Source organism: Epinephelus moara, chromosome 2 (genome assembly GCF_006386435.1).
Source record: "Epinephelus moara isolate mb chromosome 2, YSFRI_EMoa_1.0, whole genome shotgun sequence".
NCBI classification, from domain to species: domain Eukaryota; kingdom Metazoa; phylum Chordata; class Actinopteri; order Perciformes; family Serranidae; genus Epinephelus; species Epinephelus moara.
The window spans coordinates 17,306,442-17,370,348 of NC_065507.1; the positions used below are offsets into that span (position 1 = coordinate 17,306,442).

The following is a 63,907-nucleotide window of genomic DNA, read 5'->3' on the forward strand; positions in this document are numbered from 1 at the left end:
AAGGACCAATAATTTTATTTCGTGTTTGGGACATCATCAGGCCATCAAGTGTTATATGTAAAAACTAAGACATGTTAAAATGAAAACAGTCAGTAGCTGTACGCACTTCTGTATCTACTGCTGCCATTCACTGTCTCAAATGGTAACATATGAACACACTTTCCTGCATCATGTAGTTTTAACCCAGTCCAGTCAGAACGAATCAAGCAGCCAGTTTCCTCCACTACACACATGTTTGTACATATACATGTGTTTGCACATGTATCTCACTATCTCAGCCTGTGTGAGCCGCGTCATCGTCCTGTCAGTCCTCAGCAGAGTAATGAGCTGTAATGCAGTTCTCGAGCTTCCTGCCCAGTTTTCCCTTACCCCCCCCCCCCCCCTCGCTCGATTTCCCAGAGGGAAGTGTCCTCGGCGGCTATTCGAGCGGTCAGAGCAGATCGTATCTCTGTGGTTGACTCTATTAGAAGATGATTTTACAGGCAGAATTGAGCTCCCTTCAGCCGTCAGAGGCGAAGAAAGAGTTTAAAGGAGCGGACGGAGAAAGAACTTGTAACATTAGTCATCTGAGATAAAGAGTGGCAATGAGGGACACATGAAGTGAAAAGGAAGATGTAAGGAAAGATAATGAGGCAGGAAATGCTCATTTTCATTTTCGCCAGTACATTCACTCATGAAAACTGACAAGGAAAAGGACATTGTAGGGAGTGAGGAAATTAGTGGAGAGGATGGACACTGGGGTTGAGGGTACAAAGCTAGAATGGAGAGGACAGCGGTGACTTGAGGAGGATAATGTTTGACAAAAAATGGCATTGATAGTTGAGAATGAAAATGAATTAGTAAAGTAGGCACGCATGAGTATATAACAAGAGGGAAATCAGTGATGCAAGAAGAGTAAAGGGCACAGGTGTGACAGAGAGGAAAACAGGAGTCTAAGCATGTTGTTTTCATGTTGTTTGCTTTATGTGGCCCTGTTTTTTCTGCCCAATGAAGTGGCATATCGTTTTTTAAAACTACAGGGTAAAGCTTAAAACTACAAATTCAAAACCAGGACTTTTATTTCCGAACTCTAACAACCTCACTGTACACATTCACAATATTTACACTGCCGACACTGTGTTTGTGGTCCTTGTTTGGTCAGTTGAGGCTCAGGTGTCCACTGTTCACCGCCACCTACAGTTTACCCCAACCACCTCCTTCACGGTCCAATCAGCAGCCAGTTTCTGTGGAAGCATGGACTTACAGTATCAACCAATTCAATACCATCAATGTGATTCTACCTAATGACCCCAAGCTTTTGGATTCAGCAGACTTCACAAAGAAGAAAGCATGAGCATCTGTTATTGAGGACAAGACGATGTACAACACCCTCCAAACACATACCAGGGTGTCATTTCTTTTTCCATCTTACACCATCATCGCCTGCCTGTGCACTCACATGGAAGTGAAGGATAACATCTCCGCCCTGCTGTTCAACTCCAGATGCCTGTTAGCACCCCAGCAACCCCAGCCACTCAACCTCCCAACCACCCAGAGGTGAGAAATTAAGTACTGTAGATACCCCTGTGGTGCAGCCACCTTTGCTTTTATCTCCCAAGCAGCATTACTGTAACATCACTCATTGAAAGTGATGAGCCAGTCCGTCTGCAGCAAACATTAGTCACCATGTGCCTTTCTGCGTACAATCATAATCTTTACTCATCCAAGAGATCATCCTCCCCTAGGGCAGGTTTCTTGTTCCTGCATTAAATGCATGACGCACTCTGAAGGTAAATAAAGGAGACAGTCATGCCCACATGTTGCGGGAGAAATGACAAAACACACTTGTGTTGTTTTCAAGAGCTGTAGTTTAGTGAATACATTTGAAGCAAAGTTATGTGTGTGAACTGCGCATGAGGAATTGAGACGTTGCACACTGAATCTTTAAAGTTTACAATAACAGAATTTAAAGGGAACCTTTTTGCTTTGTTTCTTGTGATACATGAGGTATCTTGCCATAGATTGCACTGATACATTCCCATGCAGTACTTTCAAGAACTGTAAGTGAAGAAAAACAAATCCTCCATGCTGGATATGAACCCAAGGTGGCAGTATAACAAGCTAAATGACCTAAGTGAACTGACAGAGGATCTGACCAGCAGGGAGTGCCTCTTTGACTCTGAATACATCTCAGTAGTAAAGTTTTTCCTCTGTAATCCCAATTTGGTATTGCTTCCTTTGAGGAATACAATTTACACTAGCTCAATTTTATCATTAGCTCCTTATCAAGTGTAGAATTAAGCACATTATTAATATTACTTTTATCATTTTGTTATTTAAAAACCATAGTTTTCTTTGTAGTCTCTTTTTTGTGTCACATTGTACACTCTGTTCTCTTCTTTCCACCTCTTCCTACCACAGCTTTCCTTTCATGCATGTGAAGCGCACCAGACCTTCAAGTCCACATTGTGAAACCCCTCCTCTGTGCACATAAACACACACTGCTCTCACCAGACCTCCGTCTCATCCTTCTATCTTGAGTCTCCTCTTTTATGTCACTTTTTCCCTCACTGGACATTTATGTAACTCATCATTTACTTATGCTGTTACAGTGTGGTGGGTCAGAACCGTACATGGGGTTCACTTAAATGAAGACATGGTTCAGGGTGATCTCAAAAAATTATATATTGATATTTGTTTCATATATTTCCAATGCAAAAAGGGTTTGACGTTTCCTGTCTTATAGAAAACTATCAGACCATGAATCTACAATGGCAAATGTCCCTTTTAACTCTTCAACTTTTGCTCCACAATAAATTTAATCAATCTTTTCTCTGCCTCCATAGAGATGCCCATCATTGATCTCCACAGACGAAACACTGGAAACAACGACTTTGAAAGGTGGCAACCACACAGGTCTGTCCTCCACATATCAAACTAAGACACCACATCATGGCACTGACGTCTTTCTGATCCACCTCTCCTGGGATACAAGAAAAAAGTACACATGAAGACACGTGTGTCAGGATGAACGTGCTCTACATCATCACACAGAATGGATCTGCATGAAGGATAACTCTATCCTGTGGAGGATGTACAAAAACTGCAGAGTGATGAACATGAGGATCTTTGCTGGATGAGAAGACAGGTTATATATGGCCGAAGGTTCACACCGCACTCTTATTTATCAGCCCTGATGATAAGGAACAGTTTGAAGATTCTGTCCCTCCCCAAATATCCACTATGAGGGTGATACTGAGTTTCATATTTAGCCATATTTTATGTATATTTTGATCTCAGCTATGAGGATATTTGGGGAATAAAGTTGTAGAGAATGTCAAATTACATTAATTCACATAAAATGGCGGCATTGGTTTTCTTGTGAGGACAATATGGGACTGACAGGAAGATACTGTTGTACAGATAAGCCATTCAAACTGTGATGCAACTTGACACTTCTCCTAAAACTGAAAAAGAAACAGTAAAACCACGCGAGGACTGAAAGATGTACATGTACTTATGATATACGACGGCTTAACGGTGACAGCAATGTTCATCAATGTGTTACAAAGCACATACATATTGAGCATACTCTTGACATCAGAGAGACGGAGATGATGAAACAGATGCTGGCATGAAATAGATCACAATACATAAAAGAAATGGAGCAGTATGACTGTAAACATTAGCGGCACTGTACAGTTAGCAGGAGGACAACAGGAGCTGACTCAATGTTAAATACTAACATGCTACCACTGTAGCATTTTGTGTACCTCACTTAACACGCATGGCTACCAGCAGATTTCTCTCTTTCCCATTACTGTCCTCCTTGATGGAGTAAAGTGTTTACCTCTTCACAAATACCTGTCAGTCATTTGCATTTAAGTTAAACAACTTATATTTAAGAAGAAGAAGAAGATGATTTTTCACTCTGTTGTCATATACACACAGACCCAAACTACACACACATGCACAAACAGGACGTGCATTAAATGGAGAGATGTCAGAGCGAGGGGGCTGCCTGTGGACAGGCGCTCCAAGCAGTTTGGGGTTCGGCGACTTGCTTAAGTGCACCTTAGCAGTGCCCAGGAGGCGAGCTAGCACCTCTCCAGCTGCCATACCACACTCCATGTTTGATCCAGATGGGGGCTTGAACCGGTGACCCTGCGGTGCCCTATGGACTGAGTTTCTGCCGCAGCAGTTCATAGATTTGTTAGTTAATATATGATTGTTTGCAGGGGTTTGGCTTTACATTGGATTCTTGATTCCCACAATATGTTTGTTTTATTTGAAGAATTCCTCTCTTTGTACATTTGAAATCATGCCATGAGTCACAGTTCCCCATCTTTAAAGGACGTTTTGTAAAGGTGGACCTTTCTACTGTAAGACTTCTGTAATATAACTTCATTAAATTATTAAGAATGTAAGATGTTTGTCTGTCCCAGCTTTGTTTATGAAAGCCTGTCACAACTTATACGACTTATTTCTTGGATACAACAGTCAGTGTACTTGTACTTCTTATACTAAATCATTTATCCTACAAAGTAATGCTCTCACAAGCACATAAAGACATTTTTTGTCTTTCATTTATGTATCATCATCATTTATTTATGTCATCATCATTTATGTTCAGACTATGTATGTGTGTGTGACATACTGCAGGTCATCAACTCTCTTAACTCTTCACTTTATGCATTGAAATGATGCCGATTTCAATCTTCAAACAGCGACTGCAGCCATATTACATAAGTGTACCGCTCAAAAGGTCATTTCAAAATGGTGATTTGAAAGACAATCTTTCATTTGAGTGGATTCAACTCTGGAATGAATCCACTCGTACTGGACGTCCTTGTAATTTACTTAATGATGAGGAAGGCCAGTGCAACTGTAGAAGACACAGTGTTGAATAATTACCCCTAATAGCTGTCACATGATTCAGGAAACACTCCTATATTCGTTCTTCATATACTAATTTGTATGAATGAAATGATGAATGCAGAGTGGTTGGTTTTGATATCTACCAGTGAATGTGAAGTGACCGGACTTCACTCTGACACTGACTCAAGTTAATTAATAATGTGGCTTCATCTTAATTCAGCTTCTTCTGACATATAATGATCACAGGCTCTCCTGCTCTTGACTAACAATGACTGCAGCTCCATTATACAGACAATGGCAATGAAGTGATAATGGTGTCATTCCTTTACACTAGTATGAAATTGTTTTAATTTGACATGAAAATTACACCTCAAAACCTCAAAATGATCATTTTATCTTAATGTACTGTTAATGCACTGTCTTCAAAATGCCTCTGGATATAAGTTTAATGAAGCTCAGTGTAAGTTCAATCAGGAACTTTCTTTATGCTACATTCATTCACATTTCTCTCTCTATCCCGCTCCCACCGCTGACTCCAATCAGCTGACTTTGGCTTCTGGATATCCAATCAAACTTTGCCATGATCTCCTTCAGTCATTCATGTTGCTACAGCCAAACTTTAAATCTGTTCTCCTCTCTGCTCCTGTCAGCTGTCATTTTAGGTGGAATCGTCGCACTGTCCTCCCCATTCACCTCCAGCCACCTTACCCAGAGCCCAGGATGAGCTCATTAAAAGCCCACTCCTCTTCACATCCTGATCCTCAGCTCCCTCTTCATCTCATCTCATCTCATCACCAGCACCAGCGTTTGGACTCCATAGAGGGGTTCCCTAATCCACTACATCTTTACCATCTCCGTGGAATAGATGATATCATGATGACGTCTAAACACCAAAGACTTTGCACATTTCTCATACTTATGTGCACATGCAAATTAATATTCTTTTCTCTTAGAACAAGTCTCTCCTCCAGATTGAAATGAAGTTGTTACACATTGTCCCAGTTCCAGGAGATGACAAATGGAATTCATTAATTGTACTCTGACAGTGAGTATCAGAGACAGAGCCACCGGTCTTTCTTTCTTTCTTTCTTTCTTTCTTTCTCTCCAATTTCTGAAGTGTGTCTCGCTCTATCTCTCCTCTTCTCCACTGTTATCCATTATTTTTCTCTATCCATTGTCAGAGTGGATACAGTGGTTAATGGTCTGACTATTCCTTTGCGTGTGTGTGATTTTTTTTCCCCACCTGTGAGCTTCATAAGGCATTGCATAAGCAAAAGTTTGTGTGTATGTGTGTGTGCGGGCGCGCACTTCAGGCTATCCCAGACACTCCATCTGTAGTCCTGCCAGGCACAGATGTCTCAATGTGTGCTCATAATTAGAGCACAGGAGCGATTTAAAAAAAATCACTTTTTAATTACTTAAATACTTCTGACTTTGTATTTATTCATTGCATCAGTTAAGAACTCAAAATGATTAGACTTTACAATTTTTTCCTTTCACCAGCCTGAGAGATGGAAAGAGACGCCAAGAAACATTTTTCCAAACAAAAGATCTTGTCGTTGTTGACCTTGAGGAGAGGAGAGGATTGCACGTCATCATTTGTCTTCCCACTATAACAGGTCGTCACTGGAAAATACTCAAGATACTATGTCTTGCCAATAAAGTTAAACTATGTGCTGGGCTATTTTCAAGGTTGTAAAAGAACAAATATTTAAGAAAAGCCAAGTAACTTGATCTGCTGGAAGGCAAATGAAAAAAAAAATCTTGGCTGCATTGTGACAAAAACAACCATCATTGGCCTCTTTGGCAGAACATTTAATCTAGCACAGGGGCCAGGCCAGGAGAGGAGGAAGGGATTAATGAATGATAAACAAAGACAATGATAGATAAGGCTGTTTCATGAGCCAGAATGTTATAATAAAATTATTTGAACTCCCCAGTCCTGAGAGCAGGGCTGCCTGACCCAACAGACTTATCTTGTGAGATAAATAAGATGTTACTTTCAAGCGTTTCAGCAGAAAATAAGACATAGATCATAATTTACAGCTCTGTCTTCCACAAATTTTGCTGAAATGCTTTTGTAGATGTTGAAGCCAAAAGATAAGCAGTTAGAGAAATGAAGTCGGTAATGAAGGAAGACTTCGTTAAATTGTTAAAATGGTACGCGGTAAACATATTAAAATTATTTTACATAATCTTCAAACATGTTAACTGACCTTTCTAGAGTTAAATTTGCAGTAAATGTATTTATGAAATGTACTTTTAAATAGTACAATTAAGTGACCTATGATTATTTTCTGTTCTGTTACAAGGGATCTGATGTTTTTGTCTCTTTTCTTGTGTCTCTAACACACACATACACACTTAAGGAATAGCTGTAGTGCAGGCGCAAATATGTCTATATATGGTGTGAAAAGGGTAGAGGAAAATAATGATGTAAAACTTGGCTCTCTAAGTCTCAGTTTTTCTTGGCAAACTGGCGCTTTATTTTCACCTTAACAGGTCGCTGTCACCAGTCAGATCAGCTGAGAGGAGAGTAAAGTCTGTGCACCAGCAATCACTGCAGTGGGAGTAGAGGGGGTCAGATTTGTAGGTAAACACACAATTTCAAATCATAGTTACTATCACAGTCTATTTATTATCTGTTCGTGCAGCAAAATTCAACAGCGTTGTGGAAATACAGCTTCCATCGAGGAACTACATTCATATTGGACAATTCTGCAGCAAACAATTCACGCCAAAGCAAAAAGTAAAAGTGTATGTTCTTTAACTAAACATGGTGGGGTGGTGGATAGGTGTGCCATGTGATATGAAATGCAACAAGGAGGCAGCCACCTTAAAATCTGTACATGATTGGGCACACTTAACTTACTGAAATATCACAGGAACAAATGGTGTGGAGGTCTTTAGCTTGGTCGAGAAATGACAGAGGGGGTCTTGGAGATGAAACACAGAATTTTTAATTATTCACTCTTGTTATATATCAAGTATTGCCGGGTTCAGACGACATGATGTCTTCCCAATCATAGCCTGACCTGGCCATCCTATGGTTTCGGCTTGGATCGTGAATGACTGAGTGTCACACGTGATGATCGATCTTTTAGCCCTTGTAGTGTGTCATAGGAGACAACATCAGACACCATGTCTGGGACACCTCATGATGTCCCGACAGAAAGACTGGCATGTGTGATTTTTTTTTTTGGTTTTGTCTTCCAATTCTTCCCATCAGCGCCTCATTTTGACCAACAGGAACACTGATCGATCTGCTGCCGTGGACAACTGTGCGCCAACAACTCAGCCTTTTTGATATTTTCTTTTTATCATTATTTCTAATTCCCTTTGTATTTTTCCATTTTTCGTTGTAATCTTGTCCCATAGATTTTATTAATAACTAGGTACCGGACACCAAGATGGCGACTATTCATTCCAGTGGAACTGCACACCTTACGCATAAGCCAAAAAAGTCTTCTAGCTTCCAGCTTTACTTCCACCGGATGCAGCCCACTGAATATGCACATTATTGTTTCTCCCTGTGGCCCCACTCGTGAGTTCCTGATTAGCTCATGGACTTTACATTGTGATGATGTTACAGATTTTTAAATTGCTCTTCTCGGCGTGAGGAAAGTTTCACAAATAAAAAAACCACCATGGCTCAAAAATTTAGAATAGAGACATTCATGATTGACCTTGTTTGCAGTTTGAGGTATCCTGTCAACAGTTTTATGTTTCTTTTACAATGGTGGTCTATGGGAAAATGCTTTTTGGGCTGCAGGGGATTTTTTTCGCTGCAATGCTGCAAGGCTGAGCGGCTTTCCAGGGGACCTGAAATTAATGCATCACATCGTCATTTCAAACATAACGCTTCCATTATCTGTTTGAAATTAAAATTCCTATATCATTTATTGAATGCCTCCTAATTTTGAAAAATATGAAACATCTGCAAGAAGTTGTGGAGAATTCAGGGACTTCAAATGTAGCTCCTGCCATCTGGGGGCACTTTTTACGTAACTACAAAAACAGTACGGCTGGAACATGAACAACCACAGTGACTACTACTACTAATAATAATAATAATAATAGTAGGACAAGAATAATTCAGTAACATCATACATGTCGTTAAAGATAACCATGTCTGTTTCGTCTATCAGCCAAGACACAGCAAGATTTAATGACTCCATAATCTGACATAGTGACTGTCAGCACGGTTGAACATATCATGTAGTCTGAACCCGGCTTAAGGACAACTGAAGTTCATCAAGTTATTGTTTTATTCATCTAAGTGAAGACTGGCCTGAAGTACAAGTTTTCCACATCAGTGAAAAGGTGTAGAGGTCTAAGAAAATCGTGTATCAGTTACGACAGAATTAATGTTATTATTAACTGAGAGTTGTTATGACAGAATGCAACTTGATTATACAGTATAAACCATGATTATGAAAGTGACTGTGGGTGAATGTGTGTGTGTGTGTGTGTGTGTGTGTGTGTGTGTGTGTTTGTGTGTATCTTACTGTCCTTGGGTGAACCCATTGCAGAGAATGATCTCAAGATCTGAAGCAACAACTGCTCACTCACAGTATGTGTGTTTAAGAGAATAAAACAAAGATACAGACACACAGTCTGAGACTCAGTGTATTTAGTTGCCTTGATAGCACAATGTGTGTGTGCGCTCATGTTTGTGTGTGTGTGTGTGTGTATATGTCTTTTCCAGTAAAGACTGACTCACTGACTCAGTCATTCTAAAGATTAGCACATTTTACAGGCATAAACACTGAAGAAAATGTTTTTCAGCCATTACGTGGCACAAGTCTGATCATGTCTCAGCAGATGTGATCTCCTCATGGCTTCATGACTTTGTAGACTTTCAGTTTCGGATGTTAACAGCCGTGGAAAGCACCGAAAAGATTTAAATACTTGTCTCACTGGGTCACGACAAAGCTAGTGGTTCAGTATTGATATTACCTACTTCTGAAGGAATTGTTGACCTTAAATAAATGCTTGATTGGGTGTCTCAGAAGAATTGTTTCACCCTTTAATGTCCTGACTTAGAAAAAAGCAATGAAAGAAATGTTTTCTTATTTCCTGGGGCTATAATGACAAAAATGGAGTGATGCCTGTAAGCTAGTTCAAGCAGTCAACTCGAGCTGCACTGATTCATACTCACACATCAAACGTCACTCTCCATGTCATCTATAAAACACACCCTCCCAGTTTGGCGGTCTATTAGAGCTGCAAAATCATCCCAGCTCTTCCTTTGCATTGTCAGTGCCGCTGCTGCCCTGCATCAGTACTGCTGCTTGCTCTTTCAGCCCCACCTCCACCCCAGCATCCACCTGCAGGCTACAGCTGAGGGCAAGAAATATGTAATCATCACTCCCCAATATCTCATGTAAACATATCTGCGGGGAGCGATGAGGCCGCAGTCTAGACACCAAACCTCAACTATGTTCTGCTGTTGAAATAAATATTTAAAACATGAGTTGTCTGACTGATATCAGTGTTTATGTTTTTCAACAGAACCCATAGTTTCTTTCAAATGGTTGGGATGGCCTTCCATGGTAATAGTAAAACAGAAAGAAGAAATATAAATTACAAATAATGTACTATTATAATGCTAGTAATATGTTAGTATACCAACATATAACAATTTGTTTATCAACTGTTTGGTAGAGCATGTTTTTTTAAATTATTTGACCCTTTTTAGACTTTTAATTTTGTAAAATTTTACATGAATCTGTTCAGTAACACCTCTGAAACTACAACACGTTGAAAAAACATGACTAGCTTTCAAAATCCCACCGCACAAAGCCCTCGTATCTGTTTATAGTTACTAATTTCCTGTAGGAGGTGAACTGAAACAGCGACATCTAGTGGATTTTTTTTAGCATAACATGCCTAAACCAAATGGTAGAGATAGCTCAATCACGTTGAGGTAAATTCAACACATTTTTATAAAGATATAGTGTCTCGAAATACTTGTGCATGGACATGTAGATGACCTGAGAAGCATCATTGCCCCTTTACTTTTAGCCGTTTTATGTTGAGAGGCTCCTGCCTGTCTGGAAGATGTCAACCTTGTTGAATCTCCCGAGTAACGCTCACACTTTGTCTCTACTCTTGTCTGGTAATGTGATGATATGAGGATCTGAATGATGTGGACAGACGCTGTAAGGCTGAAATGATTGATACTGTAAGGTTTTGGTGAGTCTCTGTTGATGCACGTGCTGCGCCAAAGGCTTCTCTGATATCAGATTTAAGCTGTAATTAAATTGTCAAGCGAGAGCAGCTGAGGCTCATCAAAATTTATTTCATTGTGGCATGGTGGCGCAGTGGTTAGCATTGTTGCCTAAAAGCAAGAGGGTTACTGGTTTAAACCCAGGGTGGGGGGTTCGAACTCCAGGGTGGAGTTTGCATGTTCTCCCCGTGTCAGCGTGGGTTTTCTCCGGGTACTCCAGCTTCCTCCCACAGTCCAAAGACATGCAGGTTAATTGGTGACTCTAAATTGTCTGTAGGTGTGTATGTGATGAGAATAGTTGTCTGTCTCTATGTGTCAGACCTGTGATAGTCTGGTGACCTGTCCAGGGTGTACCCCGCCTCTTGTCCACTGTCAGCTGGGATAGGCTCCAGCCCCCTACGACCCCCAACAGGACACATTAATATTGATATTTGAATTCAGGAAGATCATGTCTTGATTATATGAGATTCACTTCATGGTTACATATCTGTTTGCTGTGGTGTTTCTGTTGATGCTATAGCTACTTTAGACTTGCGTATTGAGGTTGTCATTTGTGTGTTGAATCATCAAAACTTCCTCTCTAGTGAGGTTTGTGATGATAGTTTAAAAAAAAGTCACTATTTGTTACATGTAGAGGGATGCATACTGCTACACACTTCATAATAGTTTGTCGTGTCAATCTATCAGAGCTGCGACGATCCGTTAAGTTACATAACCTTATAAAGCGCCCATCGATCTGTTTAATCTAGGGAACGTCTGGCTGTAGATTATGTTTCTATCTGAGAGTGCGGAGTGATGAAGTGTCTGACAGGCAGCCAGATGGGGAGTCACTTTCTGATCTGAAAGGTGGCTGGGCTATAATGAGACACAGATGGTAGCGGTATGTCTATACACACAAACACGCTACCCCAACCACGTGCACACACACACACACTGCTCATCCTTTAGTCAATAGAAAGCAACATTTCATTAACCTTTTTGAGAACTGTTGAATAATAACAGTTGAATATCTGCTTTTTAAGAGGCTATGAAAGAAAGATTTGATTTCCATTCAGGTTTTGTATCATTTTTTTTCTGCAGAAAACCTACAATTACTGATTTTTTTCACAAATTCAAGGCAGTGAAGACGAGAAGAAGCAAACGTGTCTCGCAAATCTTCATTGCACATATTCTTATATTCTCTATACTGTGAAATTTTGCACACGCCATTCTCGTCTCTTCTTTTAAACATACTTTACATGTTTTTATTGGACAACTCTACATTATATTTAAGATTCTTAACTTACAATGCACTGAAATACAAAGGTTTATCTCTCGTATATAAAAACCTAGTTGCCAAAAAACCTAATTCAGATGTGATCCAGTGTAAAACATACTGACAATTTCATATGTTATGAAAAACATTACAATATCCAAATTCAGCCTGATAAAGAGCACAACAATGGGAAACAGCACATCAGTGTAATGCAGCTACAGATACTTGAAGCAGTGAAATCAGATACAAATGTTGCCCGTCTCCGCTCTTTAACATCAGCTTTGGATTTCTGCCTGGAGAATCCATTGCTCTCTACTTCCAGCGCACGTCCTGATTCATCTGACCACACAAACACAGAGAAACAGACACACACACACACACACACACACACAGCAGTGTGAGTGAGTCTGTCTGGAAGCGGTAGAGACAGAGAGGAGGTCTGAGAATGCTGACGGGGGGAGAGCCCGGAGGGCGGAGAGGTGGAAAGTTGCAACTCCTGGGCAATATAGACCACATGCTATGGGAAGGAATGCATGTGTCTTTGTAGGCGGGTAAAGCAGCAAATGAAAAGAAGGAGGAGGAGAGGAGAAGGTGGAGGAAAGAAGTGAGGAGGGAGGGATCTGAGCTCTGCAGCGTGGCTCTGTGTCTGAATGAAAGGACCTCTCTCTCCCACTCTCTCTGCTGTCTGTATGTATGTATGGCTCACGTCCGCTGCAGCAAGTGAGCACATGTCCAGAACAAACACAGCGAGACTCTCCAAGTGACTTCAAGCTGGAAGTAAATATTTTGCAGAAACCTCGGCTGAAGGTGCAGCTTTAAATTTTGGTCCCTGCTGGATTACCTCTTAGCAATGGGACTACTTTTTTGATTTTTGGAGGATTGCTCAGCATCCAGAGAAGAACATATTTTCGAGAAACTGTCATGTGATGACTGGAAGATTTGGACTCCTTATTTCATTCAAGAATTAGTGTTGTGATCCACAGGTGTTTCTGAATCTCTCTACAGCTGCACTGCAGATCTCCCCATCATCAACAGAACTCACTGGACGTGGATCAGTTTGATCTTACTTTACATTATTTACACACATCACTGGGGCTGTGAGCACAATGCCCTGGTTCTGAGAGCATTGTAGGTCTCTTGCCACCTTGCAGGCAGGTGTGAAGCTGGGTGTTAGATACACATTCAAACCTCTATACACACACATGGTTGCCTGAAACTGCAGAGAATCAAGGCATCAAATGAGGACATCCAATACTCCAAAGTCCTTCAGAATAGCTAACTCTGAGTCTCACACCCGTGCTTGACAGATGCCCATGGAGGTGTAACATGTGTATTGTTTCACAACAAGCCTTCTTCTTCTCGCACATTATATGCATTAGAGGCATCACATCAAAGCTGCTTTGATTTACTTCATTACTGGGTCAAGAGCCAAACTGTCCTGAACTGAAACTCTTTCCACCATGACCCCACAGACTGGCAATTTGCAGCATGGCTTCCTTCCTCACCTGCTTCTCCTCGTCCTGTTGCTCCTCCAGGCCTGGAGAGGGTGCTGTCACCCCCAGTGTTTGGACTACAAGCCTCCATATGAGCCCAGGATGCCACTACTCTTCTGCAAGGAGTACACCAAGTTTGGATGCTGTGATCTGGATAAAGATCAGGAGATATCAGCCAGGTTTTACAGCATCATGAGCAACTTTGACCATTCAGGTTTTATGACCTGTTCCAAGTACATACGCAACATCCTCTGCCAGGTAAGTGGAACATCTAATCACTCTGGTCATCTGGATATCTGCATCTGAATCTCTGTGACAATCTGAAGGGATGCCATTGCACTGGAAACAAACACCTGCCTCTTGCTTAGGTAAAGAAATATGAGACATACATTTCACTGTGTCATCCACATGCGTATTTTCAACTATGTTTTGTATTGACTATACAGTCCCAGACTTTGTGAGCCTAAATATGTCTCTCATTTCATGTGTAAATTTGGCTCACTGCAAATGTTTGCAGGCCCAACAGCGTGCGCATTTTGAGCAGTTTATTTAAACTCAAGAGCATTTATTCCTCCTGTTTGTGTAGTCAGGTAATAATTCCAGCCTTCCTCTGCTCCCTTCTGTGTGTCAGCTCTGGTGGTTACCAGCTACGCTCCTCCAGGTGGTTGCTTTTTGATGTACCCCGCGTTTTAACAGATCTGGGGAAAACTGCATTTTCCTACTCTGCATCTTGGACATTGAACAATCTTCAAAAAGATCTCAAATTAGAAACACTTATGGCCATCAATGAATTTAAGGGCATCATAAAGAATGTGGTGACAGAGACATGCGCTTGTTTTTCCTGAGAGGCCACTATGTTTGAATAGTTGTTTTATTGTGGATTTTTGTATTATATGTTGTATTTGTTACATTTTAAATTAGGGCTGCAACTAACGATTATTTTCATCGTCGACTAATCTGTTGATTATTTCTTCGAATCGTCGACTAATCATTTTATCGAAAAATGTGTTAAAATGTTGAAAAATGTTTGTCTGTCTCTCCCAAACCCCCAAATTATGTCATCTAATGTCTTGTTTTGTACTCACGCCATAGGGTTTTAGTTCACCTTCACGGGAGAGTGTGTAAAGCTGCCAATATTTGAACATAAGAAGCTGTAATAAGAGTATTTTGGGGTACTGTTATAGTACTTTCCTATGAAAAATGACTCAAACCATTACTAAAATAGTCACCGATTATTTTAATAGTCGATTAGTCAACTAATTGTTGCAGCCCTATTTTAAATGTGTTCTGACTGGCTGCTACCTCAGCCAGGTCTCTCTTGTAGAAGAGATTTTCAATCTCAATGGGACTTCCTGGTTAGATAAAGGTTAAATAAATAAAAATAATAATGCCATTTGAATTTCAGCAGGCACCAAATAACCACACAAAGCCCCTCTGGAAACAAAAGTCTCTGTCTTGCTCCAAAGGTAACTGCGGTGTGGTTGGTGAAACTCGATCTCAACAAAGTACAGTAACCAACAGAACATGTGGTTTAATGGTTACGTGCTGAGCCTGACATCTGTTAGACAGCGCTTACTCATGCTCGGAGAGCTGAACCGCAGTCTTAACTAGCGGTCATGTGTTTTGTGTGAATCTAAACAAGCCAGATAATACAGTGCAATAAACTTTTCAACTTTGTTGGAAAGAAAGAACATAAGCTGCCCATTTGATTGGAACATTTCAACTAAATCCAGAGGAAATCCTTTGAGGCAAAACTTTGAAAGTTTTTTTTGTGGCACAGACGCAATTGTGACGTGACTTGAAAGAACTCACTGACTTACATTTTATCATGTGTTCAACATATGAGGAAAATCGCCAATGAGTAAGCTATGCTTTATCCCTTCCAGATTCCCAGAAAACTTTTAGTATTTCCTCTCACATGAGAAACAGACATAGGCATGAGTAAGCTGACATGCAAACCCTGAAGGAGAATGACTGTACGAGAAAAGATCGCAGCACAACTTAACAACACATTTACAGTACTTTACTTTTTGGTAACCCCTCAATACACTTTTAAGGTTTAACTATCATTAGAAGATTTGGAAGAATGTTTTTGACCCTAGTTGTCAAGTGTATTGGCTGAAGTCTCTCTGCTCTACCAAAAGTTGTGGTTAAAAGTTAACCTTAATTCTATAGAAATCTCAATGATGAGTGAATAACACACTCTGTGCAAGTGTCGTGGACCAAGCAGTTAAAGCAAGTGATGGCAGTGCGACACTTAAGCTAAGTTACATGCTTCAAACCCTGAACTACAATTCCATAGAACTTCAGAGCTTGCCTTGGTGCAAAAAAAAATAAATCACGTGACATATGACGTCCGAAGCAGCAACTGCTTCATTGCCTGAATGAATCACCTGACTTGTTCGCGGGGAAAAAGACACCGGCTCAATCCATGAACTGTTGAAAAAATGATGTACCTCAATAAAAATCTTAGTGTTCCCCATTCCACATAATCACCCCCTGCCATAGTTACACAAGGGCACCCAACCTATGCCATATTTTCCCAGCACTGTCTCCTCAGTAACACAATACACACATTCATCAGTCAATCCACCAACTAGCTTGCCTAATTTGACTGCAGCCTTGAAATTTGCCAAGAGAGGTCACTGTAACTGAAGCTTCGAGTAATGAACCCATTTTCACCCAGTTTCATTTGCCCATCACTAGTTAAAGCACAAAAACACAGGTTTTAAAGTAAAAAAAAAAAAAGTGGGTTTATTTTCCCAAAAAATACATTTTACAAAGCAAATGACTTAAGGTAACAAAATTTGGGCCCTTAAAGGAGGTCAACATAATACAACTACTGAAAAATAAGGCTAACAAAAGTACGTTAACTCAACAAACAGAATGAGACAATAGGGCAACATATATAGTGGCGGATCAGACCAAATTAAACACAAAGGGGGGAACTTACACAAACAATAACTAAGACTAACACAAAGAAACCCCTAATCTCCGCCATGATGTCACAGCTCTTAGTGCAGTCCGTGGGATGGCCTTCTGCATAAAAGCAGGCTCATCTTTTGCCAAACTCCAACCCGGAGGTGACTTCAGGTAACTAAAACTACAAAAGAAAACAGTAAAATGACAAAACAGTGTAAGCTAATGCTGCATTCCAGGCAAGTTTCTGAGCCTGTAAGTCACCACTTCAAGTCACGACTCACGACTTCATAACGTTCCAGGCAAGTCACGCCAAACTGTCAAACCAACATGGCGGGGGAACTGCCCATTGGTCCGACATCCCATTGTTCCGACCATATTAAACCCATTGTTCGGAAGTCCCATTGTTTCGAAATCATCATGATTCCCTGTGGTTAAGGTCTGGTTAGGTTTAGGCACAAAAACCACTTGGTTAGGGTCAGGAAAAGATCATGGTGTGGGTTAAAATGAAAAAGAAAGTGACAAACACATAAGCCGTGAGCCTGCTCCGCCTCAAGCCTTTCCCAGCTGACCCAGAGCTGGTCACGGCGCACCATCAAGGTAGAAATATGCCTGCCAGGAGCCGTTCAGCACTGCGGACCATCAGACTAATGGGCTGTCGGACCAATGGGCTGTCGGACCAATGACATGGACCCCATGGCGGACCATGCAGGGTTTATGTTTGTTTACGATCACTTCTATTGCCAGAGATGCCGGTTCCTTGCTCATTTGAGTGAAACGGAGGAGGAGTATAAGGTCACAGATGGAAACGTATTTCGTATTGATTTATTCTTGCGCTGGAAAATAGCTGTTAGAGCGGCTGCCAATGCGTTAACATTAGCAGATTCAACGTTACCTTGCTATCATAATCTATATCAGCACCGCATCCATGGGGGCTGCCATTGTTGTTTAGAGGGCTGTGTGACGTCAGAGAGCGTAACTGGGAGTACATCGATCTGGTACGAGTTCACGGGTGGTAAGTTACGGGTTTGACTGCTGTTCCAGTGCACTTTCACGGGTAGAAGGTTGTAAAAACATGGGTTACGGGTTGCCTGGAACGCGCCATAAATGTGCGTGCTTTCTCTAGAAAGCAGTGTGTTGTCAAAGTGTTAATGAATTTTAAACTTAACAAACTGGTGTAGTTTAAGTGACTGAAAATTAAAGGTAACTGAAGATGTGGTAATAGTGTGGGTGAGTATGGGAATCATTTAACCTTTTGTGTGGCTGTGGGCACAGCCATCACAGTAAAGAATCCACTCTGTATTAATTTTGAAAGTAGCAGTTTCTTGGCCAAAAACTAGCACTTAAACTGAATATAATGAATCCTCTTTACATTTCTTCCTACATGTACAGGCTTCCCTTTAAAACCAATGACTCATACTGCCTTAGCCTAACAAAAACTTAAGTTAAATGTTACTGTCATTGTATCAGCAGTGCAATATAATCACAAATACGTCAACTGCCTCAAAGTGGGATTTCGGTCTTTGTTAAGGTCTGGGTATGTGATTTAATCTAATGAGTATTTCTATTTTAGCAGCACTACATTTTTGTTTCTTTTCCGAGCTTTCTAATCTTAGACAGACCCCAGCTCTGAACTCCTACCTCTCCTTCGCTGGCAGAGTGAGCCTTGAAGCCAGTCCCACAAACTGATTGCATAATTAGGTGCTGACTTCGCAGCTCAGACACTAACGTTGTGCAGATGGTGAGTGCAAGTTTAATGGTAGAGCGCAAATTTTCGCTGGCTCATATCCCTCAGATATACATCTTTATTTGCCGCTATGGGCTGTCACGTGAATAACACTGTCATCTCTGATATCAACATCAATATAATGGAAAACATACTGCAAGGCTTCCTGGCAGTTTAATACATCATGCACTATGTTGGGGACGTGACAAATCCTCTGACTTCTAAAATATAGGTTTCTATCATTGTGGTAATTATAGCCCTCTGTGTACTTTCCAAGCAGTAGAGACTGTGTGTAATGACAGCGCTGCAGGGCACGTACGACTTACAACCGTTAGTCTAGTTTGAGTTAGATAGTTCAGTCTGTAAGTATGTGAAGCCTAGAGAGGGGTTTCTTTTTTTAACATCGCATCGAGAGCCTACTTTTAGTTAACAAGCTCCTAAACTGCTACTTTGCAGGCGTACAATTTGTTCATTTCTTAAATGAGTGCACTTATCTTTAAAGTAAACAAGTGCATTTTGGTCACAAACTCTTTCCATTCTTTGGGATTTCAGCCTTTCAACTTAAGGACTGGTCAGATAAAGTGGACTAATGGCACTGGGTTGTGCCACTGCTCTTTGTTGGAGTTATGCAAATTTATATTTTCATTAACTGTTTGTTTAGATTCTCAAAATAATCCTCCTTTGAAACCCCACTCAGACCCACTCTGCGGTCGTCAGCTCCCACGTAGGGGGTTTGGGGTAAAAGATGGCCTGAAGGTGGTCAAATTACCCGACTGCCAAAGCACTTATCCTGGGTAAACCCACCGCTCTGAGGCCCTCTGTTCTGGCTGCACTGCGGGAGCTTCCTGGCACTGATGTAAATGAGCCAATGAAGAGACAGAGACAGACAGGCAGGTGGAGAGAGAGACAGATAGAAGGGGAAATGAGTGAATGAGTGAGTGTGTGTGTGTGTCAGGGAGTCAAGAAGGAGATTGTCATCATCTCTTAGCTTAACTGACTAAATAAACAACCATTTCCTCCTCTGGCCAGGGGTACAGGATATATCAAGTTCCTGCAAGAGCGGGGCAGAGAGAAGGAGAGAGTCAGAGAGGGATACAGGCAATGAAAAGGATAAAGATGGAGTGAGGCATAGATGAAACAGAAAAACATGTCGAAAAGACAAAAAGCGAGAACAATAACTCCAGAAAGACAGGCAGACGGATGTTCGAAATTCTCTGTACTATCTGTTTTTAGGTGTCTATATCGAACTCACGTGTGAATCACTGAATTGGCTGCAGCCTAAACCTAGACGGCAATTTCACTGGATTAAATTCATTTTCAAATGTGTTAATTTCAGTTGTCCCTCGTATTTGAAGCAGTTTTTGACTCCATGTAATTCCACATATCCTCGTAGAAGTTGGACGAAGGTCATTCAAGTACAAAGCTCCATCTTCTTGAGATCTGTTGCCTCTTTCCGCTGCCTCAGGACTTCATTAAATTCACAAAACAACTTGTTCATGTCTTTAAAATGTTATACTGTAAACTGCTAACTATCCAGTTTAAATTGTCTTGTAGCTGAGGGCAGGGGGTGTGGGTGCGAGATGATGAGCGAGATGTCTGTATCTGTGTATTTGAAGTGTATGTCTGTTATGTAATGCAGTTTTGTCTGTGTGTTTTTGTTGTGTATTTGTGTTTGAGGACCCTCTTGAAAATGAGATGCTACATCTCAAGGGGCTGTGAAGAAATTCAAAATTCAAATTACAAGTTGAAAAGTTTATTTGTTTATTGCAGCTGCGTAGGAGTAATGTGCTATAACGGTCTTAAAAAAATACATTTAATAATTAAAAGAAAACAAACCCACCTGCGGCCACTTGAAAACATTTAGCGAGCACTTAACAGAGCAACACAACGCTGAATTAAGTGTTTCCCATGTTGCATTTTTAATAAGTACCCTCGCAGTGTTTCTGCATATTTTAGACTTTGGGTTGCTTTCTCAGACAGCAGCAGAAAGCTCAAGTTTCCAAACATCACTTGAACGCACCATACTGTACCACAACAAATTTCAAACACACTGACAGGCAGCATCTGACAGTTTCTTTTTCCTTGCTGACCACAATCACAGCTACTGGAACTCAGCATCCTGGCTCCAGCTATGATTTACTCGAGCTGGATCAGTCCCAGGTTTATAGAAAACGTGAGGCACAGTTACCTCTCTGTCTTCTCTTCATCTCACTTTTTCTTTTACTCCTCTCTCTCGCCCTGGGTGTCCATTTTAGCTCCAGGTTCACACGTTTACCAGCCATCTGTTCGCCATGACTCTTCTCACTCTCAAGTATCATAAAACACCACCATGTGGACGTTTCAGTGCAGTATGGGGAGTCAGGAAGGTTGTGTCCTGCTCAAGTTTGAATTGAAGTTTATTCTGAACTGTAAACACCAAATTATGGTAGTTTGAAGTGGCTGCATTGTTAGGGAACAGCTGTTTGTACTTACATGTATTTATCCTACCCTATGATAGTCCGAGCCAAACTTAGACTGTCTCAGAACAATGATGATGATTTTTTTTTCAGCTGCAGTGGGTTAAACAAGTTAACGACACTCTAAACCAGTTACGACTTTTATCTTTATATGTCTCCCATTTTCCAGACTAAAAGCACAATCAGACAACCATATGTGAAACATTTGCATGTCTCTTGCTTCTTCTCCACATAGCACCCAACTGTATGATAAAGAATCAAACTGTAGGAAGCACTCTGACTTCAGTCAATCAAGCCTCCATCTGCTCCAAATCCCAGTTTACTCCCGAAACTGTTTTAAAGAACAGAACCAGCAGCTTAGACTGAACACAGCTTTTGTTTTGCCCTGCAAAGCTGTTCCCCAGGAGGGCTCTGATCCCTGCCCAGCAATGTACTTTCATGTCATTTAACAAAGATTCTCTGTTACAGTTTTCTTCCTTCTCGCCGTCTCTCTGCAAATAATGATTTATTTATTATTGATTATTTTTAGCTTTGGTTCATTTCAAGGGTTCAGCTGAAGTGAAACAGCAGCTGAAGTTGATCAAACAAAGCCATAGACAAAAAAATACTTAACTCAAAGGCACTGGACAATGCCACATCAAAAATAAATAAATATAGAATAAAATAAAATAGAGAAAAAAATAAAATAAAATAGAATACGAATAAATAAAACAAAATAAAACAAAATAAATAAATTAAAATAAATTAAAAATAAAATTAGCTGGAAACAACCAAGCCTCAACATTGTATCATTGGGATGTGGGAAGATTATATACTATGATGTTACTGTTATACTGTCTATTATCATGCGGATAAGATTTCTATGCTACGACATTCAGTATGGGGTCATTATAAATGATTGCACAGTGAAAGTTGTGTGTACACAGACATATTTTGCAACAAGGAACTGCACGTGCACAGGTGAGGAAATCCAACAGAGACGCTTTAAAACTGAATTAATGTAGGACCAATGAAACAAATGAATAATGTCAGATGGAGAAATAACACACACTCATGTATAACAAACTTGGAGGCAAATACACACTCAGACCAACAGACACATAACTTTCTTCCTTTGCTGTTTCTCTGTTATATTCATAATTAATAATGTGTCATAGTAAATGGGATTTTTCAGTTTGACACACACAAAGTAGTAAAAGTGGAAATTATTTATAAGCAGCAGATTCAGGTACAACCACAAACACACACAGTGTTATAAACAGAGTTTACTTCTGTAGGTGTAGAAATTAGTTTCTTGGGTGTATGTGCATGTGTGCACGTTCTGTCTTTGACTTTGTTTGGATATGTTTACCAGATTTCTCAATTGAAATTAAAGCTTTGTTATAGTTACAGCACATTGCTAACATGTGGTTGCAATTAGAGACACAGAAGAAGAAACACAAGTTTCGTCCATGGTGATTATCTTAAAGACTGAAGCCTGAGATTAAATCCACTATGTACAGAAAAATTACTGGTTAAGCTAAGCATCAAGCTCTGAAAGGAAACAACAGAAACTCTACACGCTTTCAAGGTGCACAAGTGCTACGCAGGCTGATAATAAGAGTCAGCCTAAGTTGTTCTGATGTATGCTAAATTATTTAAACTCTTTGCCTCAATCCCAAAAATGTTCTTTGGAGAAGTGAACTCATCTCACATACACAACATGACAGGTACATCTCTTAATCAGAGTCCTTGGATCAGCTGACCGTCTAGTTGGTTTGTTGTTTATATTTGTGTTCCACTAAACGTTTTACAGACACTCTTATGCTGTTTGTGTTTTGGGCTCCGTTTCCTGGTGATGATTGGTTAAGCTGATCTGGCACTGAGTGAAAGAGCACCAGTCGACCACATTTTGGTTTGAGTGTCGTGCCTCCCTGTGCCTGCAGCTTGCCATTTTGGGTGTGGACAGTGTGGTTGTGACATAATAACTGACTGGACCTTCCTGGGATCCATTTATACCAAGCTGTGCTCAGACGGCCTGTGCATAACCCAGCTGGCCTGACCAGTCATAGTCAGGCGGTGAGGAGCTGTGGTGGAATACGTGCACAAATCCTGCATTTATGTGATCTATACATGTCCTTGTCTTTACCTCTGGGATAAACACATCATCTTAAAGGAAGGTTAATAACTATAAACACTGGTGAAGACCTACGTAGATGGCGACAGAAATATCCATCTTAATCATATTTCTTTCCTCCTACTCCTTTCTCAGGAGTGTTCTCCATACTCCGCCCACCTGTATGATGCTGAGGATGCTAACACACCCATGAGGGTGCTACCTGGGCTGTGCCGTGATTACTGCTACGACTACTGGCATCAGTGTCGCTACACGCTAAGCCTTCTCTTGGAAGACGTTGGGAGCCCGCAGCAGTTTGCAAACCTGACTGCAACGATAGAAGAAGATCGCAAAAGGTTCTGCAACTTCCTGGAGCTGAGGGACAACCAGTACTGCTATCCTAATGTATTGACAAATACAGGTATGGAGTATACATGTGAGACAGATGTTAATGTTTAGCAGCAGGCACATACTGTACACACCAGTTAACCCCTGTCTGATCTAATTGTGAGGGGAAAAAACTTGGAAGATAAACTTAAATCATTACTTCTACTTATGTAAACAGCCAACATGAATAAACAGGCTGCCGTAAGCTGAAAAAAATGTCTAAATTACCATTGGTAAAAACCTGAGCTTGCTCTAACGAGACAATCTAATTATGATTTATGAGAAGATAATGCCACTCCTAGCTAGTCTGCACATTAGGTTGGCTGCATGCATGGTAAATGCATGATTTGAAAAACATAAATTATGTCCAAGAACAGAAGCATGGTTAGAAAGTTCCCGGAGATTTGATTGTGGCGGCCTGGATAGTTTGCAGCTGAGTGTGACACAGTAGGGATGTGAGTCAGCCCCTCCATGTCCGAGGCCATGATTCTCTGCCAGAAAATGGATGTTTGCCCCCTCTGGGTTAGTTGGAATGAGCTACTGCCCCAAGTGAAGGAGTTCTGGGTCTTATTCATGAGTGAGGGTATAACGAAGCATGAGATGGACAGGTGGTTTGGTGTGGCATCACCAGCAATGCAGGCGTTGCGCTGGACTGTCGTGGTGAAAAGGGAGCTTAATTGGAAGGGAAAGCTCTCGATTCACTGGTCTATGTTCGGACCCTCCGAACTGGAATATCTTGCTCAACCTGCAGACCCCATGACCTGGCCCTGGATAAGTGGGTGAAAATGGATGAATGGATGGAAGGATGGAAGGTCTGGACAGATACTGTCTATATAGTATACAGCACATGACAATATTTATTGTGTTATGATAGCTGATAAGGTGATGGTGCTAGCTAGCCCACTCATGTGTTATATGCCATAGTAATGTTGTATATTAGTGAAGTCTAAGGTGCAGAAAGGAACTGACTGTCCTGTTTGGTCCAGATTCTGACTGTAGTATGCTGTATTAGCTTTAGATAGATTTTTAACACCAAAGCTAAAGGAGCTGTATGCAACATTCAGAGCACTGTTCAAACAGGGTACTCAGCATGGAGGTGGCTGAGCTTGCAGCTAGCAGCTAGCAGCTAACAGTGCTAACAAGAGCAACAGTGCTGAAAGAGTTAACAGTGTTAACCTGGGGGGGGGGATTGGAGGATCTATGTTGTGCTTTTGCCCATGCCATTATTAGCGGTAACTTCTTTATGAATGTAGTGCACTGATAAGCGACAGTGGAGTACACACACAGGGACTCACATGCACTAACATGCCACACTGTGTCTACACTGTCTACCGCAACAAAGCTGTAGACAGTGTAGACACTGTAGACAAAGCTCTGCTCAGGACACCATTACTCCACAATATTTTTGCAAAGCAAAAAGTTGTTTGCTGCGATATAAATGCTCTGAATGTTGTGTACAGAACCTTTAAGAAACCTGTAAAAAGGAAGCTGTAGCCTACTTATCATGTCTCGGACACACTTACACTTAGATACAAGTCCTCATTTTTTTTACTCCTGGCTTCCGTTCTCATCTTCTGCATCCTGCTTTCTGTTCCCAGAGCTGAATGCTAACCTGGGCTTGGTAAGTGAGGATCCCGCAGGATGTCTGGAGCTGTGTTTGCAGGAGGTCGCCAATGGGCTCCGTAACCCTGTGGCCATGATCCATGCTAATGATGGAACTCATCGATTCTTCGTGGCGGAGCAGCTGGGTTTTGTGTGGGTGTATCTGGCTAACGGCTCCAGGATCGACCGTCCTTTCCTCAACCTGACCCATGCTGTCCTCACATCACGGTGGGCTGGGGACGAAAGGGGATTTCTCTGCATAGCCCTGCACCCAAGGTTCATACTTTCCCATGTTATGCTGAGACATTAACAATAATGTTTTTCATAATTCTCAGTGATAAAAGTCACTGTGCCTATGTGTGAAGTATGACTATAGCTTTTTTTTCTGTGCATAGGATCACCATGGTCAGAAAAGCATATGTGTACTACTCTATATCTGTCAAGAAGGAGGAGAGGATACGTATCAGCGAGTTCACACTGCTGCCACATGATGACAACCAACTAGACCACTCCTCTGAGAGGTGAGGAGAGAAGTTCAGAGTCAGAGAAACACAAGTGGAGACAAAGAGACAGAGATTATTTAGATTTGTGTTGATAGACATTTAAGTTCTGGTACTTGTACTTCTTGGTTTAGGACCATCCTTGAGGTGGTAGAGCCGGCGTCCAATCACAATGGAGGACAGCTTCTGTTTGGCCCTGACGGGTACCTGTACATCTTCATTGGTGATGGTGGCCGAGGTGGGGACCCATTTGGAAAGTTTGGCAACTCACAGAACAAGTAAGTATAATTTACAACATGCAGGCACTTGAGGGAGGGTTGTGGTTATGCTGACTTTAGTATTCCCTAACACCTCACATCACTGTTGTTATAACAAAAATATGTTTTCATGCTGCAACAGCCGACCTGAAAATGAGCTGCACATTTATGACGTAAGCCCAGGAAAAGTTTGACCTGTAATTGTTCGGATAATCATCCTCCTTGCAATGCGTCAGCCTTATGTGTAATTTTAAGTAAGATAAACACATCTTCTTGTTTGCTCCAGGAGGCTGTAAAACGTTTAAATGATAAAGGTGCTCATCATGTGAAATATTGCCAGACACCGTGACGATGTTAGCTGCATAATAGTACATTAAAAAATACCAGAGTCTGGTTAGAGGCAGCCAGTTCTGCCAAAAAGAATTCCTGTTAATTAAATTCCAGTTAAATTAAGTGACATAAAAAGGATCGAAATTATGGAGAAGACAAATTGGCAGCTATGAATGATTGTTTTTTCAAGACGGGTTATCTTCCACTTATAAAAGTTCCTGTAAACTGAGGATCTCATATCGTGCAAACTATTACGTCGAAGTCATTTGTGCACACAAATTATCAGAATAATGTATCCTTGATACATGCTATAGCCTGCAGAGCACCTAAAAAATAGGATTGCAGTATTTAACTGTACATTCTCTAGGGTTCCCTAAAAAGATCTCAGTTACTTTGAAATTAGAAATGCCGAACACTTTTAGAGGGGGCTGTGTAATTGCATTAACAGGGATAAATGTAGGCACGTCACCAAAGATTTGTGCAGGAGCAGTGTGGATGAACTGTCCACTGATTAGCAGAGACAGAGCTTCTATTAATACCCTGCATATTTTAAGTAACGGTGGTGGACTGTGCCCCTTTATATTACATGTCTCTGCAATGAAAAATAAAATATAATGAACCACATTAGTATGTGGTGGCAGTGCATGGATACTAATGGGAGTTGTAGTTTAAAAGTCAAGGAGAGGTGGCATGCTGTTTTTATGCCAATAGAAGTGGACATAGAGTTTATAAAAGGAGCTTTTATTAAAGGGACTGCAGGGCATTATGGGTCGTTCATTACTCTCAAACCACATGACCTTTACAGTATATTTAATGAATCATTCAATAGGGTAGCTGTACCTTCAGGCAATATGTGTTTGTCTTCGTGTGTTTACATACAGTATGTGCACATGTGTGTTTGTTTCCCACTGTGACAAAGGTTTGCCCCTCACTCAGCTAATTGTCGTGCTTTATTTTCACTTGATCAACTCTCAGTAGCTGAAATGTTAATTACAGCCAACGGACATAAAGGTACAGTGCAAATATTACTGCTTATTTGCAGTATACACATTTCATAATACTCCCAGAATATCATGCCTTGTAGTTACACTGTGATGTGTGAATAAGACAAATACTTTAAACAGTTAAAATAATATCGCAGCTTCATGCCAAAAGAGAATATTTTAAGTTCACAGAGAGGCTAAAGCTAAGCTTGAATATTAATGGTGTTTGCTCTAAGAACCAGCAAAATCTGAGCAGAGCTGTGGCAGGGGAAACCCTCTGATGAAAACATTTTATCAGCAGCAGGTTGACGACATAGTTTATGAAACATTTATCCAAGTTGTTCTGAGATGCTGACACCTTTACTCCAGACAGTTATAGTATAGCCATTTGGCTGTGTCTGAGGGATTTTGTTGACAGGCTGTATTAGCTGTTCTGGGAATGAGGGAGGGTACAGCCCGCCAAGTCTAATATTGACACTAGACATTGCGGACTGCCACACACTGGTATGTGGAGGGGAGGGAGAGTGGAAGGAGGGATGGGTGGTATATGGAGTGAGCAACCAGGGAGGAGAGACGTGCAGAGTGAATGATAGTGGAGGAGGGCAGGACTTAAGACTGGAACAAGATAGATAAAGGGACAGTAAGGACAGAAGGGAAGGACAAATGTAGAAATTTAGCTCAGATGGATGGAAAAAGAGAAAGGTGAAGGACGGTAACCAAAGACAGGACCTTGGATGGAGAAGAAGACATGGATATGAGGAAGACTGAAGATGGCAAAGTGAAAACAGACAGGGAGAAAAAAAGGAAAAGGAAGAGAAGTTCAGTGCAGAGGAAACAAGCCCTCAGGAACCACACCAGGCTTTGAAATAAATTTGGCCAAAAGTGAAATTACAAAGTCTGTGTCAGTCACGTGATGCAATGAGGTCCAAAGACTCTTTCCCATAGACTTACACTGTGAAAGAGATGGCTGTTGAGTGTCACAACCCTCGTGAAATGACTTGTTTCACTATCAGGATCTGATCAGGATATTTTTTTGGATCCCTTCGGTCTAAAAAAGTAAGCCTGGAGGAGAAGCACTATTACCGAATTTTTATCCCCATTCAAGTTAGCGGAGGGCTTAATCGAAGTTAGCTGCTTAGCCAACTAAATTTATGAGAGTCTGTTGTGTGCTTGTTCTACAGGCCCCACATTGCGAAAGATCTGGACAATTTCATACCGCAGATATCATCCTCTTTTGGCTTAATGCACTTCTGAGCGAGCAACTTTCATAGGAATAAACTGCTGTCTCCAGTTTGCATTATCTATCCATGAGAGGATGTGGAGATTTCTTTTGCAACAAGTAGAAACAGAGGATGATGGGAGAGTGTTAGTTTAAAGGTGGAACATAAGTTGAAAAGAAAAATAAAAGATTCTGATCAAGGTCTTTTTGTTTCCATCGTAAAACAACAGTCACTCAGCCACTCAGTCACCTCAGTCTTGAAGCCTCTCTCACTTTCTCCTCTACTCTGTGTTGGATAGGTCGACACTCCTCGGCAAGGTGCTTCGCGTTGACATCGAGAACAATGATGATGGCCCCCCATACAGCATCCCCTCAGACAACCCATTCTTGGGGGAGAAGGAATCACTACCTGGTAAATCCCTTTAAGTTTTTCTACTGTATATCTGGATAATATCTGAATCTGAATATCTGAATGTAACTGAATTATGTCACTGTATCTGGTCACTTTTCCTAGCTGCCACCTGACGTAAATGTCATCAGAAATTCGTTGGACTCTAATGCTGAATAGACGTTACAATTCCAGTCGTAACTGAAATTGGGTTGACGATATTTTAAATGTGTAACGATGTTAGAATTTCACATTGTATGGATGCTAACATTATAACGTTTTGGTTGGTTTGGTTTGGTTTTCTGTAACGTACAACTAAATGTCATTATTTTACGTCAAGATAACATTGGAATGAGACGGTAGAAGACGCTGAATTTTGGTTACTTAACAACACAACTTAAAACTAACAAAATATTTACAACCCCACTTCCAAGAAAGTTGGTACGCTGTGTAAAACTGCCATGATTTGCAAATATTTATTATTCAAACTGACAAATTTCTCTTTCTCTTTGCAGAGATCTATGCCTATGGAGTTCGCAACATGTGGCGTTGCTCCATTGACCGCGGTGACCCCATCACAGGTCAAGGCGCAGGCAGGATGTTTTGCGGTGACGTAGGCCAGAACAAATTTGAAGAGGTGGACTTGATTGTTAAAGGTATGGTGATTTTAGTTTGGAGCAACATTTCATTGTATAGAAAGATTTTACTTTTTGAGCACGGATACCTCTGACAGTGTCACACTGACAGTATTCAAGATTCCCTTCACAGCTCCAAGCAAAATGGTTCACTCTTACATGAAATGGCTGTCATTATCTACTTATTATCATATCATATAAAACTGTTCTCTCAAAGACCACACAGACAGTGAGTCAGACGTCGTAGTTTAATCTCAATCTTCCCCCTAACAATTAAGGTGAATGGGATCTGGTTAAGGGGCATGAAATAAACTTCTAGGTAGCCAAACGATAGTTCATGAGACCAAACGTTCTGTCAAAGTATATTTTCTGCATGATGAAGCAATCTGTTCACATTCCCTGCACTAACTTTGTCAATACATGTTTAAAGGAGGAAACTACGGATGGAGGGCTAAAGAAGGCTTCAGCTGCTACGATCGCAAACTCTGTCAGAACTCCTCGCTAGGTGAGGTGTCTGTCTGGGCTGATGTCATTCATTCCTTTATACTTTCACCTTTTACTGTTTACAATTGACACTATACTGAGGAGGATTACAATATATATGTATGAATATATATGTGCTGTCATTGTCACTGTACTGTGTTTTTTTTCCTCACTATAAGCTAATGTATACTTAGCAAACCTAAGACATTTATTTGAGGGATAAACTTTAATTTGATTTAAAACTAGAGTGTGGGACTTTTGCGTATAAATGAATGTCACGTTCAAGCCATTGCCAAACAAGTTCACACAATGCTGATTAAGGCTATCACTGCAAGGGAAAGTGCTCTGTATTTCGCAGTATACCAGAGTTTTAGGTCTGTACCAACTTTGCGCCCACTTCAGATGATACGATTTACGCCAACCAGCCAGAGTGAAAAGGCCACCTGCTGGTACACATTTTATACAACAGCATTTATGTCATTATTCTGACTGCCAGAAGGAGGAGACAAAGGTTCCACACTCCAGCTTAAAGTTTATAGACTCAAGTTACTTTTTACATGCCTCTATTATGATGGACATTTCTCAATCTTCATCTTCAGTGTGCAGTATGTTGCTACAGTATTGTCTTCTTGTTATGGAGACAAACAGAATAAACTGATGTGTTGTTCTGTCTCTATATCTAGATGACATCTTGCCTATCTTCGCCTACCCTCACAAGCTGGGCAAGTCAGTGACAGGAGGATACATATACAGAGGCTGTCAGATGCCCAACCTGAATGGGCTCTACATCTTTGGGGATTTCATGAGTGGGTTAGTGTCTCATTGTAATTTGAAAATTAAACTTCAGGCATCTCCTTCAGACTAATCCATACCCATTGCCACATCTTGAAAAAATACACAGATCTATCTTTATCCTTTGATTGTGGACTTCTAGCCGAACCTTTTCTACAGTTTTTTAGTGGTAGTGTGTCCAGAGAAACACACTTTCTCAGTGCAATAAGCTGCACTCACACTGAGATATTGTGCACAGACTGGGTTTCATACTCACAGCAGAAATGCATGTATATGAAGGTATTTACTTTATGGTGTATATTTGTGCTCACGTGCTGCTTGTTGCTGTTCAGGCGTCTGATGTCTCTGAAGGAGAATGTCACTTCCGGTAAATGGGAGTACAATGAGATCTGCATGGGAAGAGACCGGACCTGCAGGTTCCCCAAACTCATCAACAGTTACTATAAACACATCATCTCTTTCGCTGAAGATGAAGCGGGTAAGCACCACTGTACATCTCGTCCATCCACCAAGCATCACATCGCTTATTGAGATATTCATTGATTCAAGGAACAAGCAAAGTAAAAAGCAATTGGTGTGTGGGATAGTGTATTTTTGCTTAAACTTGGAATATGCAAAGTCAAGTGATGTGGTTACAGGGTTTGTTTCATTAAGATGTAATTTTTGTAACTTGTGTAATCTTTGATAAAATTAAATTACCACCAAACGGACGCAGTGGAGGGTTGGACTATAAATCTGGTTTGAATTAAAGGGACTGCTGATTTACTGTGTAGCACACATGCTGCTTGTTTTGAATAATCTCTTCCCTCCCTCTGAAAGTGCCTCACGGGAGGCAGTTGAAAAGTTGAAAAGTTCAAGCAAAGTCCAAATCCCTGTTAGACCTTCCCCCATTTTTACCAAAACACATTTTGCTATCTTCTGTCTCTCCTCTACTTTCTGGCTCTTTCTCCCATCCATTCTCATTGTGAACACCCCCCTCCCTCCTTCCTTTATCCTTGCTGTCCTCTGTCTTCTCACCTCCCTCTCTTTCTTTCTTGTCGAATCTTTTCCCATTGTCTTCTACTCTCCACCTATCTCTGTTTGCTCCACTCTCTCCCCGTTTCCTCTTTCTAGGTGAGCTATATTTCTTGGCCACAGGAGCCCCAAGTGCCATGGCCAGAGCAGGAGTCATCTATAAGATAGTGGACCCTTCCAGGTACCTCACCATTACAACACATTGCATCCTAGAAGTTTTTCAGGTGTTGTCAAGAGGCTGTGTAAACTTCACCAAAGAGGAAATTATAAGCCAACTATGAGTCTGATTGGACTGTTAGGTTAAGGTGCTATGATGTTCCCAGGTAATGGGGATATTTGCTATTTGTAGACCTGCACTGACCTAGATATTATATACTTATCAGTCAAGTAGACAAATGATTACTCATGTTCAGAACTCCCCTACCAGCCAGTCTTGTTATGTTCCATGGTGATAATGAGTGAGCTTTCCATACAGACGAGCGGCACCAGGAAAATGCAGCTTCAAGCCTTCACCTGTGAAGATAAAGGGAAAACTGATTCACTTCTACCCCAGAGAGGGTACGGAAATCTTAAAATAGTGTTCCTTTCTCTTACAACACTTTCAGGTTAACTTCTGTTCCACTTTTGGTTTCTTAGCGTTTTTTCTTTTGCTGTTGTTTTTTATAGAAATATTAGACTCTTTGCCATATATGCACCACATTCTCACTCCAACCTCATCACATACCGAGATTTGGTCATGGACTTTCCATGTCCAGATACGACATGAAAGGTACCCTGGGTGCGTTGGTTCTTGACGTTCTTGGACGCCGTGTCATGTTCTGCCTGTTAAATGCATTGTCTTCTTTCACGATACACTTCCGTTGTCACAGGATGTTTCCTGTTTACATGCAGTCTCTTTCAAAATGAACGCACTACGTCGGTGCAACACCGCAAATTAACGTTTTTTCTTTTAACGACTAACACACATTGTTTGGTTTAGGCAACAAAAGCATTTGGCTGGGTTTAGGACAAAAAGAAGAGGGTTTGGCTTGAACCTTACGGGACATGAACATTGCTCTTCCGATTGATAGTCGGACCATCCACCACCCCGCCCCAACTATAATGATGACCGGCTGCGTATCATGCCAGCGTTAAAGCGTGGGGTTTTTTTCATCGTCAAGATTGCCAGATTTCGATGACTTTGGAGTGAGACTGGATTGATATATGTGCTTTACTTAATCACATATTTTTCTGTCAAATGCTCACAAGATAATATTGTCTGTTGTTTTTATTATCTTGTCAATGTGGAGTATGTTGTTAGTTTTCAAGTTTTGGATTGTTTTTGTTGTTAATGTTGATGATTTATTTATTTATTTTTTTGACGTTGTACAAATGTTTTTCTTGTTTGCAGAGTTTGTAATCAACAAGAAACCAACCACCACACCTGTGCCCACGACAACCACAAGAAAAACTACAACAACAACAAAAACACCACCCAGACGAAAAACACCCATAATAATTATTAAACCACCAATGCCAACAAGAAAAACAATAAGAAAACCCGCACCACCACCACCACCACCACCACCATCACCATCACCAGCAAAAACAACAACAACGACAACAACAACAACAACCGCAGCAGCAACAATAAGACCCACAACATTACAGACAACAAGAAAGGCAACAACGAGAAAACCACCACCAACAACACCAACTGCAAAACCAACAACAATAAAAACAACTGCAGCAACAACAGTAAAACCAACAACAGTACCAACAACCGTGATGGCCATGGCAACAACCCCTGCCCCAACCACACCCACTGGTAGGCCTACTGGTGCACCTGCTTACGAAGGCAGCTCCACTGATTACCCAAAATCTAGGAACGCTATTTACACTGAGCCAACTGTTACGACTAACATTAAACACACCAGTAGACCAGAGAACAATCTGGTGCGGGGAAAAGCCACCAGCGTCAAACCAGGTGGTTTCTTCTTCTGCACTTTATTTTTGCTTTACATTTCAACATGCTAATAGCGAAAATAGCTACACTCTCTTCAATTTACATTCCTCTTATGATAATATAACTTGCCTGTTTGATAAAATTGCACCACTTTTAAATTTAACTTAATTAAATTAAATTAAATTAAATTAAACAAAAAAATACAGTTGTGTGGAATTGTCACAGGGATCTTAGTTGCTACAAATGTCAGCTACATGCTTTCTAATCACTCAGCTTTATAAATAATCATGTAGAAATTAAACAAAACAATTAATTAATTCTGCAGCTGTAGGTTTAAGGTATGCTCAGGTATTTTGATGCATGGTAAAAATAGAAAAAGATGATCATAAAGGTGATGGAAAGCGAGGAGATAAATAAATCACAGTAAAACAACCAGTAGGCCGAGTTGATTTATGAGGCATTAAGATATTTATTTTAAGTGATTCTATGTTTTTATTTAAAAAGATGTTTTTCAATCCATAAAAAATACTGCACTCTTAATTTCTTTTTTTATTGCTTACCTATATTTACCACTTCTGAGACTTTAAATTAATATGTACCCAACTGCATTTTGTTCTTTTACTTATACTTCTTATCAGTCTTTGCACTTTGCACTGGAAAAGTAGAAAAAAGAAGGGAATAACTGTAGTTTTTATCTCATTAAATGCTGATAGCAATAAGTGGTTAGAAACTAGACATAAAGTACAGTAGTGTTCCAGTGTCTCAACCTCTGCTTATGTTCTGCTTACTGACTGAAAGCAAATTAAGGACAAGTTTGCCTTTGCGGATGTAGAGGGCCTCTCACACAAGTCTGTGTCGAACTCAGGTAGGCTAGCTAAGTTAGCTAAAGTGGCAACTTGAATACCTGCTCGCATGATTTTTGGCTGGTACAAGAATCTAAAGCAGGATAAATTGTGCTTATTTATGTGTTGCACTAATTTAAATCAGGTACTTTGGCGTAATTTATTTTTAAATAAATGTTTCTGCATCAGCTTGAGTTTGGACATTCGTCTTTGTGTGTCTGTGTTTATGTCTTCCCTTTGCCTGTCTTCAAGGATAAGCTCTCGAATGACCGATAATAGAAGATATGTCTGACATTTTGGGAGATATGCTTATTCACTTCCTTGCCAAGATTTAGATAAAAAAGATTGTTTCTGTGTGGTAAATATGAAGCTTGAATTAGCCTAACCTAGCTTTGTCCAAAGGAATCAAAATGCAGCTACCAGCACCTCTAAAGCTCACAAATGATAATCTTATATCTCATTTGTACCAAAATCAAAGTGCAAAAATAACACTTTCTTTGCTGGATACCGTGATGTTATCGACCAACACATTCTCACTCCGACCTCGTCACATATTGACGTTTGGTCATGGACTTTCCATGTTCACATAAGACGTGCAAGGTAACCTGGGTCCGTTGGTTGTTGACGTTCTGGGACACTGTGTTAAGTTCTGCCTGTTACATGCATTGTCTTCTTTCAAGATACACTTCCATTTTCACAGGAAATTTGACGTTTACATACAGTCTTTTTTTCCCACTGCAATAATAAACACTCATAGATGAGTTTGGGCAACAAACACACATGGTTAGATTCAGGAAAAAAGAACAAGGTTTGGCTTTAGAATCTTACGGGACGCCATCACCGTTCTCTCGGGTGAAAGTGTCTGTTGGACCCATCCACCAACACTCCCACTCGCCCCAGTTGGACTTTCGCTGCCTTAACTTTCATCCTTGTCCCGCCGCATGTCCCTCTGATGCTGCCACGTGCTGTTAAACTGTAACAGCAACCCGCCGCTTATCATGCCGACGTTAAAGGACGGCTTTTCACATTGGTCTCTGATGCCGCAAGTCACTGCCAAAGCACTGGATTTCGACGACTTCGGAGTGAGACCGGGTTCTATCAACACTTTTACACGTTGGTTTTAATTTTTCTAAACCAAAATGAATAACATCTCAAATGTGATCTGGTAGATGGATTTTGTTACCTTTGAACAGAGTCATGCTAGCTTTTCCCCCGTCACTAGTATTTATACTAAGCTAAGATAATCAGCTGCCGGAAACTGCTTTATATCTATCTTCTCATCTAATGCTGCCTTCAAATGGAACATGGGAGGTCATAGTCACTACAGGGGACATCTTTACACCATATGCTTGGCGATTATGTTATGAAGTAGTGAGAACAGTGCTGCGAGGCAACAGCATTTAGAAGCCACCGAGGCTAACAATTTAGCAAGATAGTGAGCAGAATGCAGAAATGCACAGGAAATTCAAAGGTACAATGATCGAGAAAAAAGATGAGGCCATTGGGAATATCAGCAATTTCCTCAGACATTAAATTACAATAAATTAACTTACCATCCCCCGAAAAATTGATTTCCATGGCCTCAGCAAACACCTCACAACTTATGAAGTCAAAGCTTTCAGAAAATTTCCACTTAGGAGGCTGTCAATACCACAAGGGGAGGGCGTTCATATTGACTCTTCTTGTAAACACAGTTTACATGAGCCCATTTGAAGGCAGCAGGTCTCTGCAAGAAAGTGAAAAAAAGCACATTTCCCAAAATGTCAAACTGTTACTATAAAGGGAAAAAAAACTTTAACACATTCTTAAACTTCAAATATTCAAATAAAGAGGGTAATTCTGTCTCTCCATCAGGTTATCGCACAACCATGACTGCTGCCCTCTCTAGGATTGCTCAAACCCCAATCATCACCACACCTCCAACCAGGAGACATGGGAGACCCCTTCAGTATGTCCCTCTTACCACCCCTGAACCTTTAACCTCACCACAGCCAACCACAACATCGCTGAAACGACACCAGATGGCCCTGACCTCTGCGCGATACCCTCAACATCCTGAAGCATTGACTACGCCACGGTCCCCATATTGGAGCCAGAAACCCACTGCATCAGTCTACAAGCCCCAGAGACCACCAATCAACACAACTCTGCTTAAATCACAGGAGGAGAGGCTGTGGCTCGGAGAGAAGCTGGAACGCGCCGGAGAGGGTAACCAAATATTCAAGAGGACTCGAGGAAGAGGTCACAAAAGAGGAAGAGGAAGAAGGCTGCGGGTGGGCTCGGTGCGACTGGTAAGCGCCGATGGTTTATCAGATCGGGGTAGAGTGGAGATCTTTATCCGTGGTGAGTGGGGGACAGTGTGCGATGACCTTTTCACCAGCAAAGCAGGTACTGTAGTGTGTCGACAGCTCGGCTTCACGACAGCGTTGGCGGTGATGAAGAGGGCTGCGCTGGGGGAGGCAGACCGCAACGTAAGGATCCTGTTGGATGATGTGGAGTGTGAGGGTGGGGAGAGTTCGCTGCTGGAGTGCAAGAGATCCAGGGTCGGGAAACACAACTGCTCACATGGGGAAGACGTTGGGGTGATCTGTGGTTAGCACACAGGGGTTAAAATTAAGAAGAAGAAAAAATATATAGGAATATAGGAAGGAAAGTAGACAGTGATGTATGGTGTGTGTCACATACAGGAAGTGACAGGATGAGAAAGAGAAGACAGTATTTTAGGAAGGTGGAGGACGTTATTACAGACTGTTCATTTGAACCCATTAGCCAGAGTAAATGTTGTCATTGTATGTTTCTGCGAACCACAGGTATGAAACATTTGTTTGTGATTATGTAGTAGATATGTTGAAGCTTTACGTTACTACAACACTGTGGTTAATGTGGTTATATTTTGGCACAAAAACCACTCGGTTATGGTTTAAGAAAGATCATGTTTTGGCTTAAAATACCCGTTTTTGTTGGCATAGTCACAGCTGGAAATGCTGCAATGTCTCGCTAAAAAACTACTGGTTTTGATGTTTGTTGGACTCTGTCTCCACCTAGATGTCAGGCCATCCACCATCTCCTTCACCTCACAGTGAAGTCAGCTCATATTAATGTCATAAGCACTATGTAACTTTAGAAATATTGATATGATTCATGAAACACAGCCAACATTTGTAGATGGGTGGTACATGGGCTGAAAAATGGGGCCTATATATTGGATTTCACATTGGCCCCATGCAGATAGCCCACATGGGTGGGTTTGCCCAGGTGCGCCCCACATGAGTCATGCTGGGGCTACCTGTATACAAAGTGGGAATGGGTCCAAAATGGGCATCTTATCTGGGGCCCACTTGAGTAAACCCACCCATTTGGGCAAATGTCATGGGGCCATTATCCCAGCAAGGGAAAAAGACGTTTAAAAAACATCTAATAGCCGTCTACATGAAGACCTGACGTCTAGGCTAAATCACGGCTGAATTTGGGCTGTCAGTGAAAATTTGGTAGACGTCTAACCATAGCCAAAGTGTAGACGTCATCAATTATATGGCTATGTAGAGACCATGTCCAAAAAATGGAGATAAACATATTTTAATTACTGTTGACTCTCCATACGTGATTGAATATCATACCGCACGCCATCTGCAATGGCAAAAATTACATTTAATCAATTTCAAAATTAAATCAGCTAGATTTGGGTTACATGTAGCTAGACTAAATCAGAGCTAAATATAGCCAATACGTTTAAATCACGACTATTGCTTGCTGGGATTGTTTACTACCCACATGGGGCCCCACATACAAATGCATCAGTGGTTTGCAGAAACGTAAAATGCCAACACTTTCCTCTGGCGACTGGGCTGTTCGTTTTTAGGCATTAATGTTGTAAATGTCTGTTTTTTAAAACTTAAATGAACTTAATTTTTTCATATTTTCCAGTTTTACATGTTGATGTTTTGTTGTCATTTTCCATCTGTTAAATGCAAAACAGTGCCAGTGTACATCACCTTAAAATGCCTTTTGTTTGTTTGTTTGTTTGTTTGTTTTGCTTTGTTTGTTTTTATGCAGACCAGTGAAGCATAGAGGATGAAAGTTGCTCTTAAACTCACTCAGTCTGAGTGAGTCTTGGAAGTTGAGTCTTTTCTGGCTGTGTGTTCTGTTTACATACTTTCTCGACATCCATGAGGCAAACAGACAACTATGTTAAATCAGTCGATTATGTTCCAAGAATATATTTGTATTTTTGTACCGTGTAATTTCAGCAGGTCTTTTTTCTAAAGGAGCTTTTTATAATTTGTATTTTGATACCATTTTGAATGTAGTTTCAAGATTTAAAACAAAACTAAAGAGTTTTAATAAGGAAATGCTGGACATTCTGTTTGATGAATGTAATGAAAATATTTCCACTTTTATATTGGAAGGTTTGAGGGCACAGCGTGCCTGTGATGATAATAAAGTGTTTCTGCAAAATGACCTCCTTGTTGCTCCTTGTTATTCTCTATTATTCTCTGCCAGTGTATCCTAAAGTGCTGATGAACTATGGCTCACAGTGATTCACATCCATTTGCAAATGCAAACAACAACAATTCAACAATTCACTACTGACAGCATCGACACATTGCCACTCATCAGTCAACATGTGTTAGCCATGCAAATAAGAAAGATTTGATCCTGATGCAAATATTCTGCCTGTGTAACACACACAGAAGATACCTGCTAAGCATTTAAAGCATTCAACAACATCTTACTATGTGAAACAGAATTGAGGAGGGGAGGGTTGAGCGGTCCTGCCTTCCTATTGTGGTGGGTGCTCCTTTAATGCAGTGTTTCAGGGTAAGCATTTTGTGTTTGTGAATGCAGCGCCAGGCCTGCTTCCTCCCCCAACCACACCCCTAATCAGTGCCAGATTATATATGGCCTTTGGTGGCTGGGCTCACACCTTTGACTCCTGTCCTCTTCACTGGTTAAATTTCCCTTAGACAAGTCAGCGCTTTTAACCCTGTGTACTCAGTTGCTTGCCTTTTGTTGCTGTCTGTGATTCTGTGTTTTTCATGTTGTCCTTATCTTATTTAATGCTTTTTTATTTGCCTTATGATTGATTTGCTTGAGTTGTAATTATTTTTGCTGTTATCATTCAGCCAACAGGGTTGTTTGCAATTCTTTTTGTATGAGCTCTTTTCTTTCAGTGAAGCAGAGTGTGGTCTTGTTGGCTAGGCAACTATGGTAAGGTCCCTTCACTCAATGAGTAAAAAGCATGAGACACCAGAGTAGATTGCTCCTTTTTGCGTGAGTATTGCTGTGCTGCACCTGTTTTTGAATAGGTGGTTGCATCCCTGGGTACTCCCCAGTGTAGTCTGCCTCTCTACCGGTTTAGCTTTATTTGGACTGGATATTTTTTCTCACTTGTGATTTAAGATTTTGTATCAACTCTTTTTAGCTAATTGTAATAAGAACAGTATTTTATTTTCCCAATAACATTTAGTGTATTTTGACATCATGTCTCTGTCCATGTTTCAATAACAAGTCTATGTGCCCTATCCCTAATTTTACACTCAATTTAAGGGTTCTGGGGAAAGTATTTCACGGGGTGTAATTCCCCCAGGTGGCGTTAGTGGTCCTCCTCCGACTTTTTCCACTATTGCCCCTCACCACATTATGTACAATGCTTTTGAGGTTAAGACAGAAGAAAACAGACTAAAACAGACTGCAATGCTGATGGATTACACTGTGAAGGAATTACAGTTCAGTGAGGCAGAAGACAGCAAAGTAGTTGGTAATGTTTGATAAAACAACTATTTATTACTGTGTAGTTTCAAGTTTCTCCCCCTAATTGTTTTCTCCACCCTGCATTTTTGTGTAATATTTGCCCATGGAAGTCAGTTATATTATCATGAAGCTAAATAAACAGGCTGAACAGTGTTTGATTGACAAATTAAGACTTATAATGAAGTTCGGGAACAAAGACCACGCCTCAGTCTCATCCATTTCCACACAAAGTATTGAAGCGCACCTTATCTATTTCCCTCTCCTCTGACACTGTTTTCACATCCCTCCCCCAAGACACCCCTTGTCTTTGTTTTTCCTTTTGCTGTTATCTCTGCCTTTACACTCAGAATACAGGAATCACCAAGGGGCTCTATCCATAGTAGACTCCCCCACTTCGTTTTAACTTCCCTGGTTCTGTTGCACCGACCCTCCTCCCTTCAGCTGTCACTGAGCCGCCATCAGATTCCACCCTCCACCTGTCTGCGACCCTCATTTCTCATCATTCCCCCCACCTTTCTTCCCTGTCATTACATCCCCTCATCCCTCCATCCCTTCGACCATCATCCCTTCCACGCTCATCCCTCAATCCTCTTCCCTACTTCCCTCAACCCTCATCCCTCCATCCCTCAGCCCTCCTTCCCATCATCTATTATACGTTATAAACTAATTGCAATCCATAACTCTATTGGCATTGTCTTTGTTAGTGAGGGCCTATTTGCGGTAAAAATCAATCAAAAAACAATCAGTGGGTGGTATAGCACAATACTGCTGTAACCATAAGGAAGTTTGTGGCATAGAGATCACTTCAACAAATTAAAACGAGCAATTAAATTAACGTATGAGCACATGGTTGAATAGACAGAGACATGCTGCTTGGACAAATGAAAGAATAAATTAGCCCCAAAGAAAAAAAAAGGTGATTAAATTCTTCATTGTGCACATAATAAAATCTGGTTTTCCAACTGTTCACAAAGACTGACAATTGTAGTGTAGCTGTGCACATCTTTTAAGAGTTGCTGTTTTTAATATATAACAAAGAAAAACAAGACAAATGTGTGATGTGCTGTCTCTGAGTGTTGCTAATAAACAACACATTTGATCAAAAAGCATAAACTTGTTTATCAGACTGGCTGTCGAACAAACACGTCTGTTGTGTCCTGTGTACTGTATGCTTCACAGCTCATTACACACCAGTAAACTATAAGGTACAACACATTGCTCAGTCAGAGAGGTTGGCATGAATGAATGGAGGGCACATGTGTGTGTGAACCTCCCGTGTGTGTCTGTCTGTGTACAGTCTGTTCCTATCCATGTCTTTTTTATGTGTGTGCATGCATGCTGTTATATGTACAGTATGTGTGGAGTGCTTGTTAGCAGGAAGTCCTGCTGTGAAGTCTAACTTGCAGCACATTTGACCTGATGTGACTGAAGTCTTATTTTAGAGCTGAAGAGTCTCCAGGCAGTCAGGCAGGTAAGGAGGCAGTGGAGCAAATGAACAGGGACAGATGATAGCAGTGTACTTTAGCTCTCGATGTTTCCAGTGATTTAAAATTACAAAGAGGGCAAGTAGGGCATGTTTGAGTATTAAACGCCAACAAACTAAACTAGACTAGACAGCGCATCGTCATCACACAGTAAATCAGCAGTGTAACAGATTAATTAATACATTCACCTTTTCTTAACTTGCCTGCATTGCTATCTGTCCTCTTCACTTTATCTGCTTTGCTGTCATCTGGCCTGTGAGTGATGTAGAAAGTGGAATCCCTCTAAAACAACACATTGCTGTTCTTCTTGTAGGTTGTGTATAAACTTGTAGTAGTTACCAATATCTCAGGTATTGATGAAGGAAGCTTACTGTGATGTCAACAGATTGTCCTATCAAATGTATGGCTCTGTGACGGACCAAGCTGGCAGCTATAAGATGTCACAGAGGGAGAAGGGGAAAAAACAACATATTAATCATATGTGGTTAATGCCAGAACATGATATGTTCATTTTTTAAGGCTATTTTTCTGCTATTTTTGCTGCCGCAAAAGAGGCTATTGACAGTGGAGTTTTCAAGCTAGAGTAATGATACTGGTATCATATGAAACTAGAAGACCTAAGGAATCCAGTGGTACCAGTGTTATGCTAGTTTCTCAGGAAGGGGGCTAGATAATGCTCCAAAGTTGGGCTTAATTTTGGTGAGGAAAAAAGGCATGGCTATTTTCAAAGAGGTCCCTTGACCTCTGACCTCAAGATATCTGAATGAAAATGGGCTCTGTGGGCACCCATGAGTCTCCCCTTTACAGACACATCCACGGGTCAGGTCCGGGCATTTTTAGGCAATTCTGAGCAACAAGCAGAAGAATTGAAGACATTTAGGAATTTAGCAACACAATCTGCCTTTTGCATCAGCTGAGGCTTGAACTCACAACCTCTGAGACTAAGAATCAAGTTCTATCTCACTGAGCTAATTAGTCAGTGACAATTCATATGTAGCTTCACAAACTGACTGAGCCAGACATGCAGGTTTAGCAGCCGTCCGTGCATGGAAAGGCAGATTTTAAACCACTGTAAAAAATTCAGTTATTAAGACAAAAATCTGAAAATACACATATTGCATCTAGAGAGCATGGAGATGTTGGTAATTTATTTTAACAATCATTGATTTGCTCCATAAGTGAAAAACTGATGTTTAAAATTGCCATTTTTACATTGACTCCAATTGTTCACATTAGAGCAAAATTCAAAATGCTGTCAAAAATTCAGTTTTTGAGATAAAATTCTGAAATTTGCCACACATCATCTACCGTGACTCTAGAATTTTGTCATTTTTTTCATGAACATTGAAGATTTATTTAGCAAGAATTTGCATGTATATGTTTACAGTACCGTTTACTGTCAAACATTTTGATGCACTGTAGGCTCAATTTTTGATAAATCAAAAATCTGAGAAACGTAGTTTATGTAGGACAGTCTGAAGATGCTCTGTAGCAAGTTTGGTGTCAATTGAGCAAAAATTGTGGGAGGAGATAGGTTTAAGAGGTTTTACAGTTTTTGAAAAAAAACAGAGTGATGAACTTCATAATTTTTAATAGGTTTAAATGTACAAAAGTTTCTTCAGTATTGAGGCTACAGTTTGATAAAAGTTGTAGCACGTATGGTTGATTTGTTTTGAACTTTAGACGCTTGCTGTAGCCCCACCATCAGGACTATTGGCTTGAGTTTACAGCTGAGGATATCTGGCATGAGACTGGACCTTTGTGCAAAGTTTGGTGAGTTTTCACCCATGGGAAGAATGATTTCCTCAGAAGAAGAAAGAAGAAAGAAGAAGAAGAAGAATCCCTAGGATTACAATAGTGTCCTGGCAGCTTAGCTGCCCGGACCCTAATTAACCAAAATAAAAGTATCAACAACAATGTATTCTTAAGAAATAAACAAAATCCCCACAGTAGAAATCCCAATTACACCCTTACAGTATTTTCACTGATTGTTCCAATTCCATGCTTTAGTCACTCTATAAATGATCACTGGCCAAATTCAAATTCAGTGTGCTTTAGGCGAGCTGGCCACAGCTGTTCACAATGTTCTATACTGTGTTGACTAAGGCCTCAGGGGAGACCCTGTTTCAGGATTTGTGTTGTTACACCAAGTATGGCGACACACTGGAAACACTTTCCAACATCAGATGGAGCCTCACATGCAAAGAGAGTTATATCCACACATGCACACACACCTGAGCAGCTTCATTCGAGCAGAGGATCAGGCCTTGCTCAAGGGTGCGTTACTGCTAGAAGGGCAGGCTTCCTCCAACCAGGAGCAGCCTGAGGATACTGTGACCAGCGCAAAGTGGTCTCAACAAACACATCACATTCATTTTGTTTCTTAAAATGGTGGAAAGGTTTGATAGACTTTCAGTCATCAGCTTTTGGGGCTTTTCTTTGCAACACTGCTAATATCAACAGGGATGTGAGGGGATTAAAACACAAGTTAATTATGTTAAGTCTTTGTTTTGGTCACCCACAGATCAGTGTGTCTCCTATGTTCCCCAGGGATAAACCTCAGAGGCCAAAATAAGCAAATATAGTGAAATATATTGTATAGATGCAAACAATCTCAATACACGTACAGTAATTACAGAAATCCCTGCAGTCTCAAACATTAACACAAGGGGGAGCTATGACACTGCAGTTTATTATAGCTGCGTTTTTACAGTCTAGTGTCCTGTTGTTGACCCAGATTTATGGTAGAAAAAAAACAAAACAAAAACACAGTAAACAGTAATGCAAATGTGCACATGCATTTTTACATTTTTGGACATGCACATATACATCATGTTTTTCCTGTTTTGATGACGATCCTTCCATTATATACACAGATCTCCTACAAATGAGCTTTTTACTGTAAGTGTTTGCATGTATGTGAGTATGCAGCATTGTATATTATGAAGACAAATAAAGAGACATACACTGATATATAAAAAGAGTGCAATGGTAGAGAGGAGGCCATTTATGATACTTGGTATAAGAGTGACAATAATCTTTACCAGCAGACTAACTAATCTAGCAGACATTAATTATAGCTAATGGATTGGCCAGGGTGTGTGATTAAGACGATGAATATCAGTGAACAGGATCTGGGTCAAAAGGAATGGATGGGATGTCTTATTGATCTACAGTCAAACACTGCTGCTGCTGCAGGAATAGAAAGGATATTTTTAATATATCACTGTGGGGTAAAAAAGCTTTTACCTACATGCTAGGCTATGAAAGCAACAGAAAGTGTTATATTTGTTTGATTATCTCATAAGAAACTGTTAGTTTTTACAATTATATAGATATTTTTTACTATTTGTAAAGCTAATAGGTTGCATTATCTGTTTCTATAAGTAATTACATCCCACAAAATCTTAAAACAAAGCAAGATGGAAGTAAGAAGAAAACAAGAGGGGGAGACTGAACCGGAAAAACTGAATTAAGTAGCCTGCGGTTTCACAAGGGTTTCGTTAAGATGCACACATACACATAAACATGCATGAGCACACACACACACACACACACACACACACACACACGCACAGATACTTCCCCCCAGTGTCTTGTCTTTTGTTCCTAATTTAGCTCTCCCTTCTCTCACACTGTCTCTTTATTTCTGTCTTAATCGCTCTCTCCATCTCTCCTCTCCTTGTGTTACTCTGGTCTTTAAAGTAGTACTCTGTACCCTGGCTTTTTTCTGTGAAATGAGAAAGGGGAGAGAGGAGGAAAATATGGAAGACACATGAAAGAGAAGAGAGCAGCTGAGGTCTTATCGGGGTAATGACGCAGCAAACTTTGGAATGAGCAAAAAGATGTAGGTTCCTGCTCCTTTCCCTGCCTCTGTGTGTGCATCTGTCTGCTGCCAGATATGCATGTGTCAGTATTTTCCTCATTATCTACCCGCCTGCTCCGTTTATTCTGCCTATCAGTCTGTTTCTCTCCAACTAAGGCAGAAAATTCACATCACATAAAATAGACTCCAAAGTTGCCACATCTCTAAAGTATTTAGAAGGATTAACCACTGCGTCAATTCTGCTCGCCCGTACCTTATCCAATATGTACAGTGCATACATTTATGCATGAGGTTTCTTATCGCCGCCTGACATGTGGAAACATTTATGCAAATAAACATGGCGTAAAATCTGGCTCAAACATCCTCGTGACATCAGTGTATCATGTCATCTGTAGACTTTAACAACTGTCTACTTTACAACATTGCTACTTGCATACAAAAATGTAAAATATATATATATATTTTTACTTTTAATAGTCATTGCATCACTGTTTTTGGCATTACATCTGTTGTCAAAGTCAGTAGGCTACCAGTTTGAAACCCTATTGCCAGAAGTAGATCTATTTCACAGCAGACATTTGACTTGTCATAGTAGGAACTAGAGCTATCGTTAATTTTATCAGTTTCACCTGTGCTTTTCCTACTATGACAAGTCAAAATGTCTTGGGAGGGTCGTCAGATAGTCGCACCTGGACCCTTGGCTATAAAGGCTTCCTGCAGCCTTCCTACAGCTGACATCACAGTTGGCATCACTTGCTTTATTTTAATGGTCATTTTGATATCAATCATGAGAGTTCAGAAACTGCCATGTAACCATTGACTTGCCAGTTTACCTGCTTTTCTTTTGCTGGTCATTTTCTAACCCTTAAATTGCTCCTCAGAGTTCAAGGTTGATGGATTGGATGATTGGAGCTGGTTAGATAGATGGTAGTAGTCAGGAGGTTTGGGTCACTGTGGTCATGGTGGTGTTGTGCCGTTCCAGTGTAATTAGGGACATTTGTGAAAGGCATTACGTTCCATACTGCTTTCATTGGTGATCTACCCACTCACTGCTGGTTTAGTGTGAGCCTTAACTCAATAAATGATGTTTGTTAAGTAAATCCCTAAAAAATTCCCTATTTTTTAAATAGCAACTGCAGTATGGTTTGGATTAATGAATGAATAAGGTTATGGTAAATAACTTGGATTAAAGATACACAGTACTATGCTGGATTTTCCTGAAGTAATCCCTCTCAGTCATCACATTTGACCCTCTGGAAGTGCGTGGTGGTGTCTTATTCTGCAGAGACTCTGCCCTCTGCTGGTATTTTCAATTTTTGATGTTCAACATGTTTATGAGCGTGTACCCCACAGAGCTCAGGTGACGTCAGGGTTTATAGAAATGTTGTGACCAGGCGTCAGACTGTGAGCAAGAAGCACAGCAAGAAATGCAAATACAGTGAGACAAAACATTAAATGAAAGTGAATCTGGGGTTGGCATTTACTTTAATTTTTGCTGGTGAGTGTGTTTAGAAACAGTAACTGACAATCCTGCAGAGTATACATTTAAGGTTAGGCAATTAAAACCAGACAAAAATGACTGACAATTAATCAAAAGTTGCTATGCACACCAACATTGGAGCAACAAGCATTACGTGACATAAGAATAAGAATAAACAATAAGAAAAAAAAATAAAATAAGAATAAAACACCACCAAGGTGGACAACACAGATGTATAACAACACAGAGTGCACAGCAGCTGCAGCACAGACACACATACGCAGGAGAAATTGCAATTCTTACACACTGTGTAGCACACACAAGCGCAATGCAATGTTGCTAGGCAATGCAGCGCTTACTGATGTTCTCATCTTTGAAGTGAGTTCCAGTTATCAATATGTTACCTGTCTGAACTGTTTTCTGTGAGTGTGGAGCAATGCACTGTTTTCATATCTGTCTAGAGCTCTGCCTTCCAGCAGCTGCAGTCACACCAGCAGCTTCTTCTCTGCTAAAAACCTTTTATTCCATTTTCATTCAGTTCACTGGGACTTTTTCATGTGACTTTTGGGATGCGACTTAAAATGTAGCAAAGTACAATACTTGTGATAAACAAAATTATTACCTATTTAAAAAAATACTCACAGGAGTACAAGTACAATTAAAAAAAATGTAAATGTAATGTGTTACTTCCACACCTGCCATTCTCATATTGGTGCTTTCAGTTGCAGCAGGAAGCTGCTTTCTGTGAAGAAAAACACACTGGATGCACACTACACTACCTGACAGAATTACAGACAAGCTAGGGAACATAGTGGAGCAGCTAGCTGCTAAAGAATGAGATATTTCCCTCAGGAGTTGTTAAGAGAAGATGCCTTTATTGTCACCATATACAGTGATACAGTGAAATTTCAAGTGCCCTCACAGTGACATTTAAGACATTACATACATCATGTCAATTCATACATACACACCCCCACTCATACAGCAACTAACACGAGATAAAATAAAATATATATGAAATTGCATTGATGCATGACATTGCACAGACCCGATGTATAAAATGTATAAATAAGTAATAAATAAATATTGCACGTGTTGAGGATTGTGGGATGGGTTACAGAATTACTGAGTGATTATTTTTGTTTAAAAAAAAACTGTTTAAAAGTCTGTTGGTGCGCGACCTGATTGACCTGTACCTCCTCCCTCAGGGCAGAAGGTCAAAGAGGTGATGGCCGGGGTGAGAGCTGTCTTCAGTGATCCTTTTTGCTCTGGAGAGGTATCGGGAGTCAGCAATGTCTTCAAGTGAGAGGAGAGGGCAGCCGATGATTTTTGAGTGCAGCTTCTCGCACAGGTTGCTTTTCTTAAGGAGCCTCAGGAAATGCAGACGCTGCTGCGCCTTTTTAACTGCAGCAGTGGTGTGATTGGACCAAGAAAGTTTGTTGGTGATGTGGATGCCCAGAAATTTGAAGCAGTGGACAATTTCTGCAGTCTCCATGAGAGAGACCAAAAGAAGAGCTTGAAGAGTGTAAATATTGGATTTATATTTGCTAGGTGTCCAGAATACAACATAAGATGAATGATAATGTAACTCAGTATTTGCTGAATGTGTAAATGCAACTGTTGGCAAACAAGGTCACCATATTAACTTAAAAGGTGATGATGTGTCAGTGCTGTGTTTACAACTTGTACCTGTTAACCCGAGTAAGTTACTGTATGTTTATCTAGTGTTGAAGGCCAGTTACTTCAACACTAGATATCATATGAACTCCACACAATGTCCAGAGAATCAGGTCTGGAGTTTCTCTTTCACACATGTAGCAATCAACAGGCAATTGGGTGCGTCAGAAGCGTTATACCTACTGGAAATAATCTGCTTGGTTTGGGTGAGGGGTAGCACCAGGGTAGAGCGTGCAAGAGGGAGGACATGACATGGACTACGCTGCAGTCCAGTAGGTTTGTGCTGTTCCTTAAATTTGTCTGACAATTTCAGCTTTGGAATTACCTCATCCCTCCAGCTGGACATTTTCACTGCCATGTTCATGTAAATGACCAGTCGTCTTCACTGTTGCATATTTGTTTTCTTCCAGTTTTGGGCATGCTGCGTGATAGAAATGTCATCAACACGCCCACTTGCTCGTGATGAATTCTCCAGACTATTACCTGCTCTTCTCACACATGGGCTCAGTTGGACATTACACAGACTTTGTACCAGGGATCTGGCAGGGTTAAGTCTGTTTAATGTCCGGTCCAATGAATCTGGACATTTGCGTTCTCACACGCAGCTCCTCTGGGTAATGTCTAGGTAATTTAAGGTTTGTAGTGCGTGTGTAAAGGTGACATATGAGAATATGTTGACAATTGGTTGGCTGAATTAATGTTCACTGTAGCCTATTCAAGCAGATCTTGGATACACATGAAGACTCTTAGAAAGACAAGAGTTTAAACGCACTCTCCTGATGAGTCAGTCAAGCCCATGGTGGATAATGAACAGGCGGGATTAGAAAAAGCATAGTGGAATCAGCAGTCAAGCAGAATTTGAGCAGCAGATGAAGATGTATTCCTCTGTGGCATTTAGAGGAGCCTTTTAAATCCGGCCATGTTGACTTAATGTGATGTATTTGGCAAAAAAAAAAAAAAAAAAAGCATTTGGCATTCAGCCCGCAAATGGATGAATACTGCAACAGAGACCAGAGAGACACTTTCATTGTAGGGGACCTGAGATTGAGATTGAGTGGGCATTGCTATGACAGTTTGTTTGTGAGGACTAATCTTCCTGACAGTCAACATACGTACACAGACACAACAGTGGGCTATGAAAAGGTGCTACCACTGCTACAGCACTGCTCTGTCACTCTTCTCTCTTCACAGGGTTTTGTATAAAAAATGTACTCTGTTGCTGCAGGCAACAATTCCAGCGGCAAAGCGAAATGAGGACTTGTCTAACCGTTGAGCATGTTTGAATGACTGGAGAAAGCATCGCGGAGATATGGCCCACTTCCTGTTTATGTCTTCACTGCCAACTTTGTCACAGTCAGATGGACAGCAATGCATGTAGTAAATGCTCCTGACAGAGCTGTACAAATGTTGAAACTTTTCACTCTATATATAAGAAAGTGATACGCCGATTCAGCTCTTACAATGTGACTCATGAGCCAGTCAGCTAATGCGTGCATATTCAATTGGACGCTTATAGGGCTTTAAACCAGTGGTTACTAATTCATGATTGTTAGCCCTACACTGTATGTGGGCTTTTGATGAAATAGGACGATGATCATATATGATTTAAGATATGTATCAGACTTATAAACCCAGAAACATCTTCTAACAGGAGTCGGCTTCACCTAGTCGAGACTAGAAAGTGGAACATGAAAACCTCTGGGAGAGTTAAAGACACTTTCTTGCGCATGCAGTAAAGACTGGGTCAGTTGCCATGTAGAGATATGGCTCACTTCCAGTTTCTCCGTCTTGGCTGCCAAGTTCACTTGCATGTAAGGAGCAAACACTTGGGAGTGTCAATATCCTGTTAGCATCTAAAATAAGCTTCATATTGCATATTTAACGATGCACAAAACATGAGATACTAATGGTGTTTTTGGGTGACTCTACAGTTTGCTGAGCTGACCTCAAGGGTTTCTGTGACAGGTCTCTATTGATATGCCAGTTTGGGGTTATCTGGGCTGCCAGACTGTAGACAGAAAAGACAGACAAAAAGAAAGAGGAGGAAATAAATCAAGAAATTAGAGAAGTGCACTCCGGGGGGTGCAGCTCTCCGTCAGGCGGCCATCCGAGCTGATTTGTCCACCCTTGACAATTCTTGTCATTCCAGCAGACATGCCGCAGCGCATTTAGGAAGCATCCCAGAAGCTAATAAAAATACACACCTCATCTAATTTTGATGGAGCCTGCAGTGCATGGCACAAAGCAGATTGGTTTCTCCTGCCACACAGCCACAAATCTTTGATCCATGTAGCCTATTTAACTTCGTCTGTAGGCTACAGCACAACAAAGTAGAAAATGACAACAATAAACACAACTAAATCCGACAAAAAAAGAAACTTTTGAACTGAACTTACTTACTTAGGGTAGAAATACAAATATCAGGAAATAATGACCAAATCAACAGAATCTGCAAGTCTACAAAATCGAGCAGACAAAACGTTCCATGCAACCAGTGTGGTATGAGGCAGAGTGGTGGACAGAATAGACTGCAAAGAGCTGCAGCAGCTGAAATTGCCCCTTTTGGCTCCCTTATAGTTCAGATGACAGCCAAGATAACAAAGGCTGTGTATGTAGTGACTTTGTGCCTGACTTTATTGGATCATAATAACACAGTGGGTATGGAATTTATCTGCAGATGCTCCACCTCAAAATACGACCAAACTTTCCTGCGTTTTATTTATAGGTGCCTTTCAAAGCACTCAAGGACGCCTTACAGGACACAGTTAAAAAACAAACAATAAAAAAACAGCAGCAATGTATCCATAGATCATAAAGTCAAACATTTAGTAATATAAAATAATAAGTTAATAAAATAACTAGATAAAATCAGAACAAAAATCAGGTATAAAATCATCATCATAACTCAACTCAACTTTATTTATAGAGCACTTTAAAAACAACAGCCGAAACAAAGTGCTGTACATATACATAAAAACATAAGACATAAAACAAACAATTAAAAACAATAAAATAAAGCAAAACAATAAAAACACTAAAAGAAGAGTAGAGTCCCATGCTGAGTTGAAAGCCAAGGAATAAAAATGGGTTTTAAGACTGGTGAGGGGGCTTGACTGATGCGCAAAGGTAGGTTGTTCCAAAGTTTGAGAGCAGCAACAGAAAAAGCTCTATCCCCTCTGAGCTTCTGCTTGGACCTCGGTACCTCCAGGAGCAGCTGATCAACTGACCTGAGGCGCCGAGCAGGAGCGTAGGGATGGAGCAGCTCAGAGAGGTAAGGTGGGGCGAGACCATTTAAAGATTTAAAAACAAATAAAAGAATCTTAAAATGAACTCTAAAGTGCACAGGCAGCCAGTGGAGGGAAGCCAGAATGGGAGTTACGTGCTCCAGTTAAGATACAAGCAGCAGCGTAAAGTCATCAACAGTGCAAGTATAAACATGTGTGACACCATTAAATCAAACTTTTCTATGGATGTCAGTTTTTGAGCTACGACGAATGCCAAAATATGGCCTGCAACACATTTTAAGGCTTGTTGGTTTTAGCCGAGCCAATTTCTTAAAAACTTGTGGCCCCAACTGACCGGTTAAAATGATTGAGGAGTCAGCAGTTCATGATGGTATATATACAACACTCAGTAAAACAGGTTTTTCAACAATTGTGAGTCACTGCAACCACAAGAAGTCCTTGAGCATACATGTGCACAGAAAATATTAGGCTGATTGGTCCAGTAGTTTGCAAGATTAGCTGCGGACAGACAGATACACACACACAGACACATACTCACACATAGACAAACAAACGTGTAATACCTTCCAGGCTTACACCTGTCAAAGATAATAAAGACAACAAAAACATCTTCAGTAAGGATACCAGGCATATGACATGTGGGAGCCAAAAGGCGAATAGAAATACAAAACAACATCTTAAAAATAAAGATATATATATATTTTTTTTTACTTGATATTGCATTTAAATACATCCAGAAGCAGTATGTCAAAGATAGCTTGATTGGGCTGGTTAGTAATTACCACTCACTCAGCACTGAGGTTTATCCTGTGACCTGGACGAGTCTTTATACAGAAGACATTCAAATGTAAAATTCAAAAGAATTACAGTGATACAATTTCTACAAAACAATAGTGATAACTTATGATGATCTTTAGTCAGTCCCTTTCAAACAAATGTTTTGTACTACACACTCTCACACTCTCCCTCTCCCAACCCCCCTCTGCACACACACACACACACACACACACACACACACACACACACACACACACACACAAACACATCCTTCCCATCTGGCTGGCAGGACAGATGGTGGCACTGGGTGATGCTAGAGGCCAAAAGGACAGCTCTAACCGGCTACACACACACACACACACACACACACACACACACACTTAAACGCACACACACGCACGCACACAACTGTGTGATATACGTACCTGTCGTAGTTTACAAATGTACGCACAAATGTTTAATATGGGGCAAGAGACGCATCCGCGCGTACAGTAGACAAACACACACAGTGAAACACACTCTCTCTGTTGGTCACGCAGTGGGTTTGATATGCCATTTATTTGTTCAATGATTCGGTTGTATGTCAAACAGAATTTCCATTTCAAATGAGACCGCTCTTTACCCTGCATGTGCACCGTGTCAGTGTGTGTCTGTGCATGTGTGCAGTCATATGAACATGCACAGCCTATATTCTCTGTTCAATCTTTCATTGATTTGCAGCTGTTGTGTCACACTGAAGAAAAACTGCCTTTATTATCGATGCCGTCGGTGTGTGTGTGTGTGTGTGTGCTGTGACTGTTGCTCAGGTATGCATGCATAATAAAAAACCTTGCTGTATGTTTATTTTTCAGCAGCATGTAGTTGGTTTGTCAGCCAGATGTACAGACGAGGAAAACTGAGAGTGTGTGTGTATGTGTGTGTATTTTCCACATATGCATGCATAAGAGAAAATATGAATGTATTGTGTGTGTATTATTCATGTGGCATGGTTATGAATGGTGTTCACATGTCCTGAGAGCTTTCCTCTGCCAGAGCCCGGCCACTCTGTTCTCGAAGCTTCTCTTAGCGAGGGAGGGGTGAAAAAAGCAAGAAGGGAGAGCGAGTGCGAGTGAGGTGGGGAGGTGGTGATGGAATATGGGGGAGCAGAGACAGAGGGTGGGGTGATGAAGGAGGAGGAGGAGGAGGAGGAGAGGAGATGGAAGGAGAAAGTGGGAAACAGAGGCAGAGGCGGAGAAGGACAAATATAGAGAGCGGAGGGGGGTAGAGGGAGAGAGGGAGGGAAATGAGGGAAACAGACAGGGAGAGGAGGAGGAGGAAGAGGAGGAGGGAAGAGGGATGCTGCATTTTAGTGATAGCACAGACTGAGACTGCAGGAGCAGACAGAGGGATGGAGAGAATCGATGAGAAAGGTAGAGGAGCATTGTCAGAGAGAGCACGACAGGATTCCCACACAGGTAACATATCAGATAGCTGGAAATCTAATACTGAAACGCAGAATTTTGACGAAGAGTTTTGGCTAATTAGAGACTTGGAGAGGCCCTTTTCTTCCATGACAGCTGCATCAAAGATTTCCTGGATGTCATAGAAGAGCACTCAACCTGTCAAAGCATCCATCCATCCCTCCATCCATCCATAAATACATGCACATGTCCATCTTTCTCCCCCCATCCTGTCCTCCATCTTCCAAGCTCCTCCTCTCGCTTCACTCCATATCCATCTTACAATCATCTCTCCATTCCACCCACACACAAGCTTTTCTCCACACCACCCCCTATCTTCTTCATCCTCCTCCTCCCTCTCCCTCCATATCTCCTCTGCTGTCACTTCTACAGATCCTGAGGGCATCTCTTTTTTTTCTATTCATCTCCACATATCCTTCTTCTGCCGTCCCTCTGTGTCCCTCTCAGAGAATCTCTCTGCTGCGGCTGTGTGTGTATTCAGGCAACATTTATCCCTAGCTTTAAAATGTATTTCTTTTCCAGATTGTGACAAACGTGTACCTGAGGGAGCAGCAGAGGAGGGGAAAGAGAGGGGGAAAAACTTGCATCTCTGACCTCAGCAAGTGAAAAGACACTTCTCCTGCACAGGGAGGAGAGAGAAAACCACCTGTAATCAAACTCAGAGACTATCAGCAGGTGTGGGAACACAGGGAGATACACTCAAGCATTTAAAGGCAGACTCCTGCCTCTGTTGCGGAAAGTGTGTCACTCACTTTCATGTTCGTCTCTATGCTTGACTGTCTGTCCACAGGCTGTCCTCCCATCTGTCTTAACAGGATGCAGAGGTGTCATTTCAGTGCCCGGGACAAAGAGAAAAGCTGAACGGATCCTGACGTGTTGTTAGAGAGAGAAGTCAAAAAAATAAATAAAAAAAAGAGAAAACTGAGGAACAGTTGCAAGCCTCTGGAAGGAAAAGGGAGGAGAGAGCAGTATGAGTCAGAGCACAGCAGCTAGAATACTGTGTATTCTGCATGCAAGAGGAGAGGTGGAGGGAGATGGAGGAACAATGAGGGAGATATAGGGGGAGGAAAAAACAGAGGACTTGACCAGAATTGAGCAGTCATTAGACAGAAGAAGGACAAGATGAGAAAGAATCAGCCACACTGGCAGGCAAGTGAGTGAGATATAGGCCAAGTGAATCAGCCTGCTGGAGGGAGAGGAAGGCGAGAAGAGGGTGAGTTTAGAAAGTGGGAGGTTTGATATGACTGACGAGGGTTAAGGGAAGGTTGAATGAAGGTTTTGCTGCAGGGTGGACAGTGAACAATAAACGGCAAAGGACAGAAGGGCAGACTTAATGAAAAACTATGTGAGCAGCTCCAGGGGAGAAAGTCCTCAGTGACTGTGTCTTGCTACAGGGAGGGAACATTACTGAGGTCTGCATATGGCAGGACGAGCTTCAAGCAGATTGACCATTAAGAAGGAAAGAAACGATGGAGAGTAGAGGGTTTAAAAAAGAGCACAAAAACATATAGGGACAGTGAACATGGCAAGATAAGAGCAAAATTTCACATCCAAGCCGAGAGCTAAAAAGGAACACACTGCAGACCAGAGGAACATGTCATCCAACGCACAACGTCGGGGACGTGGAAACTTTAACTGTGACAGCAACACAGCAAGAGGTTCCTGTTAAATATTGATGCTGACAGGCCACTCTGGAAAGAGCTCGCTCCTTGCACCACAGAGGGGGAAACAGAAGGAAGAAACACAGCTGCTTTTTTTTATTCTGAGGGATTTTTAAACTGGAATAGACAAGCTGTTAAGTATGTCAGATGACAGCCGAGTGGGGTTAAGTTCAAATGTTGCTACAAATTAAGACAAGACGTATGAATTAGCAGACAGTTGGCTTCCTGGAGGCTCTTTGTTTTTTTGTTTTTCTGGCCAGCTGTGCAAGTTCTTGGGGAGAGTGGAGTAACTACAGAGAGAAGAGCAGGACCTTATTCTTGTGTGAGACGACAAGGAAGACGGAAATTAACATCTGAGAGTTCACTGACACCACAGCTGAACTGGAACAATTTCTTCTTTTCTATGAGATCAAGGACCAGCCCTGGCTCATGAATACAGATTCATATTTTGGACTGACATGTTATACCTGCTTTGACAGGTACTCCTGGGGTGCATCAATGCCAGATGAGAGGAGCCAAACACTGGTGAAGCACTCATGAATGTTGTCTATTTTTATTTTGTCCTGGACTGATTGGAACTGCTCCAGCTATCTTGAAAAAAATGGCCTCATTACAGAGATTTGGCCAGTGGAGGATTGCTGTCATGGCTTGAGGAAATATAAGTGTGGAGATACTTTGATGTGCGTAAACACGCAGGATCCTTTAATTTGAAGGGGGATGTATACTTTGATTTTGTCTCCATGACTACATGAGGGCGACTCTCCAACTTAATGTCACCAAGACATTACGATAGAGACATCCTTCACACCAACCTGAATCACAGATTCCTCAAAACATCCCGACAGTAACACGGGAAGACACAACGCCACAGTCTCTATCCAGTTGCGGACAGACCAGCTGCGTGTTTATGTGTGTGCGTGGCTGCATGGGGGTATAAGGACTGTCGAGGAGCTCAGCTGTGTTTGTGCGTATGCTTGTGTGGGTGTGGGTATAGAGGTGTGAGTGTGAGCCCAGCTGTGTCTGAGTACATTTTCAAAGCATCGCCTGGAGCTGTGTGAGCGTGTGTTTGCGTGTGTGTTTGTGTGTGTGTGTGCGTGCGTGTGTGTCGCCTGGATTCTCCCCACCAGCGACAGAGCTGGACCTGAACAGCAGTGGTGAGAGGGGGGACAGGGAGGGGGAGGAGGAGGAGGAGAGGAGGGAGGTGAAAGAAACCAGCAGGACGGAGGAGAAGAAAAAACTGACAACATGCTCGGATAAAGAGAAGAAAGACGGGAGTTTTTGGCTGCCCCCCTGGTGCAATGTGTGGTGAGTACACATTTCTAAATGTATGGTACGCCATCGTGGCTGCCATGTGTGTCAGGGTCTGTGCATATGTGTGAGTGCATGTACAGTACACTGTGTATCCACCAATGAGCATCACATTCCCTCAGGAGGTTGGCCAAGGTCAAAGGTGAAAGGTCAATTAGAGAACTCAGAGTTCAGAAGTACAAATATAAATCAGTTATACGATGCAGGTCATGTGATCGGAGAGCAGATGATATGTAGGTCCAGTGGCTCACGCTGTGTTTCCATCCACTGATTTACACATGATACAGTGCCCAGTGGGTCACATGACATCCAGCCTGGCACCTGAATGGAAACTGAACCAACTCCATAAACCACGACATGTTTAACCAAACAGGTTTAATGGCAGCGGATGTTTCATCAACATAAACACTCATTTCTTATAGTGATATGTAGCCTGTTCTCACTCCCAGGTTGAAACATATGGACACATCGTGACGCCCCTCAGCGTGATACCAACACTGCAGGCACTGTTTGGCTTCTCTATGAGAAGCACCAGGCTTTCAGCTAACTCCAATGTAAACCCATTTGTGGCAATATTTGACACTACAAACTGATGAAGTATAAAGAGTCTGAATGTCTGTGTAGAGTTGGAGGGAGGGGTGTTGGATACTTCAAACAAACATGGACTTTCACCCAGGAGATCTCTGTCATGTGTGTGTGCGTGAAACCAAAAGTCAATGCTATTTCAATGTCATGTCATGTAACTTACACCCATCCATCACGTACTTAAATATCATGTTACATACTTATTTTAACCCAAAACATGATGTTTTTCCAAACCTTAACAGTACTATTATTGGATGCATCTCATAAAGACGCCAAAGGGTGCCTATGGCATTGATTTCACACTCTGAGGGGCGTGAGAAAACATTGGTATTTGAAGACCTGGAATGAGAATGTGCTGTAGTATCTCTCAGAGTGTCTGTTCCCATGTACAGGCACAGCTCTTGATAAATTCTCATGAATTAACTTTTTGTAGCCATGCCCCAACATTTAATCATATGATATGTGTAATACCAGCTACCTTTGGGGATTTAAATACCGGAAAACATGTTGCTGTATATCGCTTGTTAACCTATGGCTAATTAAAGGAGCTGTACCCGACATTCAGAGCATGTCTACCATTCTGGAGGTGGCTGAGCTGGCAGCATGAAAGTGCTATCAACAGTGCTGACAGAGCTAACATTCTTACCTGAGGGATACTGAAGGGTGGATGCAACGACTCCGTCCTGATATCAGTGATTACTGCCATATGACTGATGTTCAGAGTGGCAGAGATTAGCTGGAACATACTCACAGGGAGTCCAATGCACTAACATGCAAGTGCTGCTGGACAGTCTACCACAACAAAGAACAGAGAAGCTCAGATTACAGCACACACAGAGGTAGAGTTATTCATTCTCTGATCAGGATGCCATTTCTCCACTATATCACTATAAAGTAAATAGTGATTTGCTGCTGTATTAATAGTCTGAATGTCACATACAGCTCCTTAAATATTTGTGGATCACTAACTTTCTCCCGTCCACCGTCAGGGGGTCTCAAACAGTGCAAATGACCCCAGCAAAGGCCCAGAGGGGGCCACGCAAAAGGTCTATGGTTGACCCTTAAATGGGATAGAGCAGCAGCAGTTTACTGACTGACGTATATCACGGACAATAAGTTATATGTATTTACATGATAACTACATATAGTATTATTATGATATCATTACATGGTTGGTGTCAGTGAATGCCTTTGGTTGTGTAGTTTCACTTGATACCAGCACCACTCTAGATATAATACTGTGCCTTTTTTTTTTTTTTTTTAGTCTTTCTTAAAATGGTATATTTTAATATTTCTGCATACTAAACGGTCTTGGAATTGCAAAAAATACTGGTTATAAACACTGGATTTGGATATTGTGATAGCTAAAGATCAAATGTGTCTCCTCTACCGATGATGATTTGATCTTGTCCTTTAATGCTTTGCAGTCATTTCTTTAATCAGTTTTTGATGCTACTTTTATACAGTCATTTACTGGAAGGCATTTTATCCCTCTTTGTTTTGTTCTAAGGTAAAATGAGATATAACTATCAGAGTTGCGTTTGAAAGAAACATTTTCAATATGCTTTTAAATAACTCAGTTGACCTTTGGTGGTTTGAAATCATATTGAAATATGCATGTGAAACAGAGCATGGCCTGGATGGTAGGAAATGGTTGAAAAAAATAATCTCTGTCGCTAGGCTAATGGTTAAAACCTTATTTGAAATTGCTCATGTTGGTATTGGAGCTTGGTGGTGGTGGACTGGGCATGAATGAGAGGCCCAATTTGGAGAACTTTGTCACCCTGGCCATAATTCCTAATGGCTGGCCTGTTCTCCCAGCATCAGAAACTAGAAAATGATTCCATGAGAAGTGATTTCTGAGGCAGGAATCAGAGATGAGATGATGTATGGGTGTCCTGTCTTGTTAGTACACTCATTACTGCCTCTGGATGACAGGGAGGAAGGCTGATACTTGTTGTGATACTAGTGTCAAGCAAAATGTGCTCTGTGCTTGTGGCAGTGTGAGAAATGTACTTGATATCATAGCAGCAAATGCATCACATGCTGCAGGCCAGCGACATGACTATGTTGTTGTTTTGCCAAAGTTTTACAGCTGAGAACGTCTCAAAGCTGGATCGATCTAGTTTATTGAGCGCATATTTTAAAAAGTATTTAGTGTTTAAGATTTAACTTGCATTACTCTGATTATCTTATTGAAAGCATTTATTTTTACAATTAGCGAGCTACAGCTCAGCAAACAGACACAAACAGTCACACTTTCTCCGTCACACCGAAGCACTATCACTCTTCTCGTGCTGTCATGAATACAGCTCATATATGGAGTCACACTATCTTACAGTAAGTACACTCATCTTCTCTTGCCCCCTGTAATTCTCCGTCACACACAAGCACACACCATAACAACACACATGCACAAATGCGGAGGAAGCGGGGCTGTGGCTGAGGAGAAGTGACAGTCGCTTCATGGCCGCTGGCTTCATATTCTGGCAGTGCTGGCCAGCCGAGCTCGTAATGAGGCCGTGGAACGCTCTAGTGTCATACGGATCTGGTTCCCACACCATCACTCTGTGCATCAGCTCAGTGTGTGTGTGTGTGGGTGTGTGTGTGTGTGTGTGTGAGAGAGAGAGAAAGAGAGGGAGAGAGAGAGAGAGAGAGAGAGACATGAATGTATGTAAAGCATTTACATTGTAACATGCAGGTTTCATTTCAGCTGTCTCATATATCTTTTGGCAACAAACAGCTGGTCTTTCCAGCTCAGCTGTAGCCCAAACAAGCTGTGTGTCATTGATCAGAACAGTGTCTGTACTGTAGCAAACACAAAAGCTGTAAGATTATTGATTAAGACTTTCGGTGGAATCAATAACACTACCAATCAATGACTCAACTCAATACCTGCAATTCCTCCTTTTGCTGATCACTACTGGATGAAGGGCCGATAGACAAGGTAGACTGCACCACATAGAACTCAATTTATTTATATTGCATTTGACATTGTTAGTATTCTGCCTTGCTTACCAAAAGTCAAATACCTTGGAGGGTTCAGGGTTTCAAAGGTCAGATTTCCTCATCATGAGATGTTGATTTCAAGGTTATAATAATCGATGGTTTCTGGTTTTAATCCAGGGTGGGGAGCCCTTCTGTGCGGAGTTTGCATGTTATCCGTGTCAGCGTGGGTTTCCTCCAGGTACTCCGTCTTCCTCCCACAGTCCAAAGACGTGCAGGTTAGGTCGATTGGTGACTCTAAATTCCCGTAGGTGTGAATGGTTTTCTGTCTCTATGTGTCAGCCCTGGTTCGGGAGGTACCTCACTGAGATAGGCTCAAGCCCCAGACACCAGGGACTTTAAAGGAATACTCATTTGTAAATCAGTTAGTCATGCCGTGTTACCTTGGATTCGGGAAAGAAACTTTGTTTTTTCACATCTCCATGGAAAACAATGAATATATTGATTTATTGATTGCTTAGGGACCTAACAACACCAATATCTGTTTGCAAACTCTCACAAAACCTGTGCAGAATAATCCAAGAGTCATTTATACAGTTGTACACTCAGTACTTCCCAGACACATGTATTTTCACTAAAACCTTAGTATTGGAATCTGACTTTGAAGAGAGCATAGATAAGTTTCACGTTCAGGTCAGTTTTAAATAGGTTTTAGCAAAAATGCATGTGTTTGGAGGTACTGAGCATATAACTGGATAAATGAAACATGAATTATACTAAAACACTTTCATGTAGTGGTGGTTACGGCAAACCAGTCATTCTCCCATACTGGACATTTGGGCTACAGTGTCTCGAACTGTCAAAATAGACTAGTCTTCTCATGTGTCCTGTCTTGTTTTACTTTGTTCCTTTGTGTCATTTCCCACCTTTGTGATTGTCTGTCCCGCTCTGATTGGTTTCACCTGTCCCTCAGCCTTGCTGTCACTTGTCCCTCGTTAACACTGTCCTTTCCTTGTGTATTTAGGCTGTGTGTTTTCCCTGTTTCAGTGTCAGGTCGTCTGTTTTTGTTCCCTGTTTCCGGCGTCACTCCCAGTGTACTGTGTTTTATGCTTGTGTTTCTTGTACTAGTTTAGCTTATTTGTATTTATGCATGCTCTTGGATTTCATTTTAGCTTCAGGTTTTGTTGCCTGTGAGCCAGTCAGAATAAGTTAAACAATAAATACCTTTAATATTTAAGACAAACGTATAGATATAACTGCTGTTAAATAAGACAGTAGGTACTTGTAGATGGCATGTATGCTTGTGATAACCACAAACCAGTTCTTTCTCAGTTTTAAAAACCCTATTACTGTTTTTATATGAACACACAAGTGACAGAGTCAAATTAGTGGAGATGTTCAAATGGTGCAAATCTTGGACAATTACAGGACACATTACTAAAAGGACACATTGGGAAAAGGTTGAGCAATTAAACATTCATTCACCCATTCTTTTCTGCTGGCTCAGTGGTGGCTAACAGCTGCCAGCCATGTGGCACAGGTGATGTGCTGGTGATTGTGGGAAACAAAGTTTAATTTGCTGTTATCAAAACTACTATCAACGCTGCCCTGATTATGACTCGTGAGTTGATCCGATGTGACTCAGTCTTTTCTCATGTAAAATCATTTTACTCTCATTACCTTCATGCACCCATGAATTAAATACAACTTTGGAGACGTGCATTGCTTGTTGCTACCCTGAAAACATTAGTAGCAAATGTGAATATAAGATGGTGAAGTAGACAAAACTCTTAATGCACTTTCAGTGGCTCATTAACAGCATTGGAGTCACTGCCAATCAGTGCTAGTAAAACTTTTAGGTCATGCAGCACTGGATCTTCTCTGCTCACACTGAAGTAGTGGTGAAACTAAGTTCACACAAGTGTATTTGAAGTGTTTACGCTTTATGATAAATGTAAGTAGGATAGTATTTAAATGTGTGTGAATGCATGTTTGTGTGTGTGTGTGTGTGTGTGTGTGTGTGTGGCCTGGGTCCAGACCTTTTAATCCATCTGCATCACCAATTCCAAGTTGACTGATTCGTCTGGCATCCTGACACGAAACAGGTTTCTCAACTGAAAAAACAATCGATCCAACGATCCTCGGGGGGACAAACGATTAGCCAGTCTGTGCCACAGGCAGGACTTATGCTGTTGTGAAGTGCGGTGTGCTGGAACCAAGGAAGAAAATAAAAACAATGGCAATTGTAAGATAGATGCTGCTATCATGTCTTCTCGATATCACCCAACATCGTAGTTTGCTTTTACTGTACTTAAAATGTGTTTCCTCAACAGAAGTTGATTAGACAGGATGCAATGTTAGGCAGAAGATGGGAACAGAGTGTAAAGGGTTGACAATTCTTTCTGATATCAGACAAGTGTGTGTGTGCAGTGGCACAGTGGAGGGTATACACAGGTATATAGGGTATAAGCACTTCTCTTTCTGTCTTTTATGTATAGCCCCTTAGTAACCGACCCATCTACTTAGTAGTGCACCCACCTCATCAGCTACCACTACGCCACTGTGTGTTTGTGTGTAATTACAGGATGTGGAGGCCAGTCTAGTTTACCTTCTAGCTATGTTTCAGACAAAGATCAGATAATAGAATTACAATAAGAGTAGAACGGACATTCAATTCAATGTAGCAGGATAATCAGAGTGGCAGCCACTTTAACGTGTGTTACCATTGCAACAGGTGTGGCAGGCTAACTTCAATATAAACAAACCAACTTGCAGTAACAACCAAACAAGCAAATGAGTAGTGTGTTTTCAAGTAAACAATCCATTACTTTTAAAATATTACTGTAACTGTCAACCTGGTCTAACAAACACCAGCTTTCAACCAAGAGAACAGTGTTTGCGTCCTGTAAGATTATAAAGCCAAACCCTGTTCTTTTTTCCTAAACCCAACCATAGGGATGCACCAAATATTCGGTAACCGAATATATTCGGCCGAATATTGCAAAAAAAACACACATTCGGTATTCGGTGGAATAAGTTAAAAGCAAGGCCGAATAATAGCGGCGTTTTGATAACGCAATCAAACAGCGTGCCGTGACGGGCGGAGTAAAATGTCGGTAGTGTGGCGATCCGTCCATCACGGCATTCGCATTTGCGACAAAAAATAGTTCTGAGCGAGCAAAATAGGCTTAAATCATTCAGCACGCTGTGCGAGCAGCCTACAGATTTCAACCAGCAGCAGAAACGAAAGGCGAATCCCACCGATTGTGGGTTGAACGGGGGTCACAGACACAGACA

At 41.1% G+C, this 63,907-nt stretch overlaps 1 protein-coding gene across 2 annotated transcripts; it reads left to right on the top strand.

The window, feature by feature from the left end:
- The first annotated feature begins 12,948 nt into the window (after nt 1-12,948).
- On the top strand, nt 12,949-38,856 carry si:ch211-136a13.1 (HHIP-like protein 1). 2 transcript variants are annotated; one of them, XM_050074959.1, is made up of 14 exons: nt 12,949-14,095; nt 23,190-23,454; nt 25,019-25,298; nt 25,418-25,543; nt 25,657-25,800; nt 28,611-28,723; nt 29,215-29,355; nt 29,765-29,839; nt 30,501-30,627; nt 30,942-31,087; nt 31,723-31,804; nt 32,099-32,181; nt 33,014-33,430; nt 36,265-38,856. In XM_050074959.1, exons 1-14 carry the CDS (start codon nt 13,805-13,807, stop codon nt 37,005-37,007), a joined length of 3,033 nt encoding a protein of 1,010 aa, XP_049930916.1. In that variant the 5' UTR covers nt 12,949-13,804; the 3' UTR covers nt 37,008-38,856. The 2 variants fall into 2 exon arrangements, with proteins under 2 accessions (XP_049930916.1, XP_049930924.1); XM_050074967.1 differs by having other exon boundaries at nt 13,971-14,205.
- The last annotated feature ends 25,051 nt before the right edge of the window (nt 38,857-63,907 follow it).

Coding starts and splice junctions, on each gene's coding strand:
- si:ch211-136a13.1 (XM_050074959.1), top strand. CDS start 13,805: ATGACCCCACAGACTGGCAATTTGCAGCATGGCTTCCTTCCTCACCTG. Junction 30,628..30,941: donor TTTGGGGATTTCATGAGTGG/GTTAGTGTCTCA, acceptor GTTGCTGTTCAG/GCGTCTGATGTCTCTGAAGG. Junction 32,182..33,013: donor TCACTTCTACCCCAGAGAGG/GTACGGAAATCT, acceptor TCTTGTTTGCAG/AGTTTGTAATCAACAAGAAA.